General features: G+C 35.6%; 7 protein-coding genes and 1 pseudogene across 9 annotated transcripts; 5 read left to right on the top strand and 3 right to left on the bottom strand.

Moving 5' to 3' along the window:
• The first annotated feature begins 456 nt into the window (after positions 1-456).
• LOC132056272 (D-xylose-proton symporter-like 2) lies at positions 457-8,753 on the top strand. Its single transcript, XM_059448387.1, has 14 exons — positions 457-778; positions 904-1,001; positions 1,688-1,766; positions 2,470-2,529; positions 2,615-2,681; positions 2,764-2,888; positions 3,406-3,507; positions 3,784-4,152; positions 4,236-4,283; positions 4,371-4,433; positions 5,196-5,276; positions 5,702-5,800; positions 6,946-7,083; positions 8,570-8,753. Exons 1-14 carry the CDS (start codon positions 734-736, stop codon positions 8,699-8,701), a joined length of 1,506 nt encoding a protein of 501 aa, XP_059304370.1. The 5' UTR covers positions 457-733; the 3' UTR covers positions 8,702-8,753.
• A 1,193-nt stretch (positions 8,754-9,946) lies between these two features.
• On the top strand, positions 9,947-11,646 carry LOC132056273 (uncharacterized). Of its 2 annotated transcripts, none has more exons than XM_059448390.1 (4): positions 9,947-10,179; positions 10,264-10,339; positions 11,212-11,297; positions 11,394-11,646. In XM_059448390.1, the coding sequence occupies exons 1-4, from the start codon at positions 10,018-10,020 to the stop codon at positions 11,448-11,450; spliced, it is 381 nt and encodes a 126-aa protein (XP_059304373.1). In that variant the 5' UTR covers positions 9,947-10,017; the 3' UTR covers positions 11,451-11,646. The 2 variants fall into 2 exon arrangements, with proteins under 2 accessions (XP_059304373.1, XP_059304372.1); XM_059448389.1 differs by having other exon boundaries at positions 9,959-10,179; positions 11,212-11,289; positions 11,386-11,646.
• An 8,808-nt stretch (positions 11,647-20,454) lies between these two features.
• Positions 20,455-22,332, top strand: LOC132056271 (cytochrome P450 89A2-like). Its single transcript, XM_059448386.1, has one exon. It carries the CDS (start codon positions 20,536-20,538, stop codon positions 22,072-22,074), a length of 1,539 nt encoding a protein of 512 aa, XP_059304369.1. The 5' UTR covers positions 20,455-20,535; the 3' UTR covers positions 22,075-22,332.
• Positions 22,333-26,634: 4,302 nt separating this feature from the next.
• LOC132056270 (cytochrome P450 89A2-like) lies at positions 26,635-28,429 on the bottom strand (annotated as a pseudogene).
• An 8,031-nt stretch (positions 28,430-36,460) lies between these two features.
• On the bottom strand, positions 36,461-38,332 carry LOC132056268 (cytochrome P450 89A2-like). Its single transcript, XM_059448385.1, has one exon. The coding sequence runs from the start codon at positions 38,177-38,179 to the stop codon at positions 36,653-36,655; it is 1,527 nt and encodes a 508-aa protein (XP_059304368.1). The 5' UTR covers positions 38,180-38,332; the 3' UTR covers positions 36,461-36,652.
• Positions 38,333-43,203: 4,871 nt separating this feature from the next.
• Positions 43,204-49,766, top strand: LOC132056267 (pentatricopeptide repeat-containing protein At5g27270). 2 transcript variants are annotated; one of them, XR_009414746.1, is made up of 9 exons: positions 43,204-43,918; positions 44,666-46,070; positions 46,421-46,732; positions 47,450-47,554; positions 47,681-47,768; positions 47,857-47,978; positions 48,450-48,514; positions 48,773-49,434; positions 49,468-49,766. XR_009414746.1 is itself a non-coding variant. In XM_059448384.1 (8 exons), the coding sequence occupies exons 1-8, from the start codon at positions 43,373-43,375 to the stop codon at positions 49,328-49,330; spliced, it is 3,201 nt and encodes a 1,066-aa protein (XP_059304367.1). In that variant the 5' UTR covers positions 43,204-43,372; the 3' UTR covers positions 49,331-49,766. The 2 variants fall into 2 exon arrangements, 1 of the variants encoding a protein (XP_059304367.1); XM_059448384.1 differs by having other exon boundaries at positions 48,773-49,766.
• Positions 49,767-50,448: 682 nt separating this feature from the next.
• LOC132056266 (NADH dehydrogenase [ubiquinone] iron-sulfur protein 6, mitochondrial) lies at positions 50,449-56,722 on the top strand. Its single transcript, XM_059448383.1, has 3 exons — positions 50,449-50,716; positions 56,208-56,292; positions 56,415-56,722. The coding sequence occupies exons 1-3, from the start codon at positions 50,567-50,569 to the stop codon at positions 56,522-56,524; spliced, it is 345 nt and encodes a 114-aa protein (XP_059304366.1). The 5' UTR covers positions 50,449-50,566; the 3' UTR covers positions 56,525-56,722.
• A 783-nt stretch (positions 56,723-57,505) lies between these two features.
• On the bottom strand, positions 57,506-64,121 carry LOC132056265 (uncharacterized). The gene is made up of 8 exons (XM_059448381.1): positions 63,602-64,121; positions 62,865-62,960; positions 61,830-61,940; positions 61,441-61,750; positions 60,701-60,791; positions 59,660-59,990; positions 59,128-59,276; positions 57,506-58,313 (listed from the first exon to the last, which is right to left on the bottom strand). Exons 1-8 carry the CDS (start codon positions 63,899-63,901, stop codon positions 57,803-57,805), a joined length of 1,899 nt encoding a protein of 632 aa, XP_059304364.1. The 5' UTR covers positions 63,902-64,121; the 3' UTR covers positions 57,506-57,802.
• Positions 64,122-70,564: the final 6,443 nt, after the last annotated feature.

Below are 70,564 nucleotides of genomic sequence, written 5' to 3'. Positions count from 1 at the left end.
ACTCATAGTACTTTTCGTATAGTTTTCAAATATATAAATTTTAATATCAAATCTAAGTTAGCTTCAAAATTTAATCAAACGGACTATAAGCAAAAAATATCACATAAATTGGACGGAGGAAGTACTATTATGTAGTTAAAGTCCTCACTACAATTCTTTTTCCCACGTAAACCACATCATCTAGTCCCTCCATTTAATTTTACTTGACCATTTTTTTTACTTGCCCATTGTAATAAATTAAAAGAAACTTATTATTTTCTTCCAATTCTATCTTTATACTAGTTTGTCAAAATTAGATTTTAAAGCATAATTAGTAAGTCTAATTTAGTAAAATAAACTCTTACTAATAAATATTTGTTTAAGAGGTCTTTTTTTTTTTTTCCAATTCTTTTTGTTTTGTCTTTTTCAGAGAAGCCGCCATGTCTCGTCTACCATTTCAATTTTTTAATCTTTATTTTGTTTGCTTAGAGCTCTCCATGTCTCTAGCATTTCAATTTTCAGTGCAGTTGAAGAAGCAAACGTTGCTATCCTATTCGCCGCTTCTTTGAAATTAGTCTTCTCCATCCCTCTCCTTTCTATATATAAAATAAATTCTTCCTAATCACTCCCATTTCTTTCACCGAACTTTCCCAAAACGTAAACACAACTAAATAAAATATAAAAAAGATCAAATACAGGTAGCTTTCACAATATTCTAACCACTAAGCTTAAATCACCAATTTTCCCTTCTCCAATGGCGAACGATCCCGAGCAGCTGATTGTCTCATCCATTGACAAGGTTTTTAAATATTTGCTGTAATATATATATATATATATATATATATATATATATTTTTTTTTTTTTTTAATCAATTATTTGGGGAAGTGTTTGTGCAATTTTGCTGATTTATGACTTTGGAGCAGGGTGAAAATTCGGTCAGTGAGATTGATAACGTGCGAGAACCACTTATAGAAGGCGCACATCATGCTGAGAATTACTCAATACTATCCGCAATATTTCCGTGAGTATATACTAATTGAGTCCACTTTGTAATATGAGTCATCAAATTTATAAGGATTTGGTGCTGAAATTGAAGTTAGTAGTTTACTAGTTTTCTTCTGGAATGTACCAGTAAGATATGCTTCGAATAGATATTGGAATTGTAAGTCAACGTTTGTAGCATAACAAGACCATGACTTGAGTATATACAGTACAGATGTTGGCTCAATAGAACTCCTCTTTTAAGTTATCCTAATTATATATACAAAAGGGAATCTTATCTTTACAATTTGGAATTGTAAATGATCCTTTACTGTGCTTGGTAGCATACATTTATGTATACTGTTGGAAACATAAAATCCATCTTAATTCCCAGACATGTCTTATTCAGATGATGTAAATGAAAAAAATCGATGTGTTAAGAATAAAAAGATAAGGAGAAACTTTCCAGCTTCAAATTGTTAGTTTTTTAGGTACGACATTGATAGAATACACTTTGGGTTATATTTACTTTTCACTGAAAACTATACATTACCAGGTGCTTAACGTTTCCAGAATTAAAAGGAAAGAATAGGATAGGAAAATATTGTTAAGTTCTATATTCAGAGATTTTCTCGGTCCTATGTTAATTTACTTAGTAGAGGTACTTATTTTTTCTTTTATCTTTTTGTTGGAATACATTATGATAAGTGGATGAATGATTTCCAGTTTTCTGTTCCCCGCCTTTGGAGGACTGCTTTATGGTTATGATATTGGAGCCACATCCTCTGCTACAATTTCCATAGAGGTATCTTCTTTCCTTTGACCTAATAAAGAGTCCTTGTATTGTATTATCCAAAAAAGAAAAACGAATCCTTTTGTCTCATTACCATGTTTCTGGCTCCTCTACTCTGTTTTTTATGTTCACCTAGCTGATGGCAAGGCTGTAAAGAAGAGCCTTTCTGGGCTCCGGACCAACTTAGTACAAAAGGAGAAGAAAACTGATAATGGAGGAAACATATGGAAGTTTTAGTCCTTGGCCTAGCAAGTAGGAGAATTACCGAACTTGACATTTTCATCTGTCTTTCAAGTTACCCCGTTTCAATTTTCTAGCTCATGGTAGTTTGTCATTTGTTTAAGTTACTTTTAATTGAGATCAGACTTTCAACATTGTGTGCCTCAAGAAGATCCTTGCTATTACAAAGATGTTGATTGTCATAGAAATGCGTCCAGTTGAATTGCTTGTTACTCTTCAATATAACTCATAAATTTTTTCTACTTTTTCAAGATTATGTACCACTGATAGTGTTCCTTTTAAATTAACTGTCATGGTTCATAATATTTGTTTATCACATGCTATTGTTATCCGTTCTAGCATATCAAAGTTATATTTCTAATACGTCACCTTGGCTATGTTCTTCAGTTGGCTCATTAATAAAAACAACAACTTCACAAGTTTATGTTTCTTATATTCTTGATTAGAAAAAGTTAATGTTGCTTATATTCTGCAGTCAGCTACGTTGAGTGGAATTTCTTGGTATGATTTGTCTTCTGTGCAAACTGGTCTCATAGTAAGTATCCCATTTACTTACAAAATCATATGTGCTTTCTTCTGTTTGAGCTTTGTAAAGATCTTATGTTTGCTGCTTGCCACAGACTAGTGGTTCACTGTATGGTGCTTTAATTGGCTCTGCCATTGCTTTCCAAATTGCTGACTGGCTTGGTTAGTTTTTCTATCCGACCGCAATTGGTGTCACATTTCAGCTTGTGACTCTTGTGACTGAAAGTACTTAACTAATTTGTAGGGAGAAGAAGGGAGTTGATTGTGTCTGCTTTGTTCTACTTTTTTGGAGCTTTGGTAACAGCATTCGCTCCTGTCTATGTCGTTATGGTAATTGGGCGCTTGCTGTATGGTGTAGGAATTGGACTGGTAAGATACTGCCGTGTCTTTAACCTTTTCTTTCCATTTTATTTATTCTACCAGGGATCTTTGTATTTTCACCTGTGAATTGTGATGGTGAGTTCTCAGGGACATGAGTCCTTCTACTTGCTTGTATCTCCTTTAAAAGCTGTCTACTAGTTACCATTTTCTTTATTCTCTAAGGTGTCTTTCTACTTCCCCTGAACTCTGACTGGCGCTTTCACATACATGAACCTCTCACTTCTATCGTTCTCCTTTGAGTGTTGTCTCCTGATTACACTCCTGAAGACAGAAATGAACTCTTTTATTTTCCTTTCTTCTTTCTGTTTGATTTGACAGAAATGAACTCTTTTATTTTCCTTTCTTCTTTCTGTTTGATTTGACGAGGCAATAGTTGCACTAGTCCATCAAGGTCAATTCAGGAATTAAAGAGTAGTAACCTGAAAAGTATTTGGAAAATCTACTGCTTCTTAAAGACTCAACGTTCGAACTGATTGCTCCAGTTTCTCTTTCTGTTCCATGGCAGGCAATGCATGCTGCTCCCATGTACATTTCTGAGACGGCTCCCAGCCAGATACGAGGATTGCTGATTTCTCTTAAGGAGTTCTTCATTGTTTTTGGGATGCTAGTAAGTACGACATACTCGCCTGAACAATTGGTCTTATATGACATTTGCTGTAGAGAACGGTGCACTTTGGATCTAAGTTGCTCGGACTCTTCAAAAAATATTGACGGATGCGTGTCGAATACCACAAAAATAGTGCATTTTTGGAGAATCCGACACGGGTGCTGCATCATTTTTGGAGAGTCCAAGCAACATAGCTTTGGATCTATATTTATATTTCATGGTATTATTATTTGTTGTACTGGGCTCTTTTGAATTGTGGAAAGCTGACATTTGTAGGTTGGATATACAGTTGGAAGCCTTTTGATAGAAACTGTTGCTGGTTGGCGATATATGTATGGAGTTAGTGCCCCTTTAGCAGTTATTATGGGAATTGGAATGTGGTGGCTTCCTTCGTCACCCAGGTGGATTCTTCTATGTGCTATACAGGGGAAGGGTGAGTTCCAGGGTTTAAGAGAGAAGGCCATATGTTGCTTGTGCCAGATTAGGGGAGCTGCAATTGGTGATTCACCATCTCGTCAAGTAGATGACATTCTATCTGAGCTTTCACAACTAAATGAAGAAAAAGAGGCTACAATAGGTGAGATGTTTCAAGGAAAATGCTTGAAAGCCCTGACAATTGGTGCTGGACTGATCTTGTTTCAACAGGTAGCTATATCTAATAACTTCATTTCCGTTCCACTAGCAATGATCTAACTCTGCGCTCACTTCTTTTGCTTTCCACATGGCAGATAACTGGGCAACCAAGTGTCTTGTATTATGCTGCGAAAATTTTTCAGGTACACTTGCCAAATTGGTGAAGGGTGCTAATGCTGTTGTTACTCTTTCTCTTCTTTGTGCCCTACTAACTTATAGTATAATGGCAGGATGCGGGATTTTCTGCTGCAGCTGATGCTACAAGAGCTTCGATTTTCCTTGCACTGTTGAAGGTGGTTTCTTTGGGGAGATTGTTTTCTCTCTCTTTTTATTTTAACCTTGTTCTTACCTGGAAAAGAATGAAAAAGAAAAGATGTATACTCAGGTGGTAAAGGGCACTTCGTTTTTGTGAAGAAATGGATCATGGGCCTAACTCAACCCGAAAGCTAGCTCATGAGGGGAGGATTACCTAAGTCCATATAAGGAGACCACCCATTTCATTAACCACCAATGTGAGACTTTTTCACTCTTCAACACCCTACCTCACGCCCAGGGCTGGACATTTGGAACGTGGGCAATTTAATATGGGGCCCACATTAAGTGAGATGGGTCCTGCTCGGATACTATGTAAAGAAATGGACCATGGGCCTTACTCAACCCCAAAAGCTAGCTCATGAGGGGAGGATTGCCCATGTCCATATAAGGAGACCACCCATCTCATTAACTACCGATGTGGGACTTTTCACTCTTCAACAGTTTTTAAGTAATATTGTTTTTAGTAATGTAAGTTAGCAACTTCCTGTGGTGTTAAGTAGATACAATGCTTGCGTTCGAGGTTTGTTCAGAACATCTTTCCAAAATTAATGCAGTAACATTCATTGATATGGAACTAATATTAATAGTCTTAATAGTTTGACTTTTCCTTTTAACTTGCTTCCTCTGTGCTATGTACTAGTTATCCCATTTGCTTTTGTGGGATATTGCTGCTAGTTTCAGTTATCTTTTTCTACAGCATTAGAATGATGCTATGGTTCCCTCTTTGTCACCATTTTCAGCTCATTATGACCGGTGTAGCAGTTGTAGTTGTTGATAAGCTTGGGAGGAGGCCTCTGCTTCTTGGAGGTGTGTCTGGGATTGTAAGTACTATACCCTCTGTTTCATTTTATATGCCAGTGTTTGACTGGACTACTGAGTTTTAATGTTAATTTGACTTGTGTATAGTAAATAATATTAAATTAATGGTAACTGCATTGAGAAAACATTACTTTAGAGTTTAAAAATAGTTAAATGTATTTGACTTCTAGAAAGTCATGGAAGTTGTATTAAATGATATTGTCAATGCCTCAATGGATTGTTGTCAAACACTCTGTAGCATCCCAAAATTATAAGTGTCATGTAAACTGAACTGGAGTGAGTATTAATTTTATAAATTTATGATTTCAGAATGCCTAGTAAGGTGGATTGACATGTTTAACCTACGATAACTTACTTCCAAAGAAGCAACTTCATAACAATAAATGTTAACTTTCTGAAGCTCCCACTAATCATGTATCTTCTGCAGGCAATGTCACTTTTCCTCCTGGGATCATATTACACTTACCTGGGTGATATACCAGCTGTGGCTGTTACTGCTCTGCTACTGTATGTTGGCTGTTACCAGGTAAAACAAGTTCTATTACTTTCAATATTTCTGCTTGAAAGTTAATTATCAAAAAATGTATTTCTGCTTGGAAGTATTAGGATAGATTTGTTTGAGTGAGTCTAACTTTTTGCTATTCAGTACAAATGACATCATGATTTTTATACACATTTTATGTTTTTGAGGAAGCTAAAATTGAAGTTCAACTTTTGTACACATTTAATTAGATGTATTAATTTTAGATTTGTCTTTTCTTGAAGAGTTATCAACTATCTTTGCTCATCTTTTACCCCACTGGTATAATGGAAATTATTTCTTTGGACGTTGTGAATGTTCGTCACCTTAAAATTTCAGTGGACTGTGAAAATAGTAAAATCTTATTGGTAACTGGGTTGAAACAGTTTGTTGAAATTAGGTCATAGATCAGCAGAAGAAAAAAGTATCTGAAAGTTATCTTCACCAAAAAAAAAAAGTATCTGAAAGTTATTCACTAAGGTACTAGAAAGTATTTTTTAGTCCACTATTGCCTTACCTAAGAATTACGTTATAGGATAGAAGAAGTAAACTTAGGGCCTCGTTGAGTATGTTTCTATGCGTTTGTGCCAAAATCATAAAGTCTCCCACAAACTCTCTCTTGCTAGTCTTATGTGTATCCATTGAAATTCTGACAAGTCTTGTCTACTGTTAATATGTCCATGTCCAAAAAGTGAAGAACATCTGGACAAAGGATTTGAAAGACTTCTTCCATTCTTGTCTAATGTATTAGTTTGCAAGACGTTGAAAACCCCAAAACAATAGCACTTCCTGGCTTGGTCCCAAAAGAAGTGAAGTTCTGGACATATTTTTGAGAGACGAAACAAATAAAAAAAGAATATTTCCACCGTGGTGTATTGGTAGTTACAAGATAACATCTGTAATTCTTTCTGTGATTCTGTGTGTTTCTTTTTTTTTTTTTTAAAAGATTTTAGAAAAAAAAAATTTGTACAATATTCTAGCCTATGGTTTTGTAATCGACCCACTTGCCTCTTATCATGACCTCTTTTGTCTGAACTATAACATTCTTTGAGCCACAAAAAGAAAGGTATCCACGACATCTCTATCCAGCTTCTTTTGATTTTTGAAGCTTGACCAAGTAATACTCTAACTTCTGAAGTCATCTTTTGCAGTTATCATTTGGTCCTATTGGTTGGTTGATGATCTCAGAGATCTTCCCTTTGCGCGTTAGAGGGCGAGGGTTGAGTATTACAGTTCTTGTGAATTTCGGTGCAAATGCACTAGTGGCATTTGCATTTTCTCCTCTTCAGGTACTGAAAACTCTTTAATACTCTGGAATTTTCTAAATAATATTGTCTGCACTTAGTCAGTTAAAGAATTCCCTTAAAAGCAACTTTGAGGCATGTTGTTCTGAAGGTTAGCCTGTTATTCAATTCATTCAAGGAGGTATTTTTAATTATCATTTTAAACCTAATCTTGAAAAAGATAAAAGATGAAAAGGTTAGAGGTTGAAACCATATGCTTCAAATTGGTACTCTTGGAAAGTCAGAAGCTATATTCGTTTATCATACAGAATTGAATAGTATCCATTTAAGGTGCTTATGTATATGCAGATATTGTACATCTTCTAGTTCTAGTAGATTGTATTTGTAAATTCAAAGATTTGACAATATACTCTGCGCAATTAATGGGAGATAAGAGGAGGATAGTGGGTCTATTAGATGCTAATACTGGTGCTATCTCATGGTCAGAGTACATCCTCTTCTGCTGATTAGAATCTGCCTTAGTGGTTGAGCTTTTGGACTCACTTGTCTTTTTAATTCTGGAAATTCACTCAAAAGACCAAATAAAGTGAGTACCGATCACAAAATATTAATGAATCATACCTTAATCCGGAATAGTAGGGGCAGGCTTCATTCTTTATCTATTTTGCTCTATGTGGACACATTTCATTTCAATATTAAATGGAGTTCTTAAAGCTAGATGCTCTCGAACTCTTACATTTGTGCCTGCACTAACATTCAAGTCTAAAATGACTCCCGATTAACATTAGAAGTAATTAATTGGAGGAGTACCCATCATGATACTTGGATTAAATTAAGATTCTAGTAACAGTAACCGGATTTGTGCATCAGAATCAAATTAAAACAGAGGATTATTTTTCTTTGTTAGATATGTATGCGGGACAAATAGGACATAGTTGGCACCTTATGTAACCATGGTTTTTATAATTGTTAGTAATAGATAAAAATAGTAGGGGATATCCTGTATGCTGAGTAAAATTGCAAAAGATAGTCTGGTGTAGCATCCAAATTAGTTATTGTTGGCAGAGAGCATCTCTTTAAGTGGTTAAAATTGGCCATTGGTGATGCAATTTCTTCATATGAGTTTATATCATCAAAAAAGTGGTGATGTAATTTGTTCATACAAGTTTGTGTCATCTCGAAGCAGTTCATCTTAGTTGACAAGGTATTGGTGGATTGGAGAGAAGTTTTACTATATGCCTCACACAACTGACAATAGTTGTGTGAGGCTCGCTCTTTTTTGTTAGACAAAAAAGTGGACCCACATCTTACACTTTTGTGCCACATATTTTAGGCACATATTAAAATTTTTCGTGGATTGTATATTCAAGGCTATTCTCTCTTGGGTCTCCACTCTTTTTCCATCTTATGTTTAATTCAAGTGCGGTATTATTTTTGCTTTAGAGATGGATCCATCTAAGAAAATGAACTTAGCCAGAATTAAAAAAGAGGTCTTTTAGAAATTATATCTTTGGGTTACTCCTACTTGCAGGACTTACTGGGAGCTGGAGCTGTATTTTTCATCTTTGGTGCCATAGCTGTTTTAGCTCTAGTATTCATCTTCTTCATAATACCAGAGACAAAAGGGCTCAGTTTGGAAGAGATTGAGGCAAAATATCTGTAGAACTCACATCTTCCCCTCCACCTCTCGCCAAATAGAAAGTTTGGGGTTAACCCTTGGCTCTCCTTGTCAGAATACTTGGGACAATCAAGTTGTTCTGCAACTGTTCTCACCAGTATGCTAAATGGAGGGCTGATGATTACTGATTAGCCCAGTTGTGTAATGTGTATTACGTCATATATGTATTATGTCAGCAACAATGGGTCACTACTTTGTACAAAAGGAAAAACATGGCAAGAATATTCCAATGTGTGGTATAACTTGATCCCCACTTCAGGGACATCTTTCAGTACATGTATATTCTCGACTACCAGTAGTGTTCTGTATCCTTTTCTCTATTGTCGTCGTGATCATGACCATTCATAAAATTGGTTATCTCTCTAATGTTGCGGTATATTAATTTTTTCGGCCTATTAGTAAGTATGAATGTGTGATATTAGCTTGAACACCACAGTATACTTCAGGCCGGGATCTCCCTGTTTTTGGGAAGGTTCCATCTTCCAGTGAGAGGCCTTGAGCCAATGTAAGAACTATAAAGATGTATAAGGAATTCAAAATAATAATAAAGTGGTATTATATGTGTTAGCTATTTTTTATAGGTGAACTTTTGATTTTGTAAAAACTCATAATCCTAATGAACTTTGCAAAAATGGTCAAACAAAATGGATTATTTGTGGTTATTTGATTCAGAAATTTTGTAACTAGTGGTTGTTTTTGCTCGAGGCTTTGGAGATGATTGCACCCTTCCTTGAAGGTGGAAAAAATCTTCAGGGTGCTCCTTATGTTGTATATATTTGTTGATCTAGGGTAATAATTCACAGTTTATAACCAAAAAAAAAAAAAAAAGGATTATTTGCTTTTAGCTGCAGGAATATCATTTCGACCAAAACAGGTGCTACTGGGAATGCCATAATGCATAATGACGTAAGTCCTATCTATATTAATTTGATTCACACTCCTAAACGAGATTTATTAATTCCATCACAGATTACTGCTAAATAATTTAAGTTTAAAATATTGAGAAATTGTCAAAGTAAAGTATACACTTTGTGTACTTAATTCATTTACCTCTAGAGAAGTGAAAAGTGATTTACATGTTATGCAGCGGGATTTAAAAAAGAAATAAAAAATATTTTCGAGTGTATAATTAAAACTCGCCAATCATTACTTACACAAAACCAAAAATTAAGAATCGGTAGGTGGACCGGGTTCGATACATATAATACTAAACCGGCGACCTACACGTATAAAGTGGCAGAGCAAAAAATAACTAGGGTTTAAGAAGAAATAATATCGAAAGGTGAAGGCGAATTGAGATAATGGCAAAATTTAACGAAGTGCAGAAGAAGAGGAGAGCAATAATCTCAGAGAGCAAAAGAGCAAGACATGGTGACCCGAATACCCGTAAGCTTAAACAGAAGGCCCAAACCCATTCTATATCGGGAAAGCGTAAACGCAAGCTTTTCAAGAAATGGCGCAGGGTTTGTAATTTTCTTCTTTTTATTGTTTTCATGTGTGTAAAGGTGTGAATTTGTGATATGAGGGTGTTGATTGATGTGAAACAGGACCAAAAGGAGGCTATTGAGAAGGGTGTGATAACTATGCAGGATGTGGAGATGGCTGTGGCTGATGCTGCTGAAGGTATGTTAGTTATGGTTATGGCTGATTCTATGGACCTAGTGTTTATGCAGAGGGTTGAACTTTGAACACACAACATTTTTGCTTATGACCTAGTGTGTGTGTGTGAGAAAGAGTATCCGTTAGAATTAAAATGAACCGAAACCGCGCCTTATGAGAGCAGTAGGAATGGCGTTTGCTACTCGAGCTAGTGGCCGAACTAGGAATTTATATAAAGGGATTCAAGAAAAATACTCCCTGAGCCGGAAATATCCTCTTTACCTCCCGATTAGGGGCAAGATTTGCGTACACACTATTCTCCCTAGACCCCACTTGTGGGATTACACTGGATATGTTGTTGTTGTTGTTGGATTCAAGAAAAATACTACTACTAGAATGACATAGTTGGGCTTCGAATGTGTGACGTAAAGTAACTTTTGACACCCCTTTATCACTAGGATTTTCCTGTATGTCAAGGAGATTCAATCAACAATTGATATATAACCAAAAAGTTTTAATTTTTATCCTATTTGCACAATATAATTTCTCTGACGAAGGGGATTCCAGTCCGTTACTCGAGCTTGTTAGAGTTCAAAATGTAGTGAGACTCTACGTGTTTGATCCTTTCCTAGGGTAGAGTGCTATAATGTTGGTCCTAGTCAGTTTCTTAGATTGAGCTGAGATTGCTGGTTCAGTAGGAAAGGCTCATCTTTTTGTTGCTTTACTCCTCCTTGTGCTTACAAGTGCTGAGTTATTGCTTGTTATTATGAATGTGTTGCTTCTTCCTATGTGATATGTTAAAAGTTTTGGTGTTTCTGGTAGTTTTCCTAGTGCACATTGGTAGGAAGTAGGTATGTTCTATGTCAAACTGATTGACATTTTCCTAATGGATTCAGGGAAAACTCAAGATGCCAAAAAGACTCCTGTTAAATTTCCCATGAAGAAGAGCTCAAAACTTAAACTGAAGAAGAAAGGCAAGTTCCTATAGAGTTGCTATTTTATGGCCTCATTTCAGATTATTATGGATTCTTTGTCGATTTTGCTTATTGATTACAAATGCATGTGTACAGGAAAGAACAAAAGGAAATCTGATAAGCAAGCTACAGAAGCTTCCACAGATGCAATGGTGGAGTAAGCATATCAGGAACAACAACAACAACAACACCCAGTGTAATCCTATAGCTGGAAGAGCATTAGAATCACTTGGCTAACTGCTTGATGAGCAATATGTATCTTTCTTCTTTTTCTTCTTCTGTCCCAAAAGTTAACAATGGCTTGTAATCTACTTTTGTATCGTCTTGCTACTAGAAAAAAAGAGGTGGGTTCTTATAGTTTCTTTTTGTTAGTGGTTATATGTTCTGTATTCATGCAATTTTGTGGATAGGATGGATGTTCTGGGATTAAAGATGTTCTGAAACAAGAGATCGATATATCAATTGAACTAACTCATCCTTTGCTTCGCTGGAAGTATGCATTTGCTGACTCTAGCTTATTCATGTACTAGAAGAATGGACAGTGTTTTTTACTTCCTTCCTTCAACAAGAGTATGGCTGCAAAAGAGAAGCCAAATGACAATGAACTTAAGATTGACATTTTACTAGGGTGGGTCTCTCTCATGTATGGCTTTCCTCTGTATATTACTTGGAGTTCTGGAACAGCCTATAAATTAGTTTTGAATGAAAAGAAGTCGAGAGTATTTTAGGGATGAGGAATAATTTAAACAAATATACCGTGGACAAATCTAAGCTATGTCTTAAGCGTTTGACCCCAGATTCAGTCCGAGGGTTGAATTGATTAGGAAAAATATTATAATGATTAGTGGATAGATTGACCTTGAAACAATAATGATTACTCTTTTCATTCTAACTTCAGATTGCTTTTCTCTGTTTTAATTAAATTGGTTTTTGATCTTTTCAATTTTTCAATATTTTACTGAATAACACTGTATTTATTGTGCTTTCTATTTACTGGTAGTGATTCTTAGCCCGTGTTGTGCACGGGCTCAACACAAAAATTAAATTTATTGTTGTTTTAATATTTTTTTTGGCTTTTACTCTCTCGTAAGTCATGTGAAGTATTCTTTTGTTTCTATTTATAAGTCATAATTTTCTTTTTAATTTGTTTCAAAAAATTGAAGATATAATATATTTTAATATTTATAAATATTGAATTTCATTTCATTATAAAAAAATGAGAAAAAACCCTAAATTATAGTATTACATTTCATTAGTGCGTGTGATTATTAATCATTCTCATTTCTCTATTTGCAACTTAGACGTATGAAGTTTTCACCAATGTACTCTGACTTAATATTCATAATAAGCTCATAAATGAATAAATATGTACACCAGGTAGATAATTCAGTTATGCATTTTTAAATCTGACCTTTTAAAAATAGTGTATGTAAAACTTCATGTCTTCATTTATACAGTATGCACAACTGTAATGATGATTTCTTGCTGATGTGATGGTTGCATCAATGTGTACAAACTTCTCTCATCTATCTAACTACATGTATTTTATAATAGTAGCATTTTGTATTTTAAAATGAAAATCTTGTTTCTTTCACTTTTTCGTATTCTCCAGCATTATATCGTAAAGTTAAAAATTTATATTAGCGATTTCAGTTGTTTATAGTTTATTATTTAAATTTTTTGTATAATTTAATATTATATTTTAAATTTTTTACTTTGAATTCATGTTAAAATGTAGAGCTTTAATTTTCATAAAATTCTTTTGTACAAATAACATAACAGTACATGAAAGAAACAATTGTTTTTCTGAACTCACTTAGCATGATTTCTTAGCCAAATCTGGAAATTAGTTGATAAAAGAGTTGTACCATCCACCTTGCTTATTACTTGATTCCCAATTGAACCCAGTTGATAAGATACTGTAACTCAATTCTCTCTTAGGAGCCGTTTGGACATGGTTTGAAATCATGTTTGGACATGCAATTTAAATATCTTAAGTTGTATCTTCTCTTATAGACATAAAAATCTCACAAGTTGTGAAAACTATCAAAACATTCCCAATTCTTATACAATCTTACCAAATGAGCAAGTCATAGTTCATAACAAAATTAATACGAGGCCTTGTTAGGAATATTCTAGATACTACGTAATATTTGAATTCAAGTTTAGATATATGTATTGTAGAGATAAGATAGGAATAAGGAGATTCTCTGTTATCTCCTATCTCATTCAAACTCTTCAAACCTTTGCCTTTCATACTTGTATATATTGAGGACTCTTCCTCTGAATGAATAATAGAAAATAATAGATTCAAACTGAATCCTTTCATGGTATCAGGGCGTAGTCAAGACTCACGTCAAATTTCCATGGCCTCTCCTTCTCTAACCAGTGTTACGAACCCTAGCCCTACCCTTGGCTTTGCTTCAATGGCAACCAATGTCTCTCAATCCCACATCATCAAACTTGACCGACACAACTATGTGTTATGGAAATCCCAAGTCTTACCAACATTAAGGGGACATGACCTTGAAGGATTTGTGGATGGAACAAGTAAGTGTCCATCCAAATTTATTCCAGGCAGTAGCAACGAGCCCAACACAGTCGATACTGTGATTAATCCTTTATTTTTGGCATGGAAAAAGCAAGACCAACTTCTTCTCAGTTGGTTGCTTTCATCCCTAACAGAAGGGGTTCTAGCCCAGGTGGTCGGTTGTACTACATCACAAGAAGTCTGGTGTTCGTTGGAAACCATGTTCGCATCGCAATCTCGTGCGAGATTGATGCAGTTAAGGTTGCAACTCCAAACTACGAAGAAGTGTTCGTCTGCCATGGTTGATTACTTGCAGAAAATGAAGAACCTTGCTGATAATTTGGCTGCCGCAGCTCAGCCTGTATCAGATGATGACTTGGTTTTGCACATTCTTGGAGGCCTGGGTCCTGAGTATGATGCGCTCGTTGTGTCTGTTACTTCAAGGACTGATGGAATCACTCTGGCAGATCTCCATGGACTTCTTCTTAGTCATGAAAATCGACTTGAACAAATGAGTGTTCTTGAACAAGGTTTGGCCCAGGTTCATGTTGCTACCAAGAATAGCAACAATCAAAAGTCTGATTCCAACTTCAAGAAGTTCAATAGTCAGTCCCAGAATTCGTTTGGAAAATATGGTCGTGGTCGCGGTAGGGGATCTCGTTCAAATGGGTCCAATAGTCAACAACAGTCTTATGGTACAGTTCAATGTCAAGTTTGTTCAAAATTTGGTCATAATGCTTTAGTTTGTTATCACAGGTTTGATCATGCTTATCAAGCAAATAATAAGCAAAATATGGCTGCCTTGATTGCTCAACCATCCACTGTGATAGATCCATCGTGGTATCCTGATTCGGGTGCTACCAATCACCTTACAAATGACTTGAACAATATGACTGTGCGTGGAGATTACAATGGCACTGATCAAATTCATGTGGGAAATGGTACAGGTTTGAAAATTTTCCATGTTGGTGATTCAATTTTACCATCTTCTGGTAGATCATTACGCTTGCAAAACATACTTCATGTTCCTGCTATAACAAAGAATTTGCTTAGCGTTGCGCAATTCGCATCTGATAATAATGTGTTTTTTGAGTTTCACCCACGTCTTTGTTTTGTGAAGGAACCCACAACCAGAAGGTACTACCGAAGGGAAACTTGAACATGGCTTGTACAAACTCAACTCTTTAACATCTTCAAAAGTTAAGGTTCACTCTTTCCTTATATATATATATATATATATAATATATATATATATATATATATATATGTATATAGCCGCTTAGGCATGCTTCAATAAATGTAGTCAATAATATCATAAGATCTCTTAATTTGTCGGTTTCAAGAGATTCTTATGTTCATGTTTGTTCATCTTGTCAATATGGGAAGAGTCACAAGTTGCCATTTCCTAATTCTACTTCAAATTAATCCTTTAGATTTGATCCACTCTGATGTATGGGGTCCCTCTCCTTATTTTTCTGGAAATAAATTTCGTTATTACGTTTTATTCATTGATGACTATAGCAAATATACGTGGTTATATCCAATGGTCTCAAAACACGAAGTGTATACTAGCTTCTTACGCTTCAAATTTGTTGAGAACTTTTTTTTGAGCGTAAAATTAAAGTAGTTCAATCTGATTGGGGTGGAGAATATAGAAAATGTTCCAAATACTTTGACCAATTTGGAATCATTCATCAATTGTCATGTCCTCATACTCATGAGCAAAATGGGTCTGCTGAACGTAAACATAGGCATATTGTCGAAACAGGCCTCACTTTACTTGCTCATGCCTCCTTACCTTTCAAATTTTGGGATGAAGCCTTTTCTGCTGCTACTTTTGTAATAAATAGACTCCCTACTCCAGTACTGCATAACGTGTCTCCATTTGAAAAGTTATTTAACAAGTCTCCTGATTACAAATTTTTAAAAGTTTTTGGTTGTGCTTGTTATCCATATCTACGCCCTTATAATACACACAAGCTTGCTTTTCGTTCCACACAGTGTGTATTCTTGGGGTATAGCAATAATCACAAAGGTTATAAGTGCTTGGACTTGTCCTTTGGAAGAGTATACCTTTCTCGTCATGTTGTTTTTTATATCTCTTCCCGTTTGCGGCTTTATATATTCATCCACTATTTCATGTCCTAGTGCTTCGATTATAAGCTAACTTTTCATTCTTTGGTGCATTATCTCTCCCGCCTAGTCTAGTTCTCCAAACTAATTGGGAACGCTTTCCGGACAACATAACTCGTCCCTTACTTCACTTCATCCCACGACACACCTATTCCGGTTAATATTTTAACATTAACATATTCCGACTTCTTCATTACCTCAACCCATCTAGCTCCCTCTCCGTGTTTGCCTTCACAATCCAATGCTGCACCTTTATCATCCACTAGCTCCTCTCGATCTAAAGCTCCTGCTCCTCCCATCATATGGTTACCAGATTGAAATCTAAATCCTCAAACCTTCAAGCCAACTCTGTTACCAAATATCCCTTACCTCCTACCACTCTACCTCTTGAACCTACTTGTTTTTCCCAAGCTAATAAAGATGTCGAGTGGAGACAAGCTATGCAAGAGGAGTACAATGCCTTAATTAAAAATGGCACTTGGTCCTTGGTACCTTCCTCATGTGCTAAGAATCTTGTGGGTTGTAAATGGATTTACAAGTTGAAACTCAATGCTGATGGTACTATTGAACGTTACAAGGCTCGCCTTGTCGCAAAGTAGAGCTTTAATTTTCATAAAATTCTTTTGTACAAATAACATAACAAGACATGAAAGAAACAATTGTTTTTTTCGAACTCACTTAGCATGATTTCTTAGCCAAATGCGGGAAATTAGTTGATAAAAGAGTTGTACCATCCACCTTGCTTATTACTTGATTCCCATGAACCCAGATTGATAAGATACCGTAACTCAATTCTCTCTGAGCGTTTTGGACATGGTGTGAAATCATGTTTGGACATACGCAATTTAAATATCTTAAGTTGTATCTTCTCTTATAGACATAAAAATCTCACAAGTTGTGAAAACTATCAAAACATTCCCAATTCTTATACAATCTTACCAAATGAACAAGTCATAGTTCATAACAAAATTAATACGAGGCCTTTCTGAAAAATACAACATCAATTGATCAAGCTTTAGTTCAATAAAAATGAAAATTTAATATGAATAGTAATAATGTTGGTAGACATAAATAAAGGTTGGTGGACGTAAATAAAGGTTGGTGGATGTTAATGAGGTTGGTAAATGGTTGGTGGGAGTAATTGTTAAAAATATCTTTCAACTTTTGGGTCTCTTTTTACAAAATATAAACTTATGGATCAAATTTTATATGTAAATTTTTTGAAACCATGGTTTGAAATCCCAAATCATTCCTTTTTGGATGAGTTGGAGTTTGAAACAGTGGCGGATCTAGGATTCTGGGTTTGTGAGTGCTTAACTTTTCTTTGACGTAAGTGATTATAGTATAAGTGTACAACTATTTCATGAACACAAAGGTGAAAAAAGTTAATGTGAAAACTTATACTATTAATGTTATGAGTATCGGGAATTTGTGATGAAAAACACACGAGAAATGTTATTTGGGTGAGTTTTACGGTTCTGAAAGAATTGTCGGTCTTTAGAAGTAGTCAAACTTCGAAGCAAAGGCGGAGCTAGAATTTAGAGTTTATGAGTCTGAACTTGCTGTCAAACTCATAATCATTTAAAATTTGGAGTTTATGAGTCTAAACTTGCTGCCATACTCATAATCGTCATAGTTAATGGGTTCACAATTAAATATTTATACATATTTAATTAAAAAAATTAATACATGTACAAGATCTAAACAAAAGTTAGTAATTAATACTCTCCCTCCACCTGCTTCGGAGTCTTTCATTTTTTAAGTAGATTTTTTATTTCTTTCTTTGCTATGGAGAATCAGATAAAGTAAAAAAGCAAGTAAAGAAATAAAGAAGGTAAAACAGTAGCCAACGAAAAAATAATCTGAAAAGAATTAGGAGTAGTATTGGGACAAAAGTCTGAAAAAAATTGTACCAGAAAGAATTAAAAGAGAAGGATCTAATTGGGCAAAAGAAAACATGAGTACCTTACCTTGATAATAATAATAATAATATAAGGAAGAAGGATTAGTTTGACTGATTAAACTCTACATTGTTTGGGGAGAGAAGTCAACCCTCGCCTCCGTAAATTCATAAACCCTTCAGCACCCTTCCTTCACCAAAGCACCCGATAGACATTTCATTTATTGGGTGCTTGCTCACTCTTTATATACATTTTCCTAAATTTTCTACCTATATTCTACGTATCCGTGTCCAGGTCAATGGGTGCTTAAGCACCCAAATTTAATATGTAGATCCGCCATTGATTTGAAATCATGAGATAAAATGTATATCAAAATGCTGATTTTATCTCATAATTTCAAATTATTGTTTCAAACCGCATGTCCAAACGCCTACTTAATCTGATAGGCTTGAGTTAAAACGTTACATATTCTATTAAAACCCAATCTGTCAAATATTGACTATTGAGACCTCATTGAAATCTGAAACAATGCATTTTAAAGGTTGTGAATGGGGCCATACATTTAACAAAAAACCCAAGCAAATGTAGAGAATGTTAAGGATTTGTCCTGATTTTTTTATCATATTTGAATTTTACTTTTCTCTAAAAGAAAAGTCAAAGTATAATCATAATCGTTTTATTTTTCCTAAAATTCAGAAAAATATAATTCTCTTTCATATTTGGCTAGTTCTTTTCTTAGAGGAAAATATTTTGAAACTCTATAAATTGAAAAATCCTTCTCATACAACACAACACAGAAAAACATCCACAATGTAGTCCTCAAACAAAGTCTTGTTTATGAGGAAATTTTTCTCTCAATAGTTTTTATGATTTTCTTTTATATTAGTTTTCACATGTAAGTCAATTGACCAAACTCATATTATATTATCAAAGCCTTTTTTATAGTTTTTCATTGTTGCTTGATTCATTATCATTCAAAATTTGTAATTATTAGTTTTCGCATGACGTCATGTTATTTTGATCCCAACGGAGAAAACATGATATCTGAAATGTGAATGGTCCCAACCCACAAGTGAAAAGCATTGTGGCATAAAAAGGCAGAAATGCAGCTTTTTGGCTTACACAGGTAATCTCGAAAATACTATTGAGAGAGAGGGCTTTTTGGTCAATTCACATTGACCTGAAGCTCCTCTATTCTCTCTTGTTAATAGTAGTAGTAGTAGTATACTTCTGCTATATTTCGGACTTGCGGGCTTGACAAAATGTCCTTAGAGAGTCTGAGAGAGTGACAAGTGCCACTTTCCATTGAAAGGAGGACATGTGACACATGTCAATTGACTTCTAAATATATCAGTAGTCCAAACCAGTGGCGGAGCCACGTAGAGCCGAGGGGTTCATCCAAACTCACTCGAAGGAAAAAAATACTATTTTTACGCATTAAAATTATTTTTTATGTATATATAGTAAATGTTAAACCCCCTTAGGTTTCTTCGTATGTTTACTTTTTTTATATTTTGAACCCCCTTGGCCGAAATCCTGTCTCTGCCACTGGTCCAAACAATCTTTTGAAATGGAAGTTCTTTCCCACAGGATCATTTTCTATGCATAACAACCGATGGAATCTCCAAACAAAAATCTTTTGAAATGGAAGTTCTTCAACATCTACTATATATACATAATAAAATAATTTTCTTTCAAAAATAACATTTTTTACGAGTGGGTTCGGGATGAACCGCCCTGTTTCAATGTGGCTCCGCCCCTGTCTGAGGCTGTTAAAATTAGAGTATTGTGGATCACAAATGTATATATGGAGCATCGCTCTCAAATGTACAAAATACTTCACGTAATCGCCACTTGATTTCACAAAAGATAGAAACGTAGCATTGTTAAGGATGTAAGGTTGGTTTATCAAATATGGGAGTAGGATAGCAATGTCAGGGCTAAAGTAGGAATTTGGCCTGCAAGCCTTTTGCTAAACACTCAAGATTGGAGTGTGAAATAATGCAGCTCAATTATGATGAGAGTGTACGATGGAATTTGTTCAGTAAGAGAGTAAGAGAGAGCAGTGAAAACAATTGAATTGAATAATATAAATAATTAACTGATAGCTTGTTCGGATGGTTGTTATCAATTGTATTGTATATCTTTAATACCCGTATTATGTTTATTTTGATTGTTATCTAAATTTTATTTTATCTTTCTGTTAAATTTATTTTAAAAAATCTCATTTCATACGACAGCTTATTTTGCTTTTGCTTTTGCTTATTATATAATAATTTTATTTTATTTTTTAATAATAATTTCACTCCGTACCTACTTTTTTAATGAATATAAATTTATTTTTCAGATTTACTTATCTGCGAGATCCTCTAAGGATAAAGAAGTAGACAACGTATTCAAATATTATAGTACTATTTATTAATTAAAATAATATTATACAATGGAGTACGATAGATAGGTTGTGGAAATTTCTAACACCATCCAGACAAGCTGTGACGTCAATGATTAGCACGGGTGATGATGACTTTGCCAAGGTGACTACTGGCTTTCGTTGCGTCTTTTCAGCCAAGGCATCTACATTATTTTATGCTCCTTTGTTGGTTGCTCTATATACACACACATACATGAAAAGAAAAAAGGATAAAAAGCTTATCTCTTCTTAGAAAAAAATTAAGTACAGTAATGGAAATCTGGTTTATCATCGTGGTCACTCTCTGCATCACTTTCTTCCTCAAATCTCTCTTTAATCTCATCTCTCCCAATTCCAAATCCAAGAAACTCCCACCAGGACCCTACAGTTTTCCAGTGATCGGTACCTTATTATGGGCAGGAAGGTCTTTTGCCGACTTAGAACCACTGCTCCGTAACCTCAAAGCCAAATATGGTCCTCTCATAACCCTCAATATTGGGTCACGTAACGCCATATTTGTAGCCAGCCACTCTTTAGCATACCAAGCTTTAGTCCAACAAGGCTCTGTTTTCTCTGACAGGCCAAGAGCTACGATCCTCAACAGTAATCAGCGTAACATAAGTTCCTCCCCTTATGGCCCGACGTGGCGTCTTTTTCGTCGAAATCTGACGTCAGAAATACTCCATCCTTCTCGTGTCAAGTCATATTCTAAGGCCCGATCATGGGTACTTGGTATCCTCCTTCAACAGCTTCGTAACGCACAAGTTGATTCTGTGAAGTTAATTGATCATTTTCAATATGCTATGTTCTGTCTTCTTGTCTTGATGTGTTTTGGGGACAAGGTTGAGGAAGCTGAGATAAGAAAAATTGAAAGTATACAGCGTAGGTTGCTTCTAGGTTTCCGGCGATTCAATATACTCAGTTTCTTTCCTAGAATTGGAAAGGTTATTTTTAGGAATCGCTGGAAGGAACTTATTGAGCTAAGACAAGAGCAAGAGAATATCTTTGTTCCTTTGATTGAAGCTCGAAGCAGGGCTAAAGAACGAAAGAGTGAGTTGGAGGATGAATTAGTGGTGGCTTATGTGGATACGCTGTTGAATTTGGAATTGCCACAGGAAAAAAGGAACCTCAATAATGAAGAAATGGTTAGCCTCTGCAGTGAATTCCTAACCGCAGGAACTGATACGACGTCCACTGCCTTACAGTGGGTTATGGCCAATTTGGTCAAGAACCCTTTCATTCAGGAAAAACTATATCAAGAAATTGCAAGTGTAGTGGGAGAAAAAGAGCAAAACAAGTTGACAGAAGAGGAGGTGGTGAAGGAGGAAGATTTGCAGAAAATGCCCTACTTGAAAGCAGTGATATTAGAAGGTCTAAGGAGGCACCCTCCTGGTCACTTTGTGCTGCCACACACGGTGACCGAGGAAGTAGAACTGAACGGCTACGTCGTCCCAAAGAATGCCACCATCAATTTCATGGTTGCTGATATGGGTTTAGACCCAAAGGTATGGGAGGATCCCTTGGAATTTAGGCCAGAGAGGTTCGTAGTGGAAGGATCGGATAAGGAAGGGTTTGATATAACAGGAAGTAGGGAGATCAAGATGATGCCATTCGGCGCAGGGAGGAGAATATGTCCTGGCCTTGCTTTGGCTCTGCTTCACTTAGAATACTTCGTGGCTAATTTGGTTTGGCATTTTCAATGGAAGGCTGTGGAAGGAGATGATGTTGATCTCTCTGAGAAGCTAGAATTCACCGTTGTGATGAAGAATCCATTAAGAGCTCGTATCTGCCCCAGAGTTAACTCTGTTTGAGTTTGGTAATTGGTTCTTTCTATTTGCATACTTCTCTGTTGTTGATGATTAATGCCTTGCTGCAATATCAGCGTAGTAGTTGGTACTGAATAGACCCAAAAGTCAAAACTGGCTGTTTCATGCTTATATCTTAGATGTCCATTTGGCTGATAGTTGTTCGATTTATCAAACCCTGTATCTTGTCGGTAAAGAAGTGATTGTTGTTTACTAGAACTATACTATGCCCTTATACCAATAAAAAATTATACTATGCCCTTATCAATCGCTTAGAAAGATATATTTTTATACTTGTGGGATTACACTGGGTATATTGTCGTTGTTGTTGAGAAACTTTTTATACTCATAAATGTTATGATATGTTAAAAATCACAAGTTTAAAAAGTCTTATAACCACACAAATGTCACGACATGTTCAAAATCATAAGAAGCTTTTCATTCTATAAACTTTATGCGAAGTTATAGTCTCTATAAGAATGCTAGCTCTTATTGTTCATATATTATGATTACTGCTATTAATAAGAGGGAATAAGCTCCTCTTCGTCGCCCCATTGGTGTGTTGGCAGTCAGATGAAAGTTGGGGATGTTTTACTCTTTCTATTATATATTTTATCCTGATATCTTCTGTATTTTCTGTTATGGAAGCAGAGGAAGCGTAAAGGTTGGCATTAACAGGTTCTTCCATAATGTTTCCTTTCACGTTCTTTTCACTTCCTTCTGCTGTCGCGGGTTTTCTACTCTCTCTTACGTATGCGCTTCTTCATCATTCTCTTGGTTGCTAATGTGGGACACAAATTGAGTCTTGTTTTTTTTGTGTTGTGACCTATTCTTGTCGCCATGAAATGCCTATGTTTTGGTGTAGATTTCAAGTATGGGTCCTCAGCTTTGTGAATTATACCGACTATATCATGTTAACATTATCTGTTGAAGGCTGACTCTTCTGCTCCATAAAAGTTAGCACAAAACTCCTCAACGACTGAAGTCCACAAGAATGCTAAACTGGACTTTAACCAAGGAACTTAACAATGTGAACAATGGGGGTGTTGATTTTTGAACTCCTCCATATTTAGGAGATTCATGAAAAGGACCTTACGGTCTTATTTATACCAATGTTTTCTCATCTTCTCATGTTTAATATCATTATTTTTGTATGACAGAGATCTGGCAAAAAGGAATAAATTTACATGTCACCCATGTTTTCTCTAAGTTGTGTACTTTCTGTGGTAAACTTTCTAAATGAATCACCATATTTCTTCATGAGTAGACTAAGGTGTATTTTAGTAGGGAAAAGTACCAATATGCAGTTTAGAACTAGCTGATATTATCCTCCTTCCTTTAGTGTTTTTTCCCAACAATTTTGAACCTTGAAGGTTTTTTCTTTCTGATAAACATTAGAGCAGTTAAAGTGTTTCTGTTTGGTCAATCTACTGGTAGTTAATTTAGCCTGACAACGCCTGAGCACCCGCGGAATCACCATTTCTCATTCGTCGTGGTCCAATCTATTAAGCTGTCGGCTGTCAGCTGTCTTATTCTCCCTTAACATCTCTGGCTGACTGTAGAAGTGGTCTTTTGAGTGTGACAACTCACCTAGATTCCTATCTAATAGTCGACCTCTGCAGTGATGCAGAAAGATGTGATTTATGAGTTGATTTATGAGTTTTCCCACTTAAAGATTACTGGTTAAGAGTGCAATTTCATGCTTACGAGTGAGACGACACAACTCTCTCATAGATATTTCAAGGAGTTCTACTAATGCCACAAGAGGCAATAACCTACATACTTGATCTGTAAAATATGCCGAGACAGACCGTCATTGAGGTCCAAAAAACTCTCTTGGTTTTTTGGTACTATCTCAAAATGAAATGACCTTTCGGTGTTACTTCCCGAGCAGGCTAGCCACATGATTCTGTTCCTCCCACCCTCTTTAGATATTTCTTTAGTCAAGATGGTATACCGGCATGGCTCTTTCTAGACTTTTTTGGGCTCCGGATGCTGGGTACTACAACATTCCCAGGCATGCATCTTTTTTTCAGGTTTGAAGAAAAAGGGTTAGATGAGCACTAAAGGAGAAAAAGGTGGTTGGAGTGAAATATCATGTGGCTAGGAACATATAATCCCACTATACCTATTAAAAAAAGGGTGGGGAACATATGATCCCACTGCCTCTACTCCATGATAAAAATGAGAAAGAAACATATGTTTCTTTTTTCTGTTCTGGGCGGAAACATGATCTGCCCTTCGAAATGAAAGTAAACGACTTGATCAAATCTTATTAGATTTGTAAAGGTGAAATAAAGAAATTGATTCAACTAAATATAAAGAAGTCATCAAGCTGTGACTTAAACTTGATTACACACACATACTGTAATGACCCATCCGGTCGTTATTTAATATTTTGTGAAACCATGCCCAATTTAAGTCTAGGGTCATATTTAATGGGCTTCATAATATGTTTTAAGGATTAGGAGTGGGAAAAATCAATTTCAGAGGGGTTTAGAAAATGTCGGGCCAGAAATTAAAAAGCGGACCGCTATAGCGGTCAGTGGACCGCCGTAGCAGCATCGCTATAGCGGCCTAAGGACCGCCGCAGCGGTACCGCCATAGCGGCCTGAGGACCGCCGCAGCGGTCCACGCGGAAACAGTGACCCAAAAACGAGTACTTATAGTCTATTTTTCTCTCCTTTTTCAAACATAAAACTCCTAGGGCTGCTCCTAGGGTTTCTCATGAAAGAAAAATCATGTACCCCAAGAAAAAGAAAACCCTTCCAATCCCCTTTTTCCACCTTTCCCTACGAAAGATACCCGCTCATGGATTCAGATGGAGGTTAAGAAGACAAGCAATTCTTGAAGAATCATATATTTGTTCGCTAAAGAGGTAGGTTACGGTTTACTTTAGTTAGACTTTGATTAGCTAATCGTATATACGTTAGAGTTGATGGGGAATGCACGCTTAGGTCATCGGGCACTGGAGTTTGGAGAGATGTACTTTGTAATATGATTAGAATAGGGTATAGTCAGGACTATGATAATAAGAATTTAGCTTAAAGGAAAGTGATGTGGTCGCCATGGAGATACCTTGTAATTATTTAATGCTACCCTAGGAGGGGGAAGTAAATTCCGTGTGTATGTATTATTGTCGATTGTTTATGCGGTCATTTCCTTGAAGATTAGGAGGTCGTATTAATTGAATATTATATAAAGTTGTTTTGCATTGTGCCCATCAAGGGCTGGGATTTGATTGGTTTGTCAGGTAGTTTTGTGTATTGCAACCGTCGTGTTCAGGTGGGAATACAGGTAAATAGGCAAGGCATAAGTGTCGTATGGTGTTATTCGGCCTTGTGGCCGTGGGATCGAGTATTTGGATTACATATGTGTTTACGAATTAATGTTGCCCGCGTCCAAGGTTCTTTCCGGAGCGGAGGTTGTGCTCGGGTCCGAGGAGTGTTCCGGAACGAGTGGTACATGGACACCATGGGTCCCCTGCAGGTTATGGCTACTGAGCAAAGACATCAGATAACATGTATGTACAGTGTGTCGGGTCTTGCATTCCATCTGCATTGCATTGCATCCCCATAATTTATTGTTATGTATTGTGTATTTTTGTCGTTAACATTGTCCATTAAACCGTGTGTGTTTGAGCTCCTAGCGGGGGAGGGGTTACACAAAGTAAGTGTAGTGGTGGTCGTAGATAGTGATTTAACTCCCTAAATACACCGTAACACAGTAGTAAGGTGAATAGGTGGACTCTTTAAATAATGAGTGCAAAGGTATAGAATGCGACAAATGTGGGTCAAGAGGCGGGAATTTACGTAAAATAAAAGGTCAAGAGGTGGGAGTTTAGGTTAGAATACCGGTAATGGTAATGGTCTTTATTTAGTTGGAGGGAAAATAAAGCGCAAAGGTATAGAAAGCAAGCATTGGGAGCAAAGAAGTAAAGGGGGCGGTAATGGTAATGGTCTTTATTTAGAATCTGGAGGTTCATTGACTTATCTACTTAATCTATTAACTCTATATTGTGTTGCGTGAACTAATCTTAGTCGACATATGATGCTTACCGATGCGTGCCGTGAACCGAACCGAAACTTCAACAAACCGATACTACTCTTGCTACGTCCTTTTGGTGTGTAGATGTGCCGAACCGAAGTTTGATAAACCGCCGAAAAATCGAAGAAATTTAATACATTATCCAAAAAAATTAAAATAGTCTCGCATGGGTCAATCGGATATCCTCCCCTAATTTTTCACTTCAGCTTAAGAAAATCTATCTCACTAGATGTGTCGGAGAGGCCTTTTATGTGTCTTTTATCCGTATGTATATAACACCTAGTATTGTCATGATTATAGCTCTTGTACCCGCCTAGACTTTAGTTTTATCTTTTAAGGATTTTATTTAATTTATTTGTATTAAAATAAGAACCGTAATAAATGTTCACATTTAATTTATAACTTTTGAGGGTGATTGTTCGCATGCTTTTAAGTGTTGTGTTTATTATGATAAGGGTTCGCCTACTAGCTCGTCATATGGTGAGTGCCCGCACGACCCGTGGGTTGGGTCGTGACACATACACATAGATGTCAATACCTGCTCGTCGTTACATAATGATGGATTTAATAATACGATACAATAAAATCTACTTAACAACCAAAAGAAACATTTTATTCAAAGTGATAATACGATACAACAAGTACTCAAACAAGCTGAGCTGAAATTGCAGTAAGGCATTAATCATCATTCCACCTCCAGCTTCCAATGGGAAGGAAGTCCATCAACAGAGAAGTTGTAAACAAAAAGAACCAAATACCAATACCGTATTCAAACAGAGTTAACTCTCGGGTGGGTATGAGCTCGTAGTGGGTTCTTCATCACAACGGTGAATTCTAGCTTCTTTGAGAGATCAACATCATCTCCTTCCACAGCCTTCCATTGGAAATGCCAAATCAAATTAGCCACAAAGTATTCTAAGTGAAGCATAGCCAATGCATAGCCCGGACATATTCTCCTCCCTGCGCCGAATGGCATCATCTTGATCTCTCTACTTCCTGTTATATCAAACTCTGATCCTTCCACTAAGAACCTCTCTGGCCTAAATTCCAAGGGATCTTCCCACACCTTTGGGTCTAAAGCCATGTCAGCAATCATGAAATTGATGGTGGCATTCTTTGGGACTACATAGCCGTTCAGTTCTACTTCCTCAGTCACTGTGTGGGGCAGCACAAAGTGACCAGGAGGGTGCTGCCTAAGACCTTCCAAAATCACTCCTTTCAAGCAGGGCATTTTCTGCAAATCATCCTCCTCCACCACCTCTTCCGTCAACTTGCTCTGTGTTTCTCCCACCACGCTGGCAATTTCTTGATATAGTTTATCCTGAATGGAAGGGTTTTTGACCAAGTTGGCCATAACCCGCTGTAAGGCAGTAGATGTGGTATCAGTTCCGGCAGTTAGAAATTCACTGCAAAGGCTAACTATTTCGCCATGATTGAGTTTCCTGTTTTCATCTGGCAATTCCAAATTCAACAGTGTATCCACATAAGCCGCCACTAATTCATCCTCCAACTCAACGTGCTCGGGCTTTTGTTCTTTGGCCCGCTTTCGAGCTTCAATCAAAGGAATAAATATATTCTCTTGCTCTTGTCGTAGTTCAATGAGTTCCTTCTAGCGACTCCTAAAAATTATCTTTCCAACTCTAGGAAAGATATTGAGTATAGTGAATCGTTGCAGACCCCCGAGAAACCTGCACTGTATATTTTCAATTTGTTTAATTTGAGCTTCCTCAAGCTTGTCCCCAAAGCACATCAAGACAAGAAGACAGAACATTGCATACTGAAAATGATCAACTAACCTCACGGGATCGACTTATGAGTGACGGAGCTGTTGAAGGAGGATACCCAACACCCAAGACCGGGCCTTGGAATAGGACTTGACACGAGAAGGGTGGAGTATTTCTGAGGTCAGATTTCGACGGAGAAGACGCCATGTGGGGCCGTATGGGGTGGAGTTGATGTTGCGCTGGTTACTGTTGATGATTGCACTGATGGGCTCAGCCCTTGGCCTGCCGGAGAAAACAGCGCCTTGCTGGACTAAAGCTTGGTAGGCTGAGGAGTGGCTAGCTACGAATATGGTGGAACGAGACCCAATATTGAGTGTGATGATAGGGCCATACTTAGCCTTGAGGTCACATAGGGTGGCTTCCAAGTCGACGAAGGACCTTCCAGCCCATAATAAGCTGCCAATCACTGGAAAACTGTAGGGTCCGGGCGGGAGTTTCTTGCATTTGGAATTGGGAGAGATAAGGTTAAAGAGGTATTTGAGGAAGACACAGATGCAGAGAGTGAGGACTATGATAAACCAGATTCCCATTACTCTTTTGCCTTCCAATTGCACTACTTTATGAAGAAGTGATAAGCTTTTGGTCCTTTATCAATTTCCATGTACGTTTGTTTATAGAGCAACAAAGGACAAAAATCTAAGATTCCGAGGCTAAAAAGTCGGACGAGGAAAATGTGGTGGAGAAAATTGACCAAAGCAGTCCTTAATGTTTGTAACAAGCACACTCTTTTGGTTCAATATCCTAAGAAGTAACGTTGGATCTCCTCAAAAGTTTTGTAAAATTTACTTTGAAGCTTAAGTGTGTATCTCTCGACGGTGGAGCAGGCGGTTAATTTGAAGCTTAAGTGTGTATCTCTCGATGGTGGAGCAGGCGGAGACAATAGGATTCATCATATAATTAGAAACGACTTTCAATTTGCACGTTTCAATTGTTGCCTCTCTGTCTTGTGAACATTAATTTGATGGCCACCAAGTGCTTGTGTGTTACCAAATTCCATGCAACAGTATATTTTCGGCTATTGGAGGCTGGTGAGTCAGCAATATCTTGTTCTAATTTTTCTTCTCATATCACATGGAAGCCAAACAACTTTAGACATCGGTTGATACTTGTTGCGTTACTAGGTTGCTTTGGAACTCTAGTTCTGCCATATACATCTAATAAGATCTTTTTTTTTCTTTTGAACAAATGAACCTCCATATAATTATGTAACGTCATGTATCAAATGTCAAAGGCATCAGCGGAACAAAGAAGAAAAATATACTTGCGTTGCTGCTCGGTTCGACAAAAAAGTATTGATCCGAAAAACAAAAATCTCAGCCCGTCAAAGTAGATCCTATTTTACACTCTGATAGCATACTTCCGCAAGGAAAAGTACATCCTAGAATGGCTATGGACTATGTTCTTCTTAGTGCAAAGGTCAAGAAGCAAGTACTTCACGTTGTTTTATTTTTCTTTCATCCAATGCCTATAATAAGTGTTTTTATCCATTTTTAATTTTAAAAATATCTTTGTATACCACCCTAACAAATATACTCCCTCCGTCCAATCTGAATATCCTTTTTAATACTGCTTTTAAAATATATATATATATATATATATATATATTTAGGGATGGTCCCATAAGACATGGTTCCATTAGAGATCGAGAATTAGATTTTATTAGAATTGATTTGTTGCCTTAATATCCGCGATTGCTAATATTTTTAGGCATTTTCTGCAAATCTTCTTCCTTCATCACCTCCTCTTCTGTCAACTAGCTCTATTCTTTTTCTCCCACTACACTGGCAATTTCTTGATATAGTTTTCCCTGAATCGAAGGGTTTTTGACCAAGTTGGCCATAACCCACTGTAAGGCAGTGGACGTCGTATCTGTTTCAGCGCTTAGGAATTCACCGCAGATGATTTGTGCATTATTGAGGTTCCTGTTTTCCTTGGGCAATTCCAAATTCAACAGTGTATCCACATTTATTAGAATTGATATATGGGACCGGTTTGAAATGGGTGTCTGTCGTAAATATTCGACGTGAGGCCGTCATTCAAAGCTGGATAATATCACATTGTAAAGACACGCCGTTTTCAAGCTACGAGAATATCCGTGATTTCGGTAATATTTCCAACATCAAGTAGGGCATTTTCTGCAAATCTGAAGATCTCTTCTTTTTGCTTCATCGTTCCAGCTATTCCTAAGAGATATCCTTTTTCAATTTCATGTACCGTGGCGAAAAAGATAGCAACTAAAGTCACTGTTTGTGCTAACCATCGACCCAAAGACTATTCACTGTTTGTTTGGATGTTTGTTGTGGTATATGTTTTCATAACGTAATCATATTGTATTGCATTATTTGATTCTTGATATAGTTTTTCGCCCTGAATCGACTCGATTGGGATAGAAATGATTTTGACCAAAAGAGTTGGCCATAACTCTCTCCCACTCACGAAGAACAAGTTTAAGGCAGTGGACGTCGTATCTGTTTCAGCGCTTAGGAATTCACCGCAGATGATTTCTCCATTATTGAGGTTCCTGTTTTCCTCTGGCAATTCCAAATTCAACAGTGTATCCACATAAACCACTAACAACTTAAGGAATTCATCCTACAACCAATCCAACCAATGTCAACATGTAAGACAAAATAAATTTTCTTTTATAAGAGATAAAGGTATGTGTTCTTTGACTTTAACTTCTGAATTAGGGTTATTTAGTGATCAGTGATAAATCAATTAAATGGTAATTGAACAAATTGGTACTCTCTTGAAGAAGTCGGAAAGAAAAATGATTTGCATATACTTACTTATCAGTTGAAAAGAAAATTGTGTGTTGCTCTTGCTGCATGATATGCGAAGTTTGAGATTTCCATATTGGTAGATTAAATCCCGCAAAATTCTTGTATATCGAGGCTTGGCCCGGCTTATGCCTTGACAAAGCCTGGTTATTTTTACTAGATAATAGTTGGGATAAGACATTACATTTTACAGTGTTTTGCTCTTTGGGTTACCATTGTTATGGTTTTTAAGAATTTTCATTCATGTTTTTTTCTAATAAGACCATCAACACTTTGTTATGAGGGAAGAATGCTATATATAGCTTATTTTTTTTAGAGGAATAAGTATTTTTTGTAGCAAAAGAATGTAGAAGAAGTGTATGAAGTAAAATAAATTTAACTAAGGGATGGCATGGGCATTTCTCAAAATGAATTTTGTGGCTTTGCCCAAAGTTTATTTGTTTTAACATATAATTTTGTGTTCTACACCCAAGTTGAAGAAGAAGAATGATTTATTTTTGTTGGTGATTCTAGAACTACTTAAGTTCTTGAATGGGAAATGTTCTTCTTAAACTCACATAAGAAAAATATTGGAATTAATTGAGGTGGTCCTAATATCTGAACCAATTTGATTTCTATGTGATTATTTTATTTGAATTAGATAAAGTGTTAATCAAAAATAATATTTTTGTGGGCAAAGAATTATTATATATAATCATGCTCTATTTGTTGGGTGTTTTTTCTATGTACATGTTCTTAAGTGCTGCAATTTGATATTTATCTAAGTCTTCTTTGATATGGATGATGGTCTGTGCAGCAATTTATTGTTTTAGAAAATTGTTAAACGTCACAGGGAAAAGGAGGAAAAAAAAAAAAAAAAAAAGTTATGGTCTTTGTGATCTGGTTTGCAGCAATGAAAGTGTTGTTTAAATTTTTATTTATCGTATATAATTGTTAGACTTCTCGTTTTCCTTTGTTATTTTCTCTTTGATCACTTTCTAGTTTTTCTGAGGACTAGATAACTTTAGTCAACCACTGTAATTATTACTTACTGCTTATTTTCAGTGTGTTATAATGTAAATGTTTTTAGTGAATGAAAAAAAAAAAAAGATTAGGACAATATTCTCTTGCTCTTGCATTTTGCAGTTCAATGCGTTCATTTTTTTCTATTTTATTTTTGATATATTCTTGGGTAAAGATATATAAAATAGATACCTTATAAAATTGAAAAAAATTTTTCAATTTCTTGTAATTTTATGTACCGTGAATTTTTTGTTGACTAAAAGTACAATAATGCAAGTGGATCTTAAAGTCTTGTGTTTATCCTGTTTGTAACATGAAAATCAACTAAATAGAATTTATTATTTTGGATCGACCCAAAGACTATTCACTGTTTGTTTGGATGTTAGTGAAAAATAAAATTTTATGGCAAAAGTAGACACATGTATGAGATATATGTGATTAGAGATGAAATTATTTACGTAATCATATTGTATTGCATTATTTGATAAACCAACAATTATTAGATTTTCTTTAAAATTGCTATATTAAATTATGTCTCTTCTATGGTGTGTGAATTGTCAAATCGCAAGTTAAACTCTGCCATATCCTTTATAGGTGGTGTATTATTGCACATTTGAGAGCGATGCTTCATATAATTACATTTGTGATTCACAATAATGATGATATAAGACTCGTGACAAGAAACATAATAGTACAAAGCAAATCATCATGGCATATATACTCCGACCCTACAAGACTCAGACAAATGGAGCTACCAACTCCGCCGGACACCTTCTATGCTAGCTTGGCTAAATGCGGTTCACTCGCGCGTACGAAACGCAAACTTCCCAGAAAGGGGCCGACGAGCAATGTACCGAGTATGTAAGACATGGAAACATAGAAAGAGACATAATCATGTTTGGTTTAGAGCATAAAAGAAAAACCATAAGGGAGAACGCTATTGGTTTGTGTTTGGTTTTATGAAACATAAAAAAATTTAACCTCGTACAAAGTCATATCATGTAAAGCCGTGACTCGTGCATATAAAGTGCCCCGGGGGGCGGATGCCATGCATGCTTGTCTCATATGGTCAAACCGCCACCCAATAGCGCCGAAACCAATCCCGCGTCCGGCACGGGATGATTACATTTATAAAATTTCAAACATATTTTATACATAGAAATATTTATTTATAATGATAATTTATAAATGTTTCTTAGAACATGTAACTTTTTCATCATGTCATATCATTTTTTGTCTTTTAACATATTATCATGTCATGTCATGTCATATCATTAACATGTCATAGCATCATATCGTGTCATAGACATTTTCTTTGAATGTCATTGTTTAATAGTCATTGTTTTATAGCTCAATGATTTGGAAAAGAATGAGTATTTTGGAAAACATTTATGAACCTTTAGGAAGAAAATTTACTTAGGATTAGTTAAATCAAATCATTATTTAGTAATCTAATGCAAGAGTTTCCTTTAACCGTACTATAGAAATAAACCAAATGGAGCCATAGAGGAGATTAGGGAATAGTTCATATCTATACATTTCATGTCATGACTTATAATTTTGATATCTGCAATTCTTTAGTTTTATATTAGAATTTAAAAAGATTTCTAGGAAAAATACATAACTTAATTTTATTTTTTTCTTTAATATCTAGTCATTTGGTCATATTTAATAGTGTCTTAAAATTAGTGACACGTCCTTATTTTAGCATACCACCAAGTTCAACTTGGCCAATTTCAAAACAACAATCGAATTTCAAACTATCAAGGATAAACATAACCATAACAATTTCAATCAACGTACTACTTCCTTCAAAACTTTCCAACTCCAATAAAACAATAGTAATCTTATAATACATATTCCAACAACACCATACTAACATCATTGTCTTTCATTCATATAAAAACATAATATTCAATCTACATAAACTTCAACCACAAGCCTCCAACTACCACAATTTCTCTAGGATCATTAAGCTTTTTATTCGCAATATAGAATCCACACACAACAACAATCGGGGTGAAATAATGTCTATCACCCCTATATACATCAACAATATTCATGTTCCGTGCATTTTCATTCATTTCTATACATTACACCAACCAACATGTATAATATTTTTACACCAATCAAACATGGCATGTACTCTGCCATACCTCAAAAAATATTCTTCATCCATTTCTACATTCTACGACATTCACAATCATCCATAACATATGAAAGAAAATTAAATTCTTACCTTGTCCTTTCAAATTTCCTTTGTCAAGGTTATGAATTTGTTGTTTTTGCTCCAACAATTCTTCCATGTTGAAGAAGACCTTTGAATTAGTAGGAATATATATGAGAAAATAATTTTGGGATCAAATGGAAACCTTATAAATTAGTTGTATTTATTGTAGCATGACTTAGTACTTTTATGACCTCTCCCATATATATATATATATATATATATATATTATGCAATTTCATTAATTTTTTCGTTGAATTTTTCTAAAATAAAGATGACTTATTATTTGTCATCATCCTTTCCCCTTTTTTTCACATGGCCATTATGGCCCTTCATGAAATTTCTTGAACATCATGTGTTATTTTCTTAATAAATATCTTAATTAGATAGTCGTATAATACTAGGACTAAAAATATCATAGTCTTTGTTAACTTCTCACCATTGTCCCGTAATATATATGTTTTGTATGAAACTTTGACGGATTTCTAGAGAACTCATGAATAAAGACACGCGCATGGCCTCTTAGCGTAAAACCGCGATAACGACAAAGATTAAAGAGCATGATGTGATAAAAAAAGACAATGGGCTTACAAAAGAATTCTTCATTCATAGAAGTTTACACTTCACCATTTGTTTTGTAAATAATCTTGTTTTATCTAGGTCCGTTTATGTTGGTTTGGTTATGTGAAAACCTCAAAGAAATATTCGTTCTCCTTCAGATATTGTGAAAACCCATCAAAACTTCTTTTTCCTATGATATTTCATAATAAATTCTTTTTTGAGATATATGAGGGATTGGTTTGGTATTTGTCTAAGTTCATTCCATTAAGATAATATTAAAATTGATATGCTAATCATTTAATCTTCCAACGGTTGTCTCCATTTTGTAATTACTTGTCATTCATTTCATTGACATGTACTCATTTTATGGTCATTAAAAACTTCTTATATATCAAAAGAGAGTTTGGACAATTGTTATTGGTCTATAACAAAACATACACTTGTTACTCTCTCAATTAAAGATGTTTTGAATCAAGAGCTCGATAACTCACGAAGAACAAGTTTGAATTGCCAAATGTTTTAAAGGAAAAGGTAGTACATAGCACTTGAACTAACTCGATGGACATGCTTTTAGAAAACTCTCATTTCCATAGTTGCTTCTTCCGTATATCAGACTAAAAGATTTTCTCACCACGATTACCTCTATTTTCCAGTAGGGGGATGGGTTACTGTTCTTACCTAGCATCCATTCACTCTGAACTTCCTTTTGAGAAAATTTCTTCATTGTGATCAAAGCTTTATCTTACCTCGGTGGGTTTACCCTTTTCAAACCGCTTCCGCACGCTCCAAATTAGCCACACGTGTTTGATCTTTTCGTAAAAAGGGTAGTGTTAATGGGGATGATGTTTGACTTCCTTTAGGGCCTGTTTACCAGGTAATTGGGTGTAATTGGGTGTAATTCGACGCATTTGTTTCGTACCGAGTAATTACACATTGTGAATTGAGTGTAATTGTCCAGTGTAACGAGAATTGGTGTAATTACGCCTTGTAATTATAGGGTTACTTTTTAGTTTGTTTATTTTTTTACTTTAATTTATTTTTATTTTTAATTTATTTTATTTCTATTATTTTAATTTTTTTTTGATTTTTAATATATTTTTTATTTCTATTATTTTAATTTCTTTTTTATTTTTACTTTTTTATTATTTTTTATTTTTTAAAATGTATTTTTCTTTTTATAGTATATTATTTAAATTTCCATTGTGTAATTGCTCGTATTTTTTTATTTTTTTATTTTATTCAGCGTGTTATTATTCTTATTTGAAACTACACCTCTTAATATTGGAAAGAATGAGTTATTAACAAACTTGACATAAAGGGTAATTGTGTGAATGGGGTTATAGACTTATATTTTGACCCTTTTGTTGGAAACATAAGAGTATTATGTTGAACTTTTTCTTTTGGATTTTGAATTAGGTTATATTTTCAATTTTAAGTTATTTGCTTTTCACATTGCATGTTGTTTATTTTTCACTTACATTTGATGGATTTTTTGTGTCAAACATTTGAATAATGTTATGGCATTATATTTATTAATATTATTTTTTTGTCAAACACTCACAAAAAAAGTCTTCTTTTAAGTTTTATAATTAATTAAAATTAAATATTAATTTGAAAAATATATATCAATTATTTTTGTTACAATATTAGTTACAAATATATGATTATTAATTAATATATTTTCAAGAAACAATGTGTTATTAAATAACTAATTTAATATCATTTATAAAGGTGTAATTACACCGTAAACATCTATGTAATTGATAGTAATTACACCAATTCCATTACCAGGTGGCTTTCCAAACAGGCCCTTAAAGTAATTGATTCTAGCGTATATACTGGATTGGACAGAAATTTTTACTTCAACAAGAGTACGGCTGCAACACAGAAGCCCAATCATAATGATCTTAGGATTAATGGGTTTTGACAAAGCGAACATCTATCATGCACCCATAGCTATCTATAGCTGCTCGTCATTACATAATCATGAATTTAACGATACGAGTAATAAAAGTTAATTATTGTATATAAAGTCAATACAATGCAGAAAAACATAACAACCATTCAAACAAGCTGAGTTGATATTGCAACAGGGCATCAACCAACATTCCCCCTCTAACTTCTAATGGGATAGCAGTCCATTAACAGAGAAGTATGCAAATAAAAAGAGCCAATTACTAAATTCAAACAGAGTTAACTCTCGGGCAGATACAAGCTCGTAGTGGATTCTTCATCACAACGGTGAATTCTAGCTTCTCTGAGAGATCAACATCATCTCCTTCCACAGGCTTCCATTGGAAATGCCAAACCAAATTACCCACAAAGTATTCTAAGTGAAGCATAGCCAACGCAAGACCAGGACATATTCTTCTCCCTGCACCGAATGGCATCATCTTGATCTCTCTACTTCCTGTTATATCAAAATCTGATCCTTCCGCTAAGAACCTCTCTGGCCTAAATTCCAAGGGATCCTCCCACACCTTTGGGTCTAAACCCATGTCAGCAATCATGAAATTGATGGTTGCATTCTTTGGGACGATATAGCCGTTCAGTTCTATTTCCTCAGTCACTATATGTGGAATCACAAAGTGGCCAGGAGGGTGCCTCCTGAGACCTTCCAATATCACTGCTTTCAAGTAGGGCATTTTCTGCAAATCTTCCTCCTTCACCACCTCCTCTTCTGTCAACTTCCTCTGTTTTTTTCCCACTACACTGGCAATTTCTTGATATAGTTTTTCTTGAATGGAAGGGTTTTTAACCAAGTTGGCCATAACCCACTGTAACACAGTGGACGTCGTATCTGTTCCAGCGATTAGGAATTCACTACAGAGGCTAATCATTTCTCCATTATTGAGTTTCCTGTTTTCCTCTGGCAATTCTAAATTCAACAGTGTATCCACATAAGCCACCACTAATTCGTCCTCCAACTCACCATGCTCAGGCTTTTGTTCTTTGGCCTTGCTTCGAGTTTCAATCAAAGGAATGAAGATCTTCTCTTGCTCTTGTAGTAGTCCAATGCGTTCGTTCCAGCGATTCCTAAAAATAATTTTCCCAACTATAGGAAATAAATTGAGTATATTGAATCGTCGGAGAGCTAGGAGGAACCTGCGTTGTATACTTTCAATTTGCTTGATTTGAGCTTCCTCAACCTTGTCTCCAAAACACATCAAGACAAGAAGACAGAACGTAGCATACTGAAAATGATCAACTAACTTCACAGAATCAACTTGTGCATTACGGAGCTGTTGAAGGAGGATACTGAGCACCCATGATCGGGCCTTGGAATAGGACTTAATGCGAGAAGGGTGGAGTATTTCTGAAGTCAGGTTTCGACGGAAGAGACGCCATACGGGGCCGTAAGGGGAGAGGCTGATGTTGCGGACTTCACTGGTGAGCCGATCGGAGGAAACAGCGCCTTGCTGGACTAAAGCTTGGTAGGCTAAGGAGTGGCTAGCTATGAATATGGTAGAACGAGACCCCATATTGAGAGTAATGAGAGGACCATACTTAGCCTTGAGGTTACGAAGAATGCGTTCCAAGTCGGCTGAGGTCCTTACCGCCCATAATAAGCTGCCGATCACCGGAAAACTGTAGGGTCCTGGTGGGAGTTTCTTCTTGCATTTGGAATCAGGGGAGTTGATAAGATTAAATAGGGATTTGAGGAAGAAAGATATGCAAAGAGTGACCACAATGATAAACCAGATTTCCATTACTGTACTTATTTTCTTCTAAATACGGTATGCTTTATATCTTTTTCATTTTCATGTGTGTATATATAGAGTAACCAACAATGGAGAATAGAATGTCTAAGATGCCGTGGTGGAAAAAATGCAATGAAAATCACTCACTCAAATCAATTGTACTAACCGTGGACCCAACGACTATTCACTCTTTTTGTTTGCATGGTTGTTATCACATGTTCCGTAACGTAATCATATTGTATTGCATTATTTGATGTGCCTTAATGACAGCTGTAGTTACTGGTTTGGGTTATAGCATCAATGCACTGTAATATCCTAGATATTTTGCTATTCATCTTCTGCTCCAACATAACAGTGTTATTCAATACAACTTCTCTCTTTTCTTTCTCTTCCTCACTCGTGTATGAACAGTTTCACAACTATGGTGAAACACCATTGTGATTCTTAATTCAGTTGAGTTTTCACCAACATTTATTAGATTTTCTTTAACATTGCTATGTTGCTCTCTTTTGTGAAATCTTGTGGCACTTGCGTAAAGTATTTTGTAAATTTGAGAGCGATGCTTCGAAATTACATTTGTGATTCACTCAATACTCGATTGTTGTGGATAGAAAATGATCCTGCAGGAGAGAACTTCTATTTCAAAAAGATTGTTTGGACAAATCTTATTGGTCTATTAAAAGTTAACGATAAGTTTCACAAACATACACTTATTACTCTCTCAATTTGAAAAATGACAATTATCACTTGTTCACACATCTATAAATATCTCATTATGACTTCTTTGTTTTAAGGATATTAAAGAGTTAGCGTAACCATCTCGGTCCATCATTTCTACTCTCTTTCATATTTATTGATTTTGTCATTTAAATTTATTGTTCTTGCTTCATCTCTCGTGGACGTAGGATTATTTAATCTCGAGCAAATGATCATCCACACATTATATTGTTATTACAAAATATAATGTATTATATAACGTATAATAAAATGAGGTATATAAAATTTTATATAGTGTATAATCAAATTATGTGAGTTATATCTAATTTATTATAATAGGTGAAATAAATTATATGAATATTATTCTATGTATAACATTTTTATTATACTATATATAATAAAAATCAACACTAAAATTATTAAGCGAGATTTTATTTTTTTATGGAACAATGAAAGAAGTTGAGAATAAGGAGGAAGTAGAAATTTTTATATCTGTATTGGAGTTATTCTCTTATATATATTTGATTTTATAAAACATTTAACTTGTCATGTAATGAAGAGTATGTAAATATTATAATATTATCGTCATATGTTTTTTTCCCAAAAAAAAAATTGTATTCATGTAGTAAATTTTCAAAAAAAAAAAAAATTAAATTCGGTTTAACTGAATCCGAACACCGAACCGAACACCAAAATTTTTATTAAAAAACCGAAAACCGAACCGAAATATCGAAAAAATCGGGTTTCGTTTTCGGTTAAGTATTTATCAAGCCAATTTTTATATCTGCTCATAATTTAAACAGGAAGGGGTCATATTTACCCCTCTACTTTCAAATGAGGTTCATAGATACCCTTCTTTATACTATTGGAACATAAATACCCCTGATCTGTCAAATATGTGGGTCCCACCCTAAAATAGACACATGGAGGGTTGCGATTACATTAGAGGACCCGGATCATTTTTGCCCCAGCCAACACCCAAAATAACTCATAGCCCGGCCCAAATGAAGCTTCAACAATGGAGTAAGTTGCTGGAAATACTCGCCGGAGATTTTGACCGCAAAAGGCAACCGAGTAGAACTCCACAAGAGCACAAAAACTCCAATGCAAAGCTCAACGATGTGAAAAAGCTTCGCGATGCTTTTGAAACTGTGGAATATCGGAATCACTTTGTTTTCCATTTTCTCAATACCAAAATCAAAAGTATCCATTTGAAGAGCAATGAAAACAAGCTCTATTGAAGAACAAAAAAGTTTGGTTGTTCAATAGCTGATGCAGAATCCCCTGTTGCCTTGTTGATTTCATGTTTAGGGAATAAATTAAGCTATCTAATTAGCTTTTCCGCCATTGTTATCAGAAATTTCAGAGCAGAAGATAAAAAAAATTCATCATCATTAGCCTCAGTAGACGTTATAGATGATGAGAAAGATAAGGATAGAAAAGTTTGGTTGATTACTCCATTGTTGTAGCTTCATGGGTCGAGTTATGGGTTATTTGGGGTGTTGGCGGGGGCAAAAATGATCCCGATCCTCTAATGTAATCTCAACCCTCCATGTGTCTATTTTAAGGTGGGACCCGCATATTTGACTGATCAGGGGCATATTTGAGCCCAAAGTATAACGATAGGGGTATTTATGTTCCAATAGTATAAAAAAGGGTATATATGAACCTTATTTGAAAGTAGAAGGGTAAATATGACCCTTTTCCGTAATTTAAATTAATATTTGTGAGTTATACTTTCCCTATTTTCTCCAACAGATCCATTACCGATAATTTGGTACATGTTCTTGTAATATAACGCTGTAGCCACCTAGCATTCGATTATCATCCCTAGGAGCACGAGCACCTACACTAGCAGTACATTATCTTTGTCTTTTTTATCTTTCTGTTCCAACTCTAAAATTTGTACATGAATTGATATATATAGTCCACAGATCGTTCCTGATGACTGAAAAGTTTATCTGATGAACTAACTTCACTAGTTGATTACAAATGCATGTGTTACAGTAAAGAACTAAAGGAAACTGATGCAATGGTGGTAAGTAAGCACTGTGGAAGGGCATTAGGATCATTTGGCTAACTGCTTGATGGCCAAATGTCTATCTTCCTTCTGTCCCAACTTTCTTAAAGCTTAACAATGTTTGTATCCTACTACGTTTCACCGAACAGACCGAACAAACCGAATTAGATGTTTATGATTAGAAGTTTAGAACTTACCCTTCTGTGTGTGCCTCATTAACTAGTACTGGATTGTGGTAAAAGATTGAAACTTGCTGTGTAATTGTGTTCTATTATTTTTCTGAGCTTTATTCAGTGTTTTCTGTTTAAGGAGTGGATACCTAACAATCCAAATTTCAAAAGGTTCGTGTTTTATGAATTATGAGTTTGAAAGGAGTTTTCATTGCGACGGGCATAGAAGTGATACTGGGATCTTCAAGTTCAGATTTTAGCTTTAAGCAATTAGATGATGCGTCTCTAGATGAAGACCACTTAACTCAAGATAATTTATAGTTGAGGGAAAGAAATGCAATGTTAATTTGGTTATAAGGCTGCAAATTTAGAATTTCATTACTTTTGGTTATGTTTGCGCTAAAACTAAAATGAAAATAGTTTGCTTGTTTAAATTTCGAAACTGAACAAATCGAACATACCGATTTGTGTAACCGAACCGTAATAATAAAAAAAAGAATTAATTAGACCTAGAACGGATCGAGTTTGGATGAGAATTTTGGAAAAATGGAAATTCGCAATTTCAGACCAATGATGACCAAAAACCAAAATCGAACCAGCCTACTCTCTCATACACTGTAACAATGAAAATTTCTTTTCGACTGTGGACGTAGTATGTGACCCTCAGATGTTCATTTATTTCTATTTATCAGTTTTGTGGTATCTTCTTTCAATCGAATGTTACACGTTTCATACTTCCGGACTTACTTTCTTTTTTGATCTGTCTCAGAAAAAATATTTTTTTCTATATTTAGTAAGTTGACAATTCAAACACTTACACGAGAAAAGTAATTCTTAAACGATTTGGTCATATAGCATTCATTGTGATGCGTGATAAGTATCAAATCATCCTTAATCATAAGGCAAATTCAGATTGGACGATTATAAGTTCGAGTTGCGAATTCTCACAATTCATTTGATTTATGCGTTCAAAATTTTATTATTTGTACTTATTTTGAGAATTTTTTAATACATACACATGGCCAAAGTTAAAAGTTATTGAATTTGGATGAACCCATAACTAAAGCACTACACCTGATTTTGCTTAATTGGATATTTTGAGTTCAAGCTCTGAGAATGAATCGCATTTGGTAGAGAGTTTTACCTCTCAAAACGGGACTTCTAAGCGCATACAAATCGTCTGAATTCCAAAATGAGCACTGGATACAAATGGAAAACCAAAACCTAATTTGGTGAAATAATTATTTTTTATGTTAAAAAATAAATAAATTTGACAAGCTTCTCACAATAAGCAAACACTCCCTCCATCCCAATTTAAATGGCTTACTTTATGTTTTTATCTGTACAAAAAAAGTTTCTCTTTCTATATTTAATAAATTGACAATGCAAATATATTCAACGAATATTTAAGTATATTACATGTTTACCCGAAAAATCGTTACAGTTGAATTTGTGTACGTAATCAAGGACACGTGGATCAATGTAACTAAAATTATGAAATAGCAAGTAATAATTAACTAGATAAATGAAAGTAAAGCATAGCTAGTTGTGTAGCCTGGGCCTTGAAAAGGCTTTGAACTAGAGTTTCCGGGCGGTGAATCACTATAAACACCACGAATTAAGCAAGGAAGAGCAAATGCAGCGAGTAATATGAATACCTTGTATTGTTATATAATGTTTCACATGTCTTACAATAGTATGAGTACCTCTATTTATACTAGAGTTATGAGGTACAGATTCCATGAATTGTGCCCCTCAATTATCAATATTAATGTTGCAATAAAAGGCAATAAAGAGTAATAAAGCCTAATAAAGGATGGAGGAAACTTGGGGTCCCTCCGTAACGGCGCTTATCTGTTGAATGACGTTTTGTTCCATTGAGTTGAAGACGCTTCTCCGAGCTCTTTGTAGTTTCTGCCTTCGGAAGCGAGTTATCGGATTACTTATCCGAAGTCTCATATGATTTTCCGAAGTGCCTCATTTGCTGACTCAAATCTGACTTGTTGTCATTACCATGTGTCACCTTTTGATACATTTTAGTGTCTACAAATTTTGCCTTATACGTTACAAGTTTCTTTTCGTTCCTTAAATTTTATTTTATGTCAAATCAAACTTAGACAGGACGGACGGACTACTTATCAAAAACATAGACCATTGATGACCAAGAGAAGCGATATTTTGAACTGCCCGAGTTCTTGAAGTTAGTTTTGAGCCGCCATTATCAATGCTATCTTCTTTTCACTGAACTCCAAAATTCTGTCTTCTCCAGCTCTCTCAAAATTTCCAAATCAATCAATGGAAGCTCTACAATCTTCATTCCTCTACTCAACTCCACTAAAAACTCCATCTCACAAACCCACCAAAAAACCCAAACCCAAACCCACCATATTCTCCTGTTCAATCACACCAGACCCGTGGTCACTCAGTGATGGCAACAGCAACAAGAACCTAAACAAACCAAAACCCAAATCAAAACACGCCAAAAACCCACTTTCAGATGACAACGCTCGTCGCATTATCAAAGGTAAAGCCCAATATTTAAGCGCATTGAGAAGAAACCAAGGATCACAAGCTTTAACTCCTAAATGGATTAAAAGAACACCTGAGCAAATGGTTCAGTATTTAGAAGATGATAGAAATGGTCATTTGTATGGGAAACATGTGGTTGCTGCTATTAAGAGAGTAAGGAGTCTTTCAGGTAAAGCTGAAGGGTCATATGATATGAGAGAAGTGATGGGGAGTTTTGTTACTAAGCTTAGTTTTAGAGAAATGTGTGTTGTGCTTAAAGAACAAAGGGGTTGGAGACAAGTTAGAGATTTTTTTGCTTGGATGAAATTACAGGTGAGTTTGTTATTGGTGCTTTAAACTTTTACATTAAGCTAGATAAACCCCAGTTATATCATACTTGATATTGGTGTTTTGATTGGATAACAGTGTGAAAATTTTCTGTATACCTGATGGTAGTTTTGAATTTTGAGAGGCTTGTGCAGCTTTCATGTGCTATCTCTGTTGTTAATTTGTCTCCTTTAACAAGATTGCATTTTTCAATATATTATATGATGGAATTTGAATGTTTAAGGTGTTAATTTGACTTCTATAACATTACAGATAGCTGAGAAAAACCTTATAAGAAAATAATGATAGTGGCGAAAAATATTAAAGTAATGATTGAGTAGTTAGTTCGATAGAAAAATATCACATGATGTTCAAAATTTGAATAATTTCATACTTCTGAAAGTTTTGTAGATATGGAATGTTGACAAACAATTCGGAACTTTCTAAATTGGAAAGAGTGTCATATAGATTTGAATGGAGGGAATAGTTATTTTCACCCATTACTGTTTATGCAGAATGTTTTTTTTGGGGCTACTTTTGTTTATTAGAAGTTTTTCAATATACCTTTTGTTTGTTCCAAGCAATAATGCTTTTGTTAAATTGTTCTAAGATCTAGATTAACTTGGCTATGATTGCGTCATGTGTATTCTGTGAAACTAGCATATATGATGACAAATATTTCTTTCTAATACTACTTTCTTTGGAGAATCTGAAATATTAATTTGGTGTAATTTAGATTTATGCTTGGAACAGTTAAGCTACCGACCAAGTGTCATTGTCTATACGCTTGTCCTCCGTGCATACGGCCAAGTTGGGAAAATCAAGCTAGCTGAGCAGACCTTTTTGGAAATGCTTGAAACGGGGTGTGAACCTGATGAAGTTGCTTGTGGTACCATGTTGTGTGCTTATGCTCGGTGGGGACGTCACAAAGCTATGATTTCCTTCTTTTTTGCTCTTGAGGAAAGGGGAATTACACCTTCAACTGCAGTCTTTAATTTCATGCTGTCATCTTTACAGAAAAAATCACTTCATGAAAATGTTGTAAGTATATGGAAACAGATGACTGCAAAAGGGGTTGAGCCCAATCATTTTACTTTTACAGTTGTTATCTGCTCACTTGTCAAAGAAGGTCACGCTGAAGTAGCTTTTAAGACTTTTAATCAGATGAAAAGTTCGAGGTTCATCCCCGAGGAAGCAACTTATAGCCTTCTCATCAGTCTGATTTCAAAGAGTGGTAACTATGATGATGCTTTCAGGCTTTATGAAGATATGAGATCACAAGGGATAATCCCGAGCAACTTTACATGTGCTTCACTTTTGACAATGTATTACAGAAAGGAGGATTATCCCAAAGCACTTGCTCTGTTTGAGGAGATGGAAAAATATGGCATCAAAACAGATGAAGTCATATATGGCCTGCTTATCAGAATATATGGCAAGCTTGGTCTCTACGATGATGCTCAAAAGACTTATGAAGACATTAAGAAGTTGGGTGTGATTAGTAACGAGAAAACATATACAACAATGGCTCAAGTCCATCTTAATGCTGGAAAAATTGAGGAAGCACTGAGTATAATGGACGAAATGAAGTCAAAAAACATATCATTTTCAAATTTCTGTTATGGTATCTTATTGAGGTGCCATATTGCGAATGGAGACGTAGCATCTGCCGAAGCTGTGTTTCAGGCTCTCTCTAAGATGCAAATTCCTGAGTGTGGTTTCTGCAAAGACATGCTCAATTTGTACATGAGACTCGGTTTAACTGAGAAAGCAAAAGATTTTATTTTCCAGATAAGGAAAATTCAAGTCGAATTTGATGAGGAGCTTCTCAAGATAGTCATGAAAGTTTTTTGCATCGAAGGAATGGTCCGAGATGCAGTGCAGTTGATACGAGAGTTCAGTGCAAGCAAGACGTTTGAAGATTCTGTATTTACACAGACTTTTTCTGTGGCCATTCGTGGAGATGATAGATTTGCCACAACCGAAATTGCTTCCAAGCCCTTGGACCAACCAGGTGCTATGGCTTTTGAGCTGGCCCTTATCCTCTTTATAGCAGATGGAAATACAATGAAGGCAGAAGAAACACTAAAATTGTTGCTTAAGACTGCAAATGGCCTGTCTGTTGCTAGTCAGCTTATCAGAAAATTGGCCAAAGAAGGTAAATAAACTTGCTTTCGCATTTAGTAAGTTAGGTGTAAGAAGCACTGACTCTTTCTGCTCTTTAATATTCTTGATATGCATACAAATTTGGCTTAGGGCAAAAATTGAGCTTCCCACATTTCCTGTCCCTATGAAATGTTTTGATTAAATAGCATAGAACCTAGGATCTCATAATTTCCTTAGCTTCATGACTTCATTCCACAATGGTGGTATGTTTACTGAAGTGGTGGCCATGTCGGCTTCTAGGACTCTTGCATCTGAATTTTTCTTTCCGCTCTAGTTCATCCTTTAAGCAAGAAATGTTAAGACACCTGATCGTTTGGTAATTTACATCAATTTCTCCTGTAGGTGACATTTCAAAGGCGGAAAACCTTTATAAGCTGTTAATGAAGGAGGGTAGAAAACCAGAGGATTCTGCGAGTGCATCCTTGATCAATTTTTATGGGAAGCAGAAGAAATTGAGGGAAGCTCTAAATATCTTTGCATCTGTTACGGATTCTTCCAGGACTGGAAGTCTTTTATACAATTCTATAGTTGATTCATATAATAGATGTGGCAAACAAGAGGAAGCTTACATGTTCTACAAGGAAGAGATGGAGAAAGGGCATGTTTTTGGTCCAGTTGCAATTAGCATGCTAGTGAATGGTTTAAGTAATTGCGGTAAGAGTATGGAGTCTTTTTGGCTTGAATGTTTTCTGTTCAGTTTAAGATTTTGTATTATACTGTACAAATTGCGTTTAAAGTACAGTATCTATACAATGATCTATTTTGGCATTATCCTAAACTGTAAACATTCTAGTACAATATCTTAAGTTCCTGGTACTTCAAGTTGGTTTAACTTTGTGCCAATCGAATAGGTTGAACAGATATTTGGTGTTTCATCTGATGTCTTCAATGCCTTCTATTGCAATTGATCTCTTTTATATCATTGTTTGTCCTAAACTTTAAATATAGATGGAACACCACTGAATTTATTTCTTTGTTTGTTTGTTGAGGAACAAACAAACAGCCTATTATTATTGTTGTCTTTGCATCTTTTCTTGAGCCGAGGGTCTATCGGAAACAGCCTCCCTGCCTTCACAAGGTAGGGATAAGGTCTGCGTACACTCTACCCTCCCCAGACCCCACCTGGTGTGATTATACTGGGTATGTTGTTGTTGTTTGTTGAGGAACTGCGATCCCCGGGGTTAGTTGGTGGATTTTGGATTAGGATTAGAAAAAGTGAATGCATAAAGAGTTGCCATATCTCATAGATTTTGAGATTCGCATTTTAACAGCTGCTAGAAGAACCTGAACTGGAAAGAAGAAATAGTTAGTTATCTTATTTGCTTGTATTATCTGATTTTGTTGCTTGATGTTGTTGAAATGCAATTGCAGGGAGATATACTGAAGCAGAGGATATTATTCAGAATTCTTTGCGTGCTAATTTAGAGCTTGATACTGTGGCTTATAATACATTTATCAAGGCAATGCTGGACGCAGGTTAAATTTTATCAAAGAGACAATTGCTTAAAGCATTTGAAACTTTTTGTTTCCATTTGGAGCATATTGAGATCCAATATTGACCAGAAAATTTTTGAGACCTGAAGACATTTTAATGGAGTGCAGGTAAATTGCGGTTTGCAGCCAGAGTTTATGAGCACATGCTCTCCTCAGGTGTTGCTCCTACAATTCAAACATACAACACCATGATTAGGTTAGAGCAGGACATTCTTTAAACTGAGTGAGGGAAAGATATTTTGTTTTGCATTTCTCAAAGTGTAAGAATTTGGTTGTGGATTCAGTGTATATGGGCGAGGAAGAGACCTGGATAAAGCTGTGAAGGCATTTGATATGGCTCAGAAGATGGGCATTTCTTTGGATGAAAAGGCTTATACCAACTTGATATGTTATTACGGAAAGGCTGGTAATTACCTGCTGTCTAAATATCTCATCAGGTTTTTTTAGAAACCCTGGGCCCTTTTAGTGAAGATCATTCAAATGCAAATTCTCCTAATTTCCTGTTTGTCTCACAATTTCTCGTAAACAAAGATAGTATTGAAAATTGTCATTTTTATCTTTGTGGCTTAGTTAAACTTCTTGGTTTTCCCCTTTATCTTCTGTGTATTCCTAATTCTCTAACGAGAAATTGTTAATGTGAATGGCCATACTTCTATGCTCTGAATTTTTTAATTTCAAGATGCTCATTTTCTGCCTTTGTTCAAACACCTGCCATAATGATTGTATTGTACCCAATTGTTTTTGGTTGGTGAAGAGCTTTGGTTTTTTCCTGGGTGATGGCGGAGGGGGAAATGGGTGCCTCTACTTGTATTCTCTTGGCTTCTATCAGTGTTTTAGTTGTAGCAATTTTCTGAGTTCTTATTTTCAATCAATGCAGGGAAATATGATGAAGCATCTAATCTATTTGCCAAGATGCAGGAAGCAGGGATAAGACCTGGGCAGGTATATATGCATAATCATAGCCAGATCCAGTAGAAAAATCATTTTTCTTTTATTTTGTGGCAGTAAATATGTCATCTGCAGTAGAGCTACATCCTGGCTGGTGATATATTGCCATGTGCTTTCAGTACAAACTTACATAGTTACATGTCTTGGTTGTCAATAATGCACTGTTTATGTTCAATGCCATATATTGTATGGGAGTATCCTGAGAAGTGGATTGCCCACATTTAAGTACTAAGAATTTGCTGCACATTGCAGGTGAGCTACAACATTATGATCAATATATATGCTGCTGCTGGACTTTACCAAGAAGCTGAAGTCCTCATGCATAGGATGCGGAATAATGGTTGTTCACCTGACTCCTTAACCTATCTTGCACTGATTAGAGCATATACAAGTGGAGCAGAGTACTCAAGGGCTGAAAATGCCATTGATTCTATGCAGATAGAAGGAATTTCCCCTTCTTGTGCTCATTTTAACGTGTTGCTATCAGGTTTTGCAAAAGAAGGATTAATTGGAAAAGTAGAAACGATTTATAAAAATCTCGTGAATGCTGGACTACAACCTGACCTAGAGTCGTATCGTATTATGCTTAGAGGTTACATGGACTATGGTTATGTAGAGGAAGGCTTCTTGTTCTTTGAACGAATCTCCAAGTCACTAAAACCTGACAGGTTTATAATGAGTGCAGCTGTGCATTTGTACAGGTCAGCAGGCTTAAAACTCAAAGCAGAAGGGGTTTTGAGGTCTATGAACAGTTCCGGGATTCCCTTCTTGGAAAATCTTGAAGTTGGATCAAGATTGAAAGCTGACTGATTCATCAGCATAGACTTTGGAAAACTGGACCCTTTAATGAATTTCTTGTGGGATGAGAAGAATGCCAAATTACAAGTACATCACATCGTATCAAGTAGGCAATTGTGCTTGGAGTAGCGTGAATGCAATCATGGCAGCAGGGCTGGAGCTAAGTGAATGCAATCATACCAGCAGGGCTGGAGCTAAGCTAATATTATGTGAAGGAGTCAATCAGTTGATATATAACATGCAACCTTAAGTTTGGCAATGGCTGCCACACTGCACAGAGCATTATCTGAGTACCGACGTGCTGATGATCTTCTTGGTGGGCCGGGTACTTCCCAAGTCGGGATATAGTGGACTCTGTTAGACCAATTCTGAAGGCCTGAGAAGTATGAGCGAGTGTAAATAGCATTTGTGTATTTAGTTTGTCTCTTTTACTGCTTAACCATAAATGATTAAAGCTTCATGTACAGATGTTGACACTAGATGTTATTATTAACATTTGTACATTTAGTTTCTATTACATGTCTTGCGAATTATTCAACATTCAGAATCTTCCATTCTAGTGTTATGTGTTTGAATCTAGTGGCTTAAGTGGTATTTTGCATAGTTGTATTTCTTTCTTCCCCTAACAATGTAGAAAAACTAATACTTTTACTAATTGATTGTAAATTTTTCTTTATTATTTTATTACAAGATTAATTGTGATTTTTTCTAAATTATTGCTCATCTTAGATTTTTCTTTTTTCCTTTGAACATAAAATAAATAAATAAAGGATTTTCCGTCTTGGCAATATCCTCTGGAAATAAAACCATTCAAAATTTTAAATTTGAAAGTGAAAAAATTAAAAGAAAAAAAGTTACCAAGATATATGGCGGGATACAAATAGAAGATTATCCTTTGCTCTGAGGAGTTGTTTGATTATTGGTTAATATGTGAATTATTTATGCATTAAAATTAGGGTAACTGGTACTTCATGTTTGATAGCACTTTAATTGTTATGGATAAATTTTGTTGCCAATTTACAATTTAGCGTGACTAAAATATATAAGTAGTAAATAATACTAGTATGGAATAACTAATCAGTACATAAATATAATCATATTCTTCATAAGTAATCCCGGATAGGTGGGTAAAGAAAAAAAAAGAAAGAAAGAAACAAGATCTGGTCCAAGTCTTGACCCTTCCCAGTAGGCTAAAATCTCATTCGTTCAACATCAGTGGGAAATTCCAGCGTTTGGGGAAAAACAAGAATGGCATCATTTGGAAGGAAACAGGGCATGGTAATGGCCAGCAATCTCCTGAAAACCCTAACCGGAAAATCTTCCAATTTCGGGTCCAGAAGTCTCAGCGGCGTTGGTAGCAGCGAGGTCGTCACCTCCCACACAGACAAATGGATGCAGGTATCAATTTCTCTATCTCTCTATCAAAAGATTCCATTTTTTTTTACTAAACAGAATGGTGATGGATGACATATTTGCTTTTGTTGTTTCTTGTTGGAGTTCTACTCGTGATGCCCTAGCTTATGGATCATCAAAAATGGAATTTTTAGCTACTCTATTTTTCCCTGCCCTACTTTTTGTCGAACGGTCTTCGATATTGATAATTTATTCATCTTCTTTAAAGACGGTGTGTTTTTATTCTCCAGTGGAATGTGTCAAAAGGAATTTCTGAACTTGGAGACATGAGGAGAAAAAAACTAAAATCTTTTGGAAACTTATGTAGTTCGATACCCTAGGAAGTCCGTTTGTAGAAGAATCTGATAAGCGGAGCTGTTATTCTTTTGCCATAAATAAGAAGGATAGAGATGTATGTGAAGTTAGAATTGATTCTCTAAAGTGAGGGATTACGATTTTTCCTAACCTTTTAGGGTGACTTTATATCTTGTGAAAAGGGAGCGAATGTTCAGTGTTGCAGATTATCCTGTAAGTATGCAATTTGCTTATATCTCATGAAAAAATTGAATTTGAAATCATGTTTTACAATAGCTCAAGAAGGTATACTGTGCTTGTAGCTTCTTCTTACATGGAGCTCTAGACAAATCTGGAAAAAGGAAAAAACTGCCATGCATATCATCAAACTTTGTGGGCTAGTTTCAGGAGAGGTCTTACCTCAATTAGTTACTCCTGTTAAACTTAAAAGAAACCATCATACCTGTCCTTAGATGTTGTGCAATTTTGAACAAACAACTTGGCTCAAGATGTGGTTCCACTTCATTTTCCTTTTCTTTCGAGGTTGAACTTGACAAAGGATCATACTTTTCACCATGGATAACCATAAATGAGACTGAAAATGGTAAATGCACTTCATTGGTCATTTGTGAAGAAAACTGTATATGCTCGGTGAATTTAGCATCATTAAAGCAAATAGAAGAATATAATTAACCATTAAAAGAAGAAAATAGGAGAGTAAAATTATCAAAAAGTCAATCTCATCTGCCAAGAGCAGCATGTAAACCAAATTCATGCTCATATAGGGAGAGTATATCTTTTCTTCTTGGCTGATATGGAAGAATTGGAGGGATTAAAATATAAGTTATACATTAGTGCAACCATATTAGTGTATGTCGAGTTCAAGTCAGAATATGTGCTGGGCTAAAATCAGATAGTCTGTGGATTGCCTTTGGTACTTTCAAGATTGTGCAAAAGCAGAAAGGCACACTGGGAGTAGATGCTGCAAATAAGAACTGAACAAAAATAAACCTTCAAGGTTAAAAAGCTAATGAAGAAGAGATCATCCCACCCGACATCTGTGTTGCCGTTAAAACATAAGGACGAAGAGAAAGTGGAATAGTGAAGCCTTCGGGAGGTAGAACACACAATTAAAAGGAGAAACAGCAAATTGAGAAACACTGACCACATTTTTCTAGCAACTATTCAAAAATGAAGTATGTCCCATATTAGTTTTCCTACTTTCTATTTTGGGTTGTTACAAATGTGTTCACTTTCTTAAAAGAAAACTTTTTGTCTACACTTTCTAGTACTTCTTTGTTCTATTTTTTCTTTTAGAAGGTAACATATTTATATATAAATAAATAATCTACACAAAAATATGAAGTCACCCATATTTACTAGTGGGGGACAAGAAGAATTCCTATTCCTTGGTCTTCTCACAAGGATTTTAAAACATCAAAAATAGATTCAAGGTCTTCTAAGTAATCTTGCTTACACACAAAATAGGAAAGGACTAGATACTTCATTTTTAGCTTCTGGATTTATCGTCAAAGCATCCTTTTTTAGAAAGATCTTCAAAGCATCTTTGATTTCTCTCTTCCAATTTTACACCAAATGCAAGCTGGGTCAATCCTCCGACTCTCTTTTGATGAAGTAAGGATTAATATCAAAAGCATCAAGAAGATGCGCAAATCACTGTACAGGTGCAGTTACAGAAGTGAGATTGAGAGCTCTATTACAACAGTCCTGTGCTAAAGATAGGGAGCTATCAAAATCCAACAAAGACTCAGGAGAGCTAATAGGGGAGAGAGTTCTCCAACTACTTAAGAACATTAAACATTTAGCTTTCAGGGAGTAGCTTGGAGTTGCTAAACCCTCAAAACACCTTCTGTTCTTTTCTGTCCAAAGGACCCAAAAAATGCTCGTTCTCCAGATCTTCCTGATGGATTTACAGACTTTCCATAAACTCCAGCTGCACAATCCTCCATCTCTCTTTCTGACCCGAAAGGCTACCATCTCTGTTCCGGCATGCTAGAATTTCAGGTATTCTCCTTAGCATAACCCACATAATACCCAAAAAAAAAAAAAAAAAAAAGTTGATAAATATCTTCCGTAACTGAACTGTCAACTTACAGCGCAAAGAGAGGAGATTGATTGTCTCTGCCTCATCTCCACATAAGTAACGCCTAGAGCATAATCGGTATACTCTCTTAGTAACGTTGTCTTGTGTCAAAACTGGCTCTTTTGCCGAAAGCCGTGTAAAGCGAGCGAACTTTGTATGGAATATTAACTTCTCATATCATCTTCCAAGGCCAACATCCAATCTGATTATTTGAGAAGCTGAATTCATTATAAGCTGACTTGACTGAGAACTTGCCTTGCCTATTCACTTGCAAATCATATAGTCTTGAGTAGTAGAGATTCTTTTGAATTGGTCCAAAATATTTTAAAACTAAGTTAATTTGCCAATGTCCCAATCATTTAGTTGTCTTCTGAAGCTTAGGTTCCATCTTTGACGTGCCCATACCTCTCCCTCTGCTGCTTTTTGTTGCTGACTTAGATTGTGAATATCAGGGAAAAGTTGTTTCATTGATCCTTGACCTAGCCAATCATCTTCCAAATAAGATATCTTCATTCCATTTCCTACTTTGAAGCTGAACTTGTTCATGAATTTAGGCTATAGATTTCTGATAGACTTCCGAAGACAGTTTATAAGTAATATTCACAGACTTGGCTGACCATTTCCCTTCTGTCCCATACTTTCCTCTGATTACATCTTTCCATAGTGATTGTCTTCTGCAACAAACCTACGTAACCACTCCATCATCATACTTTGATTCTATCCCAAATTTTTAATTCCCATTTCCCCTTCCTTCTTACTGGTAGTGCGAGTTTCCCTTTTTGTCACTCTTACCCTGCCTCAAGAAGTTCCTTCGTAGTCCATCTATTCTCCTCGCTACATTTACAGGAACTGAAAATAAAGACATCATAAGAGTAGGCAGGCATTGCATTAAGTACAGTGTTAATCAGAATTAATCTACCCCTCATAGATAGATATCGGCTCTCCGGTTTGCTAGCTTCCCCATCTCTCTAAAACACCATTCTGTATCCCTTTTGGTTTGCTCGTTGCCCCCAACGGTTCTCCCATGAACTGTTGGCGGTTCCCCTAGTCTTCCAGTTTGCTAACTTCCTTTCACATTTCTTTGTTCTATTTTTACGAGGGTACTTTTTTTAAGGTAATTTGGACCATTCTTACTCTTTACAATTTTTTCTTCACTATTAAGTCATTTCTCTTTTAAATGTAGCACTACTTTGAGTCTCACTTTATTGTTTCCAGACAAAATAGAACTGGGACAGATGCTAAATAGGTAGTCACTGGATGAACTCTCAATACAACAACATACCCAGTGTGATCCCACAAGTGGGGTCTGGTTTGGATGAGCTCTTAAAATGGTTTATCGCCCTATTAGTTCTTCTGACTCTATTGTGTCCTTCAGTTACTAACATCTGATGCGTTTTATTTATTTTAAACATAGATTATGAAAGTCTAATGAAACAAGCTTGGTGTCATACGCTTCCCGAAGGACCACAAGTTTCTATACCTAGGACCAAATATTCTGTGCACCTTGATATACATGGATGCCGGCAAGTTGAGGCAAGCTTGACTTTGTCAGGCCCATGCTTGAGATAGGCTAGCTTAAGATTGACACAATCTAGCAGCTGTGAGGCTTGAGGTTAACTGTTGATTTGAGGTAAAATTAGTTGTTTCCAATTTTAACCATTGGAATGAGTACCTACGCAACTCAACTTTCAACATTTCTCATGTGGTTGAGTGTGCAACCTGAATTTGTATTGCTTGCATGTTAAAAAAAATGGAAGCTGAAATGGCAATCAATATTGAAATCATGGGTAAGGAAAGATGAGATTGACATAGGAAATGAAGTGGGAGAGCCAAAAGCAGAAATATTGGAGACGGTGAATAAAAATAGAGAGAAAACAGGATTGTAGATGGCAAGAAGGGACTGATCGGAGATTGGACTGACAGGACTAGAAAGATGGATGTAGGGGAGAAGTAAGACATGTGTCAACTGAAAAGTAGATTTAGTAGTGTGTGCTTTTCAAAAAAAAAAAAAAAAAAGATGGATGTATTATTATTATTATTTTTTGTGTAATCATAATGTGAATGAAAAGTAGTACGAAGATGTTTAATGGTTTCTATTCAGACAAGATGTATTTAAGCTTCACTTATCTGGGAGAAGAATTTAAAGTGTCTCATGAGCATGGAGACGACTAGTATTGAGCTTAACTGAATGCTAGTCAAATTAAGCAAGTTCTAGATTGCTTGAGTAGCTTGTGAGCTGTCCTCGCATGCTTGCAGCCCAAGTAGTAAATCATTTTTCCCCCTCATCCCCAATCCAAAATTTTAGTCTTACCACAGGCTGCGCCATAGAGTTATGTGACCATTTGCGTGGTAGAAAATCCATTATTCAGTCATTTTTGGACATGAATCATATGTAAAGCTCATACTTCTATAAGCTTGTCAGAAATCATATAAATGGCCGACCAGTTTATATAAATGTCAAGCCAGTGGAACAATAAGCTTTGATAAAAGGAAAAAAGCCAGTGGAACAATAATTATCAAGGATTTTCCAAGATATGAAGTCCTCGTTTTTCGCTGTTGTTTTCACCATACCTCTTTTAAACGAAGATTGCATCAAGAAATTTCTCCATATTTTATCAGTGTCAAGCCAGTGGAACAATAAAGCTTGATCAGAAATAGCTAGAGGTTCATAAGGTCTCAAGATGGTACCAAGATATGATGTCCTTATTTTTGCTGTTGTTTCTACTACGCCACTTCTTCTTCTTCTTTTTTTTTTTTTTTTGAAGTAAGATGTTTCATTAGAAAAGCATCAAGTAGATGCATAATTACAGGGGCGTAATTACAGATAGGCAAAAAAACAAAAGAGAATTGCAGGCGGATACATTGATTCCTTCTAAAGTTAAGGAGTACTAATAAAATCTAAAAAATGCTCAGTATTAGATACTGGGGACAACATTGTCCAGCCAAAAAGATTAACTAAGCATTTGGCTTTAAAAACTTGAATAGGAATTGAGGTATCATCAAAATTATGCCACTTCTAATCCAAAATTACAGCAAGAAGTTTCTCCCTGTAAAGTTCTCTGTTTCTTTTCCTGACTGTTTTGTGGTGCTTAATGGTAGGATTCTAGCAAGAAATCTCCCATGGAATTGATCAATGAAGTTCCACCTATCAAGGTTGAGGGAAGGATTGCTGCCTGCGAAGGAGGTAATTTGAATACTATGTCATGCTCCCATTTTTTTGCAAGTGCTATTGAGTTGCTTAGGACTTATACTGCTTCCATTACGAATAAATCTGCCTGAAAGTACTCTTCTTTTCTTCTGAAACAGACACTAATCCAGCTCTTGGACATCCAATTGAGTATATATGCCTTGATCTGCCCGAGCCAGCTGTATGCAAGTACTGTGGTTTGCGCTTTGTTCAAGATCATCACCATTAGGGCTGCATCATGAGGATTCCTGAATTAAGAAAGTCGTCTTCATTTTATATCTAAGGAGCTGTGTTTATTATGTTCCTTTGCACTACTAATGGGGGCAAGTTTTGCCTTTGTAATAAGGATTAGGGTTCCTTGTGATCCATTTTCTTAAAGCTGTCATGGAGATGCCTTTGGCAAGTTCATTTCTCTCTTTTGCACATACATAGCACAAGCTTTTGCCTGATTAAATTTATGTTAGCTGCCAAAGGTTTTTAGCATGACGTATATTATAATTCACGACTATTGCTCTAGATATAATGCGCTCTAGATATAATGCTTAAAAATGCACAATTAGAACTCGCCCTTAGGCAAGACTCTCGATAAATGTCTTGGGGCAGAGGGGAAAACGCTTGTTTTTGTTTCGTGAGGCTTACGCCGACATTTTTTGTATAAACATGTCTTGCAAAAACTCAAAATTCATTAACTCTTGCTTCCTCAATAGCACTTCCATTATCACAAGTCAGAAGGTTGAGAATATGGCAATCCAAGGGTACCATCTTCATATCACAATATTTTTCTTTTGAAATCTTGTGTTTTTTTTTTTTCAACCCTAAATGTCGTCCTCTGTGTTCATATACTACGGAATTTGCTTATTTAATACTCAAATGTCAAGGTAACAACCTGCAAATAATTCTATTCAATGGATACAACGAATGGCTGCTATTGAAAGACAACTCTTTTCATCACCGAATGTCTGAATTGAGAACGAGTTTCATATAAATCGGAAATGTTAATCTTACAGGCTTATACTTTAGCTTTGTGTGCTTCCAACAAGTTGATAAAGCAGCAAACAACTCGCAATATTTTAATTTACTGAGGAGCTATGAAAATGTCTCTGGATTCATCGACTACTTGAAAGCTACATATCATATTTCCTTTTTGAAGTCATAACATTATATTTGATTCATATCTCTTCATATTTTACACCTTGTCTAGATATTAGCATAGTGGAAAAGACAACTTCTATTTTTATTTTTTTTGGTGATAATTCTAAGCCTTCACACTTTTATTTCCATGCGCTGAATACACAAGTGGCCAGTAAAAACGTGATAAAACAGAGCATGCCTAGGCTATGAGTAATCATACAATGAAACTGTTAACTCGTACGAAGCCAAAATTTCCCAAATAATTGGGAAAAGAATGAATAAACCATTCATTGAAAAGAATTTGTCAGCAATAATTTTCTCAGAAGGCGCCGTTGATCAACTCTTTGGCAAAAGTCTCCCAACTTTAAAAACCACTTCACTTGTCACCCTCAGCTGCAGCTAGTTTCCTCCTCTGCTGATGTTCTGCAACTTTGTAATCTACCACTTCACGAAACAAGTTACCATCTAATACACAGTCCTCACTCCCATATACAGCAGCTTGAACACTAGCCATCATTTTCGCGACCTCTCTGCCTGAAAATCCCTCCGTTCTGGCTGCAGCTTCTCTCAGAATATCATCAGTCAAACCTTTTATCTCTATTTTCTGCTGCTGTTTCTTGAATAAGTTTGAAAACAAGCCAGGTTTCCTTTCCCCAGCTTGAGCTATATATTTCTCAAGATACAGTTTGATCAGCTTGAAGCGCTCATCTTCACCCGGCAAAGGGAACTCGATGACTTCATCAATACGGTCCGCAACAGCTGAATCAAGATCACCGGGCCGATTTGTAGCTAAGGCAAGGACTATATCTTTTGACTGATCACCAGTCCGGAAAAGGAGTGCATTGAGGGCACTCCTCTGAGCTTCACTCATGTAGGTTTTATTTCTCCTGAAATTGACACGAAATGATACAAACTCATAGATCAAACAGCTGTACAATCGGATTCTAAGTGCCAAACATCTAAACATGATAAAGTGCAAATCTGACAAGCCATATAAATATACCTCGGATAGAATCATTCGATTATTTCAATTATATTCACAATTTCCTTGATATCAGAAAATGGAGATGATATAACAGGTTAATGGGGAGCAATGTGGCATAACCTAAGACATTTACGAGGTCAGAATTTTATTTTACCTATTCTCTAACTAGTTCTTAGAAAGAGTTGCAGGCAGGGAAGGGAAAGTTTCATATGTGGGTCACCAAGATCATCTATGGCTCTGCCATCATGCAAAAGCAAGTCTGTCCTGTCTAGCTTACCTGAATGGCATAAGTTCGGTTCTATGTGTTACTTCATGACTTCAGGAAAAAACATCCAATTGGATTTTCAGCAGAATATCTGCTTTATATAGTCATTTCCCTAGAAGCAATAATTTCATCAGCAGTAGACTAACTTCAGCAAGTTTTCTCTCAAAGGAGAGCAAGGTCTCGGTAATGAAATCACCATTGAGGCCTGCCAATGTCTCCCTGATTTTTTTTGAGTGCCTTGCACTCCTAGTATTTAAAACAAATTCTTCCAGTATATCTTAAAGTACCAAAAGACTCCAGAGATCCCGCGAACAAGGTTATACTAATTACTTCATTGAAGGAAGTAGACCTCTGTGTACAGCAACCCAATTAAATAGTATAAACCGATCCAGATATTTTATTAAAGATCCAGATTAGCCGGAGGGAACAATGTTAGGGAAAAGTCACTTACTCGCACAAAAATGCATCTGCTTCGTCAATAAAAAGTAATAAACCCTTTTTGGATTTTTTGGACCAGTCAAATAACTGATGTATTTTGGTAACAGCCTGTGAACCCAACGGCGCAACATCACCACCCGTCATCAATGCATAGTCAAGTCCCTGACACCAGATTCAAACATATTATTGACCACCAAACAAAATCAGAAGTACCAATTTATAGATATTTCATGAAGGAAGTCACTAATCATCATCACACTCTTGAGAGTGTCTTTAATTTAAGAATTGTGAGACTCCGTATCAACTTTTTTGTTTTTTTTTATTTTTATTTTTTGATCAGTGGCTTTGTGTAAACTTTATGAGATGGTAGACATATGCCTGCTCTATGGAAACTCAACGATTTACTATAAATTGTATCAACGGGCTTCCTAACCCATACGAAATACTTCAGAAGTTTGAATGGAAAACACACACCATATAAGTAAATATGTTAAGATCACTACTCATTAGCTGAAAAGGGAACAAATATGGGAGAAAGATCTTACAGATCTGCGAGCAAGCTCTCTAGCAACCATTGTCTTCCCTGTCCCTGGAGGGCCATAAAAAAGCATGTTGCGAAATGGAGCTTGATGAGATTTGGTATTAGCTGTTGCGTTGGCTAACTGCTGAATCCTTTTTTCAAGAGATGGATGTAGAATAACATCACCGAACCCTTTCTCAGATTTGGTTGCAGAACCTCCGTTAGCACCTTTAAGAGTGCTCATGGCTCGCGAGAAGAAGCCTGACCAGGGATATTTACCCCTAGATGACTCTCTGATCAATGATGGCTGTCCCAATATTCTGTCCACATAACTCCAAACAACTCTTGCACCTTCCCTGCCATCCAGATAGCAAACTTGCATCAACCATATTAGATACACTGAGGGAAAACAGATTAGTGCTGGTGAAGTATCTTCAAGGAAAACCACAAAATCGAAGACGGTAACCAAAACTTTAATAGTTTACCCAACGCCTATTCCAAATCAACCAACTTCTACATTGGTATTATCCATTTTAGATAGACAAGTAGATTATTGATAATTATACCAGTAGCTAATTATCATATGAATCCAGCATGGCTAAAATGATATAAATGTTAAAAAGTGTGCATCCTATTACAGTAGGATTCTAGTTGCTAATGAATCTTCATTTTACCGCCACAAGGTAGGTTGAACAATAATGATGCTCAAACTAGAAGAATTAGGCCAATAACCGTAACAGGTTCAAACAGCCAGAGGAAATGTCAATCCCACTGGAAAAGTAAATGACTGATCAAGTTGATTAAAACATCACCACTCTTTCCTCCAGCCACCCATAAGAAAAGCTCCTTCAAAATATATTTCCAACTTAGAAACTTTAGAATAAACAAAAAGGCGTGCTCAAAGTATCTGATGTCTGTTCATGGGGTCTCTGAGAGGAAAAGAAAATGCCTAGATCCCGCAAGTAATGTACATAAGAAAATGCACATCACAATAGTTAGGATGACTTGCAAAAGAATTGCACATGCCAACAACTTTACATTGTTATTTTGAGAATATATTTCATACCTTGTTGTGTATATTCCAGCTGCAAGAGCTGTCACGCCACCAACAGCCACAACAAGCTTATTTTGATCCGTTAGTATTGCACGCAAACCACCTGCATAAATTAATATCTTCACATCAGAAAGATCATATAGAAATGCAAGCCTAGCTACATATGTGCATATGGTATAGATGTGTAATTCTTGATTGCCTTTTAAAGAGAAAAATGTTTCATACTGCAATTTATCTTTTGCAAAGTTCTAATCCCCGACTCAAGTATCAGCACTAATTGTAGTCACTACAGGCGTGCCAGGAATCAGAAGAATGAAGCATTTAAAATATGTAAGGAGTTCAGAAAATGTGTATGGTGTATTTTTAAAAAAAAAAAAAAACTGCTACACTCATTGACAAAGATTAAAAGGAAAATGGGCATAGAAAATGTCTGAATTACAAACTCATTAATTGTTTCTGACGCCAGCAAACAAATATTACTCCACAATACTTAAAACAAATATAAATTCAAATCTCTTCCTGATTCTGTTTCGGAAGAAACAGAAGAATTGTATGGTCTCTTCTGCAAAAATTACAAGCATAGCCCATTGGCATGAAAGGCAGATTCAGAAGAAAAAAGTTCAACACCAAAGCAAGAGAAGTATTTAGCAAGTCAATACTAATAACTCGAACAAAATATAGTGATATGCTCCATAACTCTACACATGGATACCCATATAAGGCAAGCTTTAAGATGGTCGTTAGAGAAGAACCTCCAATGTGATCAAAAGTTGTGTTAATCGCGGCAACCCATTTCTCCCGTTCAGCATTTGCACGGTCTACTAGTATTCTTCTGTTAACATCCTCAGCCAGCTTTGCTTCATGTGCTCTCCCCTCGGCTTCTGCCATAGCTCTCACTCTTATGGTTTCACGTTCTATTTCTGCCTTTTCTCTCTCTGTCTGCCGGCGCTGCGCCTGGATTTGTTCTTCTGTTGCCCGTCTAGCTGCCTCTTGTCTCATAGCAGATTCCTCTTGCATTTTTACCAACTCCTGATTTCTAGCTCTATGATGCTCATTTTCTGCCTGCAAATGCAAGCAGAAGTCAGCTTTATCAGTTAGCACAATACAATTTAACCATGACATTATGCTAAATGTTTCATGCCTGCATCCTTTTCCTTGCTAATTCATCTTCATATCGAGCCATCTGCGACTTGATTTGTGCCTGTTGCTGAGCCAGTTTTTTCTGTTCATCGTATACAACCCTTTGTCTTTCCTGTTGAAAGAAAGAAAGTTAATCATATCTTTTTCCCTCATTGGTACATATGTAGTAGAGTTCATATTTTGATACTTACAAACAAGAAAAGTGAAATGCGCGGCACTGATTAGACTAGTGAACCAACAACAAATAATTTTTTTGATTGTTTAGTGAACAAATAATAATTTTATTTTTTTATTTTTTTTTGATAAGTAAACAAATGATTATTTTTTAACTGAGAACTCCCCAAGGACCAGTAGCATATGGTTCAAAACTTGGTGGATGCCCAAGTGCACAAATTGTGAAAATTTAAATAGGAAAACCAAAGTACAAATTCCCCGATTTGGTTTAAACAACAACCTATTCAGCAGGCCACACTCTAGATCTATTTCCAGATGCAGTTAGAACGGCATAGCTGGAGTGCATGGCTTAATTGTCTTCAGAAACTTCCCTAATACAAATTATTAAGAAAAAAGAATTGGGTCATTTGCACTTGGTTTAGCTTGCACATGGCATTACATAATCATTTCCCTGCAGCCAATGAAATTTCCAGTCCACCTTAATACCAACCAGTAATGCTAAATTACATCTATTAAACTCACCCTACATAAAGATTTAGAGCATAAAAAACAAAAACAAAAAAGAGACATCACACGGGGAATATCCTCATAAAACAATGGAGATCAAAACCAAAAACAAATCATGAAATTATGAAAAGAAATAATAGGGCAAACTACAACAATCATTAGTCAGCTCATACTTCTGATTACGGCTTCATTAAAAGGGAAATTTTCTTTTGATGAAGAGAAAGTTCATCAAAAGAAAGGAACTTTTTTCTTAATAAAGGGAAACTTCCATTATCACCAACAAAACAAAAACAAAAAAGGAACTTTCTTCTTAATGAGTTGATCACATAAACAGTCGATAGAAAATTAATCTTACCGTCTCAGCTTGAGCTTGCAGTGCTTTAAACTCTTGCATTTTTGCAGTTAACTCCGCTTGCCTTGTCTCTTCTTGCTTTTTAATCACATCAAATACCTACAACAAACAACTCAGATTTAATATCTTCCACAACCTAAGTTTAACACCAGAATTTTGGGAAAGGAAAGTTAAAAGACAAAACCTTTAATAGCATACCACAAAATACTTCTCAACCAACCATGAAACCTCTCATGAGAAAAAACAGCAAAATTCCAAAGAATGTCTTTTTTTTCAAAGAAGGGTAAAAGAGATACCCCAAATAGTAACAGCGCCAAACAAATTGGGATACATGGAGTTGTACATTATAATTGCCTTCTTAAGAATAAAGGGAGAAGGCAGTGGGATACATGGAGTTTTCACTTTTTTCAATCCAAATCACTCACAAAAGTTTAAAAAGAATCACTTTGAAAACAAAAGCTAATGTTTCAAATTTCACAATTTTCATGGCCAAACGAGCCCTTCTTTTCAGTGTGACCTCCTCAGCAGTTCCTTAATTTTCTAAAATTAAATTTAAACTACACAACAATAGACAAGTCACAAATTTTGACAGTAAAAACATTTTCCAACTAATTGATTCCCCAAACAAATTGGGATACACATACATTACAACTGCCTTGTTAAGACTAAAGCTAGAAATTTAACTCAGATTCCAAACCTGTTTGGCACTTCTGGAACTAAAATTAACTGAAATTACAAACCTGTTTGGCACTTTTGGATTTATCAATCTCTCTCAATGCCTTAGCGCCTCTTTCGAGTGCCTCAGGATCAAAACCAGCAGAAGTAGTCCTCGGATTATCATTTCGAACCTTGGGTTTTTCAGGAGCTTCAGCTGATGGCTGAGGTGGCTGAGGAACATCAACAGGAGCACTTGCTACCTTATTAGTCGAAGAAGTGGAAAAAGGAGAGAAATTGAAACTACCATCGGCATATGCAGTTTCTGTACCGAATTTGGCAGAAGCTAGGGCTGCAAATAGCCCTGCTGCATACGTTTTCCCCATTTTTTTCAATATTTTTTTTTTTTTTTTTTTTTTTTTTTTTGCTATGAGACTGAGAATATTAGGGATTTTTGTTTCAGTGAGTGTGGCTTGAAGGAGAAGAAAAGAAGGAAGAAGCCATGAATTGTCTGTTTGGTCCTAAGTTTACTTGAGAGATGGGAGAGAGGTTCAGGGTTTATGTAGGGTTTCAGATTAATGGCGGCTTTGGGCCTTTGTTTCTTTCTAAAGAATCTCAACCGGACTAGTATTAATGAAGAATTTTTGGAGGGTTAAATCCGATAAAAACTTATATATGTATGGCGTTTACATCAAAGGAATAGATGCATATTATGTATTTGTATATATATTTTTACGATTTAATCATGATTAATTAATATATATTTTCATTATATTAAATTTTTAATTATGGTAAGTTAAGTTAGTTTGGTGTATATTTTCTCACTAATTATGAGAAAATGGTCGTTTATGATATGTTACTGTTTAACTAGAATAAAGTGATACTATACAGATCTTGTTTATTTTATTTATTGATTTTTTTTGTTGTATTTTATTATATTTTGTGGGGGGAAATCGATCAGTAAAATTGATATTAATTAATTGACGAAAATAATGTCTTGAGTGGTCTGCATGATTGATTAGCATCTCTGTTCCTTTCTAGTTTCTATGTTTTATAATTCACTCCCACTAATTGAGACAAATTGAGACATAATCCACGGTCAAATATTTTAGAAACATGACTTTTTTTGTTTACGAGTTGCATTTTAAGGGTAGTCATAACTTAATACTTCATTATCTTAATATTTTTATTGTGAACCAGTTTTTGTTACATTGGAAAGAACTAAAAATGTTTAAACTCATTCATAAGTTACGTGACTTAATCTGTAAGGAGCAAAATTAATATCCTTGATCGCCTCTTTCCAAGTTTAGTAAATCTTCTTCCTCCTTGTGCCCTTTATTTGCCAGAAAGTCAGTACATTAATTGCCCTACATATAGATATGTTTCATGGTGATCTTGATAGCTTCTACAAATATTTGCAATCTTCAACAATAGCACTCAAATGGAGTGTGTATCCTCCTCAGTGATAAGTTTGACGGTAAGTAAGTAGTTTGTTTCAACTTTTAAATCTTTATTTTCCAATTCTTTTGCTAATTTTAACCCTTTTGTGATGCTCCATAGTTCTTTAATGAGGGTGTAGTTTTCAACCTACCAAAGTATCTGAACATTCACTTTCCTCAATCATTTTTGAATATTTCTCTAAAAGTAATATCTCCAGTTTGCACCTTGACACGATCATCGGTGTTTACTTTTATCTTTTCTGATTTGCAGATCAAAGAATATTTATACCAAGTTAATAGATATAAGAACTCTCCCACCTAATAAGTCAGTATTTTGAGTTTGACTCTCATATTTAGTCTACAAGATTTTTCTATATATTTTGGGAATAATTAGCTAACTTAAAGTTACTGGTGATTTTCTAAGTTCATCACGCGAAGTCTTCATTTTTGTTTACATGATTATTTTATAGATATTATGTTTATATAGTTTATAAATATGTTTAATACTTAAATTAAGTAGGCGTTTGGCCAGAGAAACTAAAAAAAAATTACTTTATTTGGAATTTTTGAAGTTGGAGTTGTGTTTGGTTATAGTTTTTGCAAATAATATTTGGCTGTTTGGATGTACTTTTTCTAAAAAACATGAAATATGATTTATACCCTAATTTTTAAAAACTAGCAAAACCACCCAAAACAATTCATAAACATAACCAGTTGGTTGAATCGAAACTACATCAAAACAACCGATACATTAGCGAAAACAATTTTCAGCATAATGAAACTTCAAATTCACATATCACAATCTCTCCCCTAACCCATCAACCTCCGCACCTCTCTCTCAATTAAAGGAAAAAAAAAAAAAAAGGAACCAAACCCTTTGAGGAATAGGGACTAGTAAAAACTTACAATCAATCTACTTATTGTTTAGAAGATAACCGAAATAGCGTGATAAAATTTTATATTATTAATTAAGATCATTTGTAAAATACTTGGTTAACTATGGTAAATATTAATATTTATATTTAAATAATATGACAAGTGTCATTTATTTACTTGTTGGGTGTAAACACCCGGTGTGAATAAATTTTGGCAGGAAGAAACTAAATTCTTTAATCAACGGATGTCATAAATTTCCACTAATGTATCACCATTCATAAAGTTTGAGCACATTTGTTGCATACGTGAAGCTAGAAAGAGTGACACTGTCATGCAAACTATCCACACGACCACACCGTGCACATGTACCCCATACAAAACCCAACAATAACTAAAACAAATAGTTGTAAACACTATCAATACTAGAATAAACGGGGTTAAATTTATAAAAATAAAAAATTTAGGGTAAAATTTGAAAAGGGAAAAACAAAAGCAAGGGTCAAAAACAGAAAGTGAAAATAGTAAAAACAAGGCTTTGGTTGTTTTTTCAAATTTCAAAAACCTTCAAGTTGGATTTGAAAAACTAGAAAGTGATTTGCTTCATGGTCAAACACAAATTTTCAAAAAAAAGTGAAAAACAATTCCGGGAAAAAGTGAATACTTTCCATGGCCAAACGGCTCCTAAACTTCAGAAGCAAAACAAGTTAATGTAGAATGGGCAATTTGCAGGATTGCTCTTCGCTGGGGTGGTCCTTAAGGCAGAATTTGTATGGTCATTTTTTTTTTTTTTTTTTACTGAGCTGGAGTTCAAACCCACAACTTCGGGGTATTAGACGAAGGCCAAAACTTAAAGACCACCAATTTGAAGGCCAAAAATTAAAGACCATCCAAAATGAAGGACAATCTGCGCAAAAACAAGATGTAGAATTGCATCCCAATGCATACGAAATGGGCTCCTGATTGGAAAGGCGGAGGCCCATATTACCTTGTAGCGCTCATTCTACATTTTTTGTGCGGATTGCCCTTCAAAAGCACTGGTCCCCCTTAAATTGATGGTCTTTAAGTTTTCTTTCTTGTTTTCTTGCAGTTCCGGATTCGAACCCTCGCTCAGTAAAAAAATTAAAAAAAAAAAAATCGCAAGGCATAAGTTAGGATTCGCAAGGCAAAGTTTTACATGCAAAGCTCTGCCTGAGGCCTAACTTTGGCCCGAATAAGCCTAACTTGCTAGACTCTGCCTTGTAATTTTTTTTTTAACTGAGCCGGGGTTCGAACCCCATACCTCATGGTATTAGGCGAAGGGAAAATATTAAAGACCACCAATTTAATAGGCACAATTAAAGACCACCCCAAAATAAGGGCATTACTGCGAATTGCCCCTCATTCTACTCCTTCTGTCATTATTATTGGGGCTTTCAGAGTCCGGCACCAAAATGACACGTTTTTGTAGCCTAAAGACCAAAATAGCATGCTAATTTTTTTTAATACCCAAATAGATTTTTCGTTACACGTGCAACGAAATGTGAAAAACATTAACGTCTTCTGTAAAAATAAAAAAGGCATTTCGCCATCATTATAATGAAATGTTGCTGAATCTTTATTTTATTATTTTACTAAATTTCGCCTAAAGCCCAATGAAATGCTGCTGAATCTTTATTTTATTATTTTTATTTAAGCGAAATGTTATCATTTTTATTTTTTTATTTTTGCACTTATGTTTCTCCTACTAAGTGCCTGAATTTACCCGAATGGTCTCTGTTGGTTACTTCCATTTGCGTTATGTGACTACATTTCTAGAACTCTAAATTGCTCCTAGGGAGTAATGTATTATGTGGATCTTTCTTTTGTTTATTTATGGTGAAGGTATTTTATTTGAAAATTGTCATCATTAATGTTGTTAATGCCATGACTTGATGCTGGTATTGAAATGCTTACCAGTGGCCATCCATTGTCTTCGTAGTTGAGATTCGCAACTGTTGATCTTGAGTTACATGCAAAATAAACTACATCAACTTGAAGCCAAGTACAATACTTTAAGCAGCTTGAAAATTTTGAATAGAGAAAACTTCCATGCAAATATTATTATGAACCATGGTAGAATAACCCAATCGGACACTTAAACTACCTTGTTCGTGCTCCCGTCTATAAAAAAAAATAAAGAGTCTATCTTCTTCTTTCTTTTCAAATCCTAATACACTTAAGCTACTTTTTTTTATTTGATGAAGGGAACTGTCCTTTTTTATTTAGTATTGTTAGAATCAACTAACTAAAAAAAAATCAACTAAGTGCACAATGTTATAGGTATGGATCATCCCACAGTGATTGTACTTCCCGGTCCAAAAGTGTATGATGTGTTAATACTCCAGCAGCAACATCGATCCCAGGCTGTGTGGGATGGGAAGTTAACTGGATAATCATCACTGCACTTATTGTGATATGGCGTCTAGAGACGCATACTTTTCATATGCGCACTGGAGAATGTACCATCACATTGCAGGATGTCAAGGACTTATATGGCATTCCCGTAGATGGTGATCCATTGGTGTAGGCTGGTGTTAGACAAAAAAGCAAATCAAGGTGGCGGGCGTTGATGTTCGAGCTTACTGGTTGGGTGCCCGAAGAAGCATCAATTAAAGGTAATAGCTTGTTGAAAATAAAAGCATTATCTAAGCATGTGTAAACCTTGGATGATATTGATGACGATATCGACGAGATTATGGTGCAACAGAGGGTCAGGTTGTACCTGTGTTGACCCTTCTTTCCTTCAATTCACTTTCTCAAGCTTCTAAACTAATAATTACCATTATGATTATTATCGTTATTCTTTACTATTCATTGTCACCATTTTTAGAAATACTAACTTAAATCTACATTTTTTATCAATGTTACTACTATTACATTACACCTTTTTTTTTAATTGATTGACATTACGTTATTAGCTATAAGTTGATACATCATATGCTAAATCATTAACGGTAAGTTTGTAATATTAGTACTTTATTTTCTACATATTAATTACTTTTATTTTCTACATATTAATTACTAATTGTCATCACATAATATATATTGTACTAGTTGTTAAGTTAGAAGCTAAAGAAGTATAAGGAGGAAGGATTAAATCCAATCAGATGGTCCTAAACGACCAGCCCAAATAACACCCAAATCGCGGCCCAAACAAGTCATTCTCATCAGCAGCCCATCTTACACTCAACCCAACCCATAATTCTTTTAACACATTCCTTAACCCTAAAAAAACAAGGAGCAGCCGCACCCCTCTCCAAAACAACCCCTCTCTCATCTTTTTCCTCTTTCAAGTAAAAATCAGCTTTCACAGCCATGGCAGGGGCTTGACCATTCCGTTTCCATGCAAGTCTCGAACATAGTCAACATAAGAGGCCAACAAACATTTTGAAAATCTGATTTTTCTACACAAGAAAATCGAAAAGCAGAGATTGAATCCCAACCCGTGACACCCCTCTACTCACCCTCAAACGGCTATTTCTTTCTTCTCTAGTGCAAAATTCTTCTTTTTTCGCCCTCTGAACTTTGGACCCAACAAAAAGCCTTACCAACTTTGTTTAAACCCGTTTTTGACATTTTCCAATTTGAAACTCAAATATCCAAACTCTAACCTTTGTCTCCTATAAATGCTACCTTACATCTTCAGCAAAAGGGGACGTTTTTGAACCACCTGGAAACTTGACCACACTCAACATTTTTATCTTTCACTACTACTCTAAATCTTAGATTTGTTTAATTTCCATTCTGTTTCGGCGGACTTTAGCCGCAATAGAGATTGTCAAACTCATTTTGTGTCGAGGTTCGGATCTGTTCATAACGAGAGAGTAGATTTGAGACCCCGACGTCCTAGTTCACTGCACCAACAAAAGGTCAGTGGTTCCTCTTATCATTTTTATTTCGGAATTTGAAACATGTTCGTGTTTAGTGTGTACTGTGAAAATGTTATTAGTTTCTTTTTGTTTTGATTTAGATGTCATAAACATAGATGTTACGTAGGTCTTTTGTTCTTGATGTTACTTTTGTTAAACCATCTTTTGATATATCAGTTTGTTAAGAGAGCACGTTTCAGAATTTTATATCTTAAGTCAAAGTCCGATTTTGCGATGTATGTGGAGAAATGTTTCGCCAATGCTCTCCGATAATGATACTAGATTTACATCTCTACTTGTTACAGTTATCATGTTTACATGAGTCACTATCTTTAAATAGTTTCGATGATATTTAGTATATTACTTAAAGCACCATTTCAATAATTGCTCCCTGTTTTGAGTTAGGAATTAGATTCGACGAAATGAAGTTTAAATGTTTCAGCTATCATGCCTATATGTATCATCTAAAAGAAGCCTTCTTTGTTTACTACTACCCCTGTATGTGTCTTAATGGGAGTATTAAATTTGTTTTGAGTTCATATAAGATCTACTATGAGTATGAATGTTTGTGTTGTTTAGAGATTTTTAAAATTAAATAACAGTGTGCTTTTTACTTTCTTTATTTCTGTTATGAACGTTTGAAAGGTATATGACCTCCTTCTAATCGTTTGCCGTTTTATTTTTCTTTGGTTGCATGAATACCGGAGCCGAAAAGTTTCACTTGAGACTCAACGACGCCGATATCGCAAGGAGTCTTAATACAAGACCCCGTGATGTCGCTAAATCAGGAACCTGCATCTACATCTTCGTTTGTGTCTCTCGCTCCCTCGAAACATAGTCAAACTGA

Source organism: Lycium ferocissimum, chromosome 5, assembly GCF_029784015.1.
Source record: "Lycium ferocissimum isolate CSIRO_LF1 chromosome 5, AGI_CSIRO_Lferr_CH_V1, whole genome shotgun sequence".
Taxonomy (NCBI): Eukaryota; Viridiplantae; Streptophyta; class Magnoliopsida; order Solanales; family Solanaceae; genus Lycium; species Lycium ferocissimum.
The sequence above is the reverse complement of the archived record's forward strand: the minus strand, read 5'-3'. Positions and strand labels throughout refer to the sequence as shown.

Bases quoted from the DNA above. Each gene is read 5' to 3' on its own strand.
- LOC132056272 (XM_059448387.1), top strand. From the start codon at position 734: ATGGCGAACGATCCCGAGCAGCTGATTGTCTCATCCATTGACAAG. The intron at 779-903 runs GTTTTTAAATAT...ACTTTGGAGCAG, and splicing joins TTGTCTCATCCATTGACAAG to GGTGAAAATTCGGTCAGTGA. The intron at 1,002-1,687 runs GTGAGTATATAC...AATGATTTCCAG, and splicing joins ATACTATCCGCAATATTTCC to TTTTCTGTTCCCCGCCTTTG.
- LOC132056265 (XM_059448381.1), bottom strand. From the start codon at position 63,901: ATGGGGAAAACGTATGCAGCAGGGCTATTTGCAGCCCTAGCTTCTGCC. The intron at 62,961-63,601 runs GTTTGTAATTTC...TGTTTGTTGTAG, and splicing joins AATCCAAAAGTGCCAAACAG to GTATTTGATGTGATTAAAAA. The intron at 60,792-61,440 runs GTTCTTCTCTAA...TAATTTATGCAG, and splicing joins AACTTTTGATCACATTGGAG to GTGGTTTGCGTGCAATACTA.
- LOC132056267 (XM_059448384.1), top strand. From the start codon at position 43,373: ATGGAAGCTCTACAATCTTCATTCCTCTACTCAACTCCACTAAAAACT. The intron at 47,555-47,680 runs GTTAAATTTTAT...AATGGAGTGCAG, and splicing joins CAAGGCAATGCTGGACGCAG to GTAAATTGCGGTTTGCAGCC. The intron at 47,979-48,449 runs GTAATTACCTGC...CAATCAATGCAG, and splicing joins ATGTTATTACGGAAAGGCTG to GGAAATATGATGAAGCATCT.
- LOC132056268 (XM_059448385.1), bottom strand. From the start codon at position 38,179: ATGGAAATCTGGTTTATCATTGTGGTCACTCTTTGCATATCTTTCTTC.
- LOC132056271 (XM_059448386.1), top strand. From the start codon at position 20,536: ATGGAAATCTGGTTTATCATCGTGGTCACTCTCTGCATCACTTTCTTC.
- LOC132056273 (XM_059448390.1), top strand. From the start codon at position 10,018: ATGGCAAAATTTAACGAAGTGCAGAAGAAGAGGAGAGCAATAATCTCA. The intron at 10,180-10,263 runs GTTTGTAATTTT...GATGTGAAACAG, and splicing joins TTTTCAAGAAATGGCGCAGG to GACCAAAAGGAGGCTATTGA. The intron at 11,298-11,393 runs CTATAGAGTTGC...ACAGGAAAGAAC, and splicing joins TGAAGAAGAAAGGCAAGTTC to AAAAGGAAATCTGATAAGCA.
- LOC132056266 (XM_059448383.1), top strand. From the start codon at position 50,567: ATGGCATCATTTGGAAGGAAACAGGGCATGGTAATGGCCAGCAATCTC. The intron at 50,717-56,207 runs GTATCAATTTCT...GCTTAATGGTAG, and splicing joins ACACAGACAAATGGATGCAG to GATTCTAGCAAGAAATCTCC. The intron at 56,293-56,414 runs GTAATTTGAATA...CTTCTGAAACAG, and splicing joins GATTGCTGCCTGCGAAGGAG to ACACTAATCCAGCTCTTGGA.